Raw genomic sequence first — 71,250 nt, forward strand, 5'->3', positions numbered from 1 at the left:
GAATTCTCCCACGCTGTCAGTGACGTACATGAGGTGAGCCGAGTTCATTGTCGGCTCATCTGGATGCCGTCACAGTCAGACACTGAGGAGCGCAAGCATGCCTGCGCTTCTCAGTGTCTGCGGGATGACAGGCTGGATGGCAGCGTTCTGCTGCGGTCCAGCCTGTCATCTCGATGTAGCAGAGCTGAAGCTGTCGTGGGAACCATGGAAAGGTAAGGATGAGGTTGCTTTATTATTTTTTTTTTATTACAGGAGATCGTTGGCTTCAGCTGGAATGGGTGTGATGGTAAGTATGGTTTAATTTAGAACAATAAAGGATTGTGTCTTTATTTCAATTAAAGGACTTTATTCTGGGTGTTTGTGTTTTCTTTTAACTTTGACTATGGGGTTAGTAATGGGGGTGTCTTATAGACGCCTCTCCATTACTAACCTGGGCTTGATGTCAGCTGGCATTATAAGCTGACATCAACCCCAGCCCTATTACCCCACTGCCACCGCACCAGGGCAGCGTGGAAGAGCGAGGCTAAGTGCCAGAATTGGCGCATCCTATGAATGCGCCATTTCTGGGGTGGCTGACGGCTGGTGTTTCTAGCCTGGGAGGGGGCCAATATTCATGGCTCCCTTCCTGGGCTATTAATATCAGCCCCCAGCTGTCTGCCTAGCCTTTGCTAGCTATTAAATTAGGGGGGACCCCACGTCATTTTTTTGGCAGGGTCCCCCATTTTAATAGCTAGTAAAGGCTATGTATTCAGCTGGGGGCTGATATTAGTAGCCTGGGAAGCTCCGTGGGTATTACCCCCTTCCCAGGCTTCAAACATCTGCCCCAGCTGTCTGCTTAACCTCCGCTAGAGACTAAAATTAAGGGGAACCCCACGCCAATTTTTTTAATAATAAATCCTTTATTTTAATACTAAATGACAAGTACAGTAACCAACACTATCACTGTACTTCATATATATGTGACTGACATGTTTCTATCTATCTAATCTATGTGTGAAGCTCTATTCTGTCTGTTATAAATTGTCGGGTACAGATGCTGAATTGCCGGCCGGCTTTTTTAAAGAGACAGTGCATGAAAACACTATTATTTTTTTTAATAAATCCTTTACACTAAATGACAAGTACAGTAAGCAACACTGTCACTGTACTTCATATATATGTGACTGACATGTTTCTATCTATCTAATCTATGTGTGAAGCTCTATTCTGTCTGTTATAAATTGTCGGGTACAGATGCTGAATTGCCGGCCGGCTTTTTTAAAGAGACAGTGCATGAAAACACTATTATATTTTTTAATAAATCCTTTACACTAAATGACAAGTACAGTAAGCAACACTGTCACTGTACTTCATATATATGTGACTGACATGTTTCTATCTATCTAATCTATGTGTGAGGCTCTATTCCTTCTTGTCTAAATTGTCGGGTACCTGTGTATGCCGCTGCTGAGTTGCCGGCCGGCTTTTTTAAAGAAAGCGTCTTCTGAGCAGTTTGTCAGCTTTTGGACACCTTTGAATGTGTTTTCTATGTGTTTCTATGTGTTTTTGTTTGCCTGCCATTGGTTTTAACGGTGTTCGACGGTGTTCTAAGGTGTTCGACGAACAGTTCGACGAACAGTTCCTCGAACATCCCGGTGTTCGACGAACCGAACCGAACCCGAACACTACGGGGGTGGCTCAACACTAGTCATATATTACTTATGCCACTGCTTTGGCTTTGAGATCCCAGAAAAAAGCTTATCCTCAATCGACCCCCAGGGCCCCTTGCTCCCGATTTCAGATAATCCAGATTTCCCACCAGGACTATCTGCAAATAGATTTCTCGGTTCCAATAAATCCCATCCGATATTATTTTCTCATGTCATCTCCAATACTTCGCTGCTCCCCCTCAATGACTTGTTACAGGGAAGAGCCACTTCCCCGAAGGCTAATTTTGAATATAGCCAGTTGCAACACTTCTATTCAACTGTGAAGAAGCGCACACATCTTCATAGAGATCTCACAAACTTTGAAAAATTGAGCCTATCATTGTCACCCCCTACACACTCCATCTCCCTACTGTATAATCTCCTCATTGCCCAGGTAACTGACAATAGGCCAGGACTGCGGTGCATGGGAAAGGGAACTGGGGAAGTCCTTCTCTGACTCACAATGGGATAAATGTTTATTCCTAAAACATAAAACCTCAAAAGGGTCTAAAGCTCAGGAAACCTCCTTCAAAATTATCTCTAGATGGTACCGGGTACCAGCAGTCCTTCATAGATGGTATCCATTGGTCTCAGATAGATGTTGGAGATGTGGGGAGGGGGAAGGGACAATGTCACACATATGGTGGGCATGCCATATAATAAATGCATTTTGGGCAAAGGTGGTTCCCATGATTGAGAAAATAACTGGTTTGACTATCCCTAATACGCCAGAAGTCCTCCTTTTCTCAATGTTACCAATAAGTAAATGTAGCTATAAAAGGTCATCAATAGGCTACCTAATACAGGCGGCTAAGAATGTCATTCCACGACACTGGAAAAGCAGAGACCCACCCACTGTGGGCTGATGTTGATAGATACTGTGTGATTTGGAGGGATTGGATTGATTTGCAAAACTCTGACGCCTACCATCTAGCCCCCAACTAAAGTTATCCATGATGTCGGCACAACAATGATCATAATCACACTCTATTGATTGGTGGTCTGTCGTGGTCCGCTCCCTCTCTCTCTATCTTTCATATGGAAAAATACATGATTGATCTGGATATTGATGGAAAACCCTCCCTGTACCCCCCAATGTACTGTCGTTATGCATAGATTTATAGTTATACTACCCATTTTACTATGTATATTGTATTTTCTTGTACTTTTTCAACACAAAAATAAAAAAAAAATTTTATTTGAAAAAAAAATTGTAATTAGATCTACAGGCGGTGGCTACTCCGCTGACTAGCAGACACTGAAGCTTTGGAGCAGACCTCTGATTCCTAGGCTATAGTATGAGTAAACAGCTCTTCAGACTCAACCATCTGTGCTACCCCAAGCCATAGTGTATGTAGTTTCTTGCGGTTAAAAGGGGGGGGGAGACCCGACCCACCTGGAATTGACGATGGCAACGTCATGTAAAACACAGCAAGGGGACTCCAAAAAGAGTTTCCATTTTTTCCCAAAATTGTGGCACAGACACCACTTAAGTGGCATCAATTGTCCCAGAGTTGCTTAAAATGGTTGGTGAGGTCATTTTCCAAAATCCTCAAGCTTTTAGTCTCCCCAGAATGACACAGGTGGGGCAGATGGTGGTTGTCCCAGCCCGCTAGGCCGCATTGTAGCACAGTGAGCTTCGAACTGCAACTTATGCTTCATATCCATGTGACGGTTCATGCATGAAGTACTCAAACTATGGATTTTTTGGCCTCTATTTAGCTTTTGGTGACAAATGTTACAGATAAGACGAGTTGGGTCATCCTTATCGATCTGAAAAAATGCACAGGCTATGCAAGGTTTAGAGCCCATGCGACTCTGCTACTAGCAATACTATCAAATGATTGGCTGGGTTAGATGCAGAGCGTCTGGGTTGGTTGGAGGTCCTCACAGTCTGCCTAGGCTAGATGCAGCTAAAAATTATTATTAAATACACATGCGGTGCAGCTTGCTTCGCAGCTGGGCTAATACGCCCAAAGTATTGGTAGACTCTATACTAAATAAGGAAGGATTCACTGACTGTGGTGGCCCCTCCATGGGCCGTGGCGATTGGTGGAGATTTGGTGGATGATTAGAGGAGAAAGCTCCTTAATAGAGAAAGTTGGTGGATTTATACTTTAAATACATGTGTACCAGCGGGTTTAAACATCAGACATGATTTGAAGTATCATTATGAATGATCATTTATAGATTATTATTATTATTATATATGTTCCTTTTTTCTTCTTTTCTTTTTCTTTTGGATTATTTACATTTATATGCATTGTTTCTATGCTATACGATTTTAACATGGTATGTGTGTTTACATTTCTGATTAACTCAGCCTTGAACAGGTGCATAGCAGGACATGACATATAAATACCACTTCCTTGCTGTTTTTTTGCAATGCAATGATTAAGAACCTTTAGTTCGAAACGCGTTTGCTGTTCTTCTCCAAGGTGGACTTTTAAAATATTTTTTGTATGACCCAATAAAAAGTGGATTTTAGAAGATTTGTTCAGCTGGATCTTCCTAGTTCCTCATGTTCGTCTTGTAGCACTCCTGGCTCCGTGCTGTTGATCTTCTAGGTGGGTGAGCTGATTTTTTTCCTTTCTTTTCTACCATGTGGCGATTGGTCATCCACTTTCGCTGCCCCTTACTCAACGAATTCACAAACATCTCCTGTCGGTTTGGAGTCCCATTATGCCCAACCAAAAACATAGGCCCCACAACTAAAAAAAATTGTTCTTAGGCATCGAAATCGACACCACAGCAAGGTTGTTCCGCCTCCCATGGGAAAAAATACCAAAACATTACACCTGATCTAGGTTTTTTGCGCAGTATGGAAAGTAACACTACAGCAGATGCAAGTATTACTAGGTCTCCTCGTGTTTGCGAACCGGGTGATGCCAGTCGGAAGGGTTTTTTCTCTTCATTTATCGCCCTCAACAAAAGGGACATCTAAACCGAGTCATACAATCAGAATCAGCAGGCAACTACGGGCGGACTTAGAGGTGTGGAAAACCTTCTTATAATCATTCAACAGTCTAACATTCAACTAAGATTATTCACCGGGGCGGCAGAATCAGGCGGATATGCAGCGATACTAAGTAACCAATGGTGCACAAGCTTATGGCCTCCGTATTGGGCAGAACAAGTGCTGACAAAAAATCAGACAGTCTTGCAACTGTTTCCTATAGTGGTAGCAATAGAAATATTGGGTGCGCGTCTGGCTAACAAAAATATACTCTTCATAACAAAAAACACCAGCCTAGCGCACTGCATTAATAATATGGCATCATCGTCTCTCCCAGTGCTAGGCCTACTATGCCCGCTAGCATTCCTGTGCCTAAAACACAATGTATGGGTCTGCGCTAGCCACGATGCTGAGGGGTCTAACGCTGCTGCTAACGCTTTATCAAAATTCAATTGGCAGATTTTCACAGAGCTCCTCCCCAACACCAACCCATCGGGCAACAGTTGCCCAGCCTCCCTATGGGATCTAGTGGAGAATAGTTGATGCCATTAATCAGAGCGTCAGTTGCCCCATCAATGTGACAAGCATACAGTAAGGCATGGGAACAGTGGACACGATTAGTAGCAGGCAGACGGGTTGACCAATTTGAACAAGCCAGATTACAAGTCACCATAGAATTTCTCCACCAGCTAATGATGAGGGGCATATCAGGGGCGTCAGCGCAGCGGTGGCTGACCAGAGTAGCATTTCACTTCCAACTACTGAATTGAGGATATGTGACAAAGAGATTCATCATCAGACAATCCATAAAAGGGTGGAAAAAGGGTCAGCCAAGTCAGGAGTGTAGACGTCCCATCCCGTGTCACTAAAACTGATTTCTCACATCATATCCCTAACACCATTAACATGATACTCACAATTCGAAGCAACACTACTGTCTACTGTATTTGCAATCGCCTTCTTTGGGGCGCTAAGCATAAGCGAATTAGTCCCTCAATCCAAAATTAACACCAGTGGAGGCTTATTACACCAGGATGTTGTCATAGCCAATAATGCAATACGTCTACGCATACGCCAATTGAAAACGGTTCCAGCAGGCAGGGGCACTTGGGTACTTCTACAACCCACAAATGGTACGCTGAATCTGGTAACAATAGTAAAAACATATATAACCATCAGATCACAAAGAAATTTCTTCCTATCACACATTGATGGAACGCCATTATCAAGATAACAGTTCCAAGCTATATTTAATAAATGCATAACATCGGCAGGGAACCACCCCAAAGATTATGGGACACACTCATTCCGCATAGGCGCGGCCATGGAAGCAGCAAGAGCAGGACTGTCAGAAACGGAAGTTCAGAGGATAGGGAGATGGCGATCCACGTGTTTGGCGAGATACATAACACCGGACTTGTTATCCTAACGTTGTTTGTTTCATTTACAAGTGACGCTAAGCCAACAGTGTGGGTGATAGGCCACTCGTATATATATTGTGCAGAAAAAAGGGCGAAAATCTGCCCAGGAGGGAGGAAATTTGAGTTTAATAACACATATTTGAACAGGAGAGGTATTAGAGGCCTGCAATGGCCACATGTACTAATGGAGGTAATAAAGGTAGGGAGAGAGGCAAGAGGTCCGGTCATCTTAGTTATACAGGCCGGGGGAAACTACCTAGGTCATCACAAGAGCGCATAACTAATGGCAATAATGAAACTAGACACTAAGCGCTTCAGAAAATTTTTCACAAAAATAGTCAGAGATTGTGCCGAGCGCGGTATGGCAAGGTGCCCGAGACATCACGGCCATCGAACGGACAAGGCGGCTAATAAATATTTGGATGCCAAAATTTATAAGAGACAGAGGCGGACAACTGGAAGGAGATAAAGCAGGCCTCATACTGCCCGACTGTGTTCACTTAATGGATATTGGACTGGACATATTCCTGTCAGGACTCCAGGACGGAGTGGAACAAGCGTTAAGAGTGATGGATGGGGGTCAGAGTCCTGCATACGAGTATGCAGGATCCTCCGTGGCCTGGAAATAGAAAGGACATGTTGGAGAGTTACACTTGTTGGCCAACTTGCTGTTGTGGAGGCTGGAGACACAGGGCATGCTGCAACAAGCTGAATAATTTTAGAAATAAAATGTCTTTCTAAGGTAATGAGTATAAACAGTTAATAAAGCTGTGACCGATCCTCACCTATCCAGTTGTAAGAGTTACATGATTGTATTGTCAATGAAAGGGGGGCGGTAGGGGGCTGAGCGTCTGGGTTTGGTTGGGGGTCAAAACAGTCTGCCTAGGCTAGATGCAGTTAAAAATCATTATTAGATACACAGGCGGTGCAGCTTGCTTCGCAGCTGGGTTACTATGCTGACTAGCAGACACTGAAGCTTTGGAGCAGACCTCTGAGTAAACAGCTCTTCAGACTCAACCATCTGTGTTACCCCAAGCCATAGTGTATCTAGTTTCTTACGGTTAAAAAGGGGGGGGGACCAACCCACCTGTAATTGTCGATGCCAACATCACGTAAAACTCAGCAAGGGGACTCCAAAAAGAGTCTCCATTTTTTCCCAAAATTGTGGCACAGACACCACTTAAGTGGCATCAATTGTCCCAGAGTTGCTTAAAATGGTTGGTGAGGTGATTTTACCAAATCCTCAAGCTTTTAGTCTCCCCAGGATGACACAAGGGTAGAAAAGTCCTTGCGGATCCTTGATTTGTTCATCTTTATCAACGTGAGTCTGTCTACATTGTCAGTGGACAGCCGCGTCCACTTATCTGTCAGCACACCTCCAGCAGCGCTGAACACACATTCAGAGAGAACGCTGGCTGCGGGTCATGACAAGATCTCAAAGGCGTGAGTGGCGAGCTCCGGCCATTTATCCAGATTGGAAGCCCAAAAAGAGCAAGGGTCCAGTGACACAGTCAAGGCTTCGATGTTCACTTGGAGATACTCCTGTACCATTGTCTCTAGGCGTTGACTATGTGTCTGACTTCTTGTCTCCTGTGGCCTTGCAAAGGATGGGCTAAAAAAGTGGTGAAAGGATTCAGCAAAATTGCTGTTACCAGCAGATACTGTGTTTCTGTTACGGTTTGAGTGCTGAAGACTCGACAGTCTCACGGTTGGCAAGTTAGAACTGTGAGATTCACTACGTGCACCACTGGTATTTTGTGGAAAAGCACATGTAAGATTCTGCAACAGTCTCTGCTGATACTCCTGCATGCGTGAATCCCTTTCTATGGCAGGAATTATTTTGGCAAATTTACTTTTGTACCGGGGATCTAAGAGTGTGGCAACCCAGTAGTCAGGATTATTTCGAATTCTGACAATTCGAGGGTCATGTTGCAGGTAGTGCAGCAAGAAGGCACTCATGTGTCTTGCGCATCCAGGAGCACCAAGTCCCTGTTGTGTTGGTGGCGGGGTAAGAATCATGCTTCCTTACTCTGCCCTCTCCCCCCAACCTCGCACAACAGAAATGTGATCAAGGTCTCCCTCATCTGATGAGTCTTCCATGCCCATCGCCAGTTCGTCCTCCACTTCTTCCTGGGTTCCTGCACCTTCCTCACTAGTTTGGCTGCTACCTTGCGCCGTGGTTAATCCCTCTCCCCCACCATACCATACCTGCTGCCTTGGTGCTGCCGACCGTCTGGACCTTGCAGATGTTAGCCCTTCCGCATACAACTCCTTCTCCTCTACTTCCTCCACCTCCTCTTGTCCCACCACCTGACTCCGAATTCTGTTTAACATGTGCAGCTAAAAATTATTAGTAATTTGAAAGCTGGTGGAGCTTAGTATAGATGGCCTAATAGAATGAGTACCACACACTGCTAATATGCCCAAAATTATTTTCCAGGCAAGATGCAGCTAAAAATTATTAGTAATTTGAAAGCTGGTGGAGCTTAGTATAGATGGCCTAATAGAATGAGTACCACACACTGCTACTATGCCCAAAATTATTTTCCAGGTAAGATGCAGCTAAAGATTATTATTAATTTCAAATCTGGTGGAGCTTGGTATAGATGGCCTAATACAATGAGTACCACACACTGCTACTATGCCCAAAATTATTTTCCGGGCTAGATGCAGCTAAAAATTATTAGTAATTTGAAAGCTGGTGGAGCTTGGTATAGATGGCCTAATAGAATGAGTACCACACACTGCTAATATGCCCAAAATTATTTTCCGGGCTAGATGCAGCTAAAAATTATTAGTAATTTGAAAGCTGGTGGAGCTTAGTATAGATGGCCTAATAGAATGACTACCACACACTGCTTTTATGCCCAAAATTATTTTCCAGTCAAGGTGCAGCTAAAAATTATTAGTAATTTGAAAGCTGGTGGAGCTTAGTATAGATGGCCTAATAGAATGACTACCACACACTGCTCATATGCCCAATATTATTTTACAGGCAAGATGCAGCTAAAAATTATTATTAATTTCAAAGCTGGTGGAGCTTGGTATAGATGGCCTAAAACAATGAGTACCACACACTGCTACTATGACCAAAATTATTTTCCGGGCTACATGCTGCTAAAAATTATTATTAATTTCAAAGCTGGTGGAGCTTGGTATAGATGGCCTAATACAATGAGTACCACACACTGCTACTAAGCCCAAAATTATTTTCCGGGCTGAATGCAGCTAAAAATTATTAGTGGTTTGAAAGCTGGTGGAGCTTAGTATAGATGGCCTTATACAATGAGTACCACACACTGCTACTATGCCCAAAATTATTTTACAGGCAAGATGCAGCTAAAAATTATTATTAATTTCAAAGCTGTTGGAGCTTAGTATAGATGGCCTAATAGAATGAGTACCACACACTGCTAATATGCCCAAAAGGTTTTACTTGGCTAAGTGCAGTAAAAAATTTGTATTACATACACAGGTGGTGTAGCTTGCAACACAGATAGGCTACTCCACTGACTAACACACACTGCAAGAGGCCCAGAAGGATTTGCTTAGCTAGATTTAGCCAAATGCTGTGAAAAACACTTGCACAGCACTTAAACAGACCTGCCTGGCAAAAAAGTGATAGGAACTGATGTAACCTAGCCCTCAAAAGGGCTGCAATTACAACTAGTCACTACTCCCAACCTATCTGTCTATTTAAGAGCACAGACCTGCCTGCTAAAAGTCGTAGGAAATGCTGGAACCTAGCCCTCAAAGGACTGCAATTAGAACTAGTTCCTACTCACTAAAACTATCTGTCTATTTAAGAGCAAATTCTCTTGCAATTCACACAGTTACATAATATAGCACCCACAGCAGCAGCGGTGCCGTCTAACACTCAGCTGCAGCAGTGAGAAAATGGTGGAGATGTGGAAAATGGCTGGGTCTTATAGGGCAAGGACATGTGACATACACAGCCAATGACACATGCCCTTGCTTGTGTGAAAAAATGCACTGATAGGCTGACAGACTGCAGCTCCCCACTGTAAATGCGGGAAAGAGAAAAAAAATGAAGATCTTCATTATTTCTGCAGAGATCCATCCCATGCCCCTCCCTCCGCACCGCTGTACGCTCAAACTGTGTATTAACATTTATTATCAGCATTACTGTGAAAAAATCCAGTTACGATTTTGGTGCACTAACAGTTATCGAACATAACCTCGAACAGCCTGATTTTTTTCAAATCGTTCGGGTTCGTCGAACGGCTCGAACACCGCCCAAAACAACTCGAATTTGAGATTGGCAAACAGTTCGATTCGAACACCGCTCATCTCTTCTTGTGAGCTGTGGACAGCTGTGAAAGAGCAGGCAGATCTGTGGCTGAGACCGCTGAACCTACATCCAGGCATGGTCGTGTGTGACAATGGCCGTAACCAGGTGGCGGCTCTGAGGCGAGGCGAGATCACACACGTACCATACATGGCTCATGTGCTTAACCTCCTCGTTCAGCGGTTTCTTAAATCGTACCCTGAGTTGCCAGATCTGCTCGTCAAAGTACGCCGCCTGTCAGCTCATTTTCGCAAATCGGCTACAGCTTCCGCCGCCCTTGCTGTGTTGCAGCAGAGTTTGCAGCTTCCGGCACACCGACTGGTGTGTGATGTCCCCACACATTGGAACTCTACCCTCCACATGTTGCAAAGGATTTGTGAGCAGAAGAGAGCAGTTGTGGAGTACCAGCTGCAACAAGGCCGTCGATATTCAGGTCAGACTCCACACATAAGACCTCATGAGTGGACCTGGATGTCTGACATATGTACCATCCTGACAAACTTTGAGGAGGCCACCAAGATGGTGAGTGGCGATGACGCCATCATTAGTGTCAGCATCCCACTTGTCTGTCTTTTGCAACGCTCTCTGCAGAGAATTAAAGAGGAGGCATTGCAGCCAGAGTATGATGAGATGGATCAAGAAGCCATAGTGGGCGATTACACACAGCCCAGCCTCTTCTCATCCCAATGTGCATTGGGGGACAATGAGGGAGAGGAGGAGAGAGAACAGGAGCAGTTATCATGCGCAGTAGACGGTAGTACCTGTACAAGTATCATACTGTCGGTTCAGCGTGGGTGGCCTGAGGACAGGGGGGAGGAGGAGGAGGAGGAGGAGGAGGAGAGCATGGTCAGTCGTCATCTTGGTGAGGACACGGAAATCTTGCCCGTTACCAGTTTGGCATGCATAGCTGACTTTATGTTACGCTGCCTTAACCGTGACCCTCGCGTCGTCAAAATGTTGGGTGACATTTATTACTGGTTGGTGACACTTGTAGACCCCCGCTACAAGGAGAACTTTCACTCTCTTATTCCTGAGGTGGAGAGGTCTACAAAAATGGGCCAGTACCAGAAGGGCCTTGCTGCAGAACTGTTAAAAAAATTCCCATCTGAACACGCTAGCGGCAGAGGTCACAGTTCGTTGACCAACCAAAGCGTACAAGCGAGAGAGAGGCAACTCCAATCCAGCATAGGCAGTGGAACACTGTCAATGTTCTGGGACAGTTTTCTCAGACCCTCCCTTCGGACAGACCCTGAGGCGCTGGGTACTCTCACATAGAGTGGAAAGTTTCAAAAGATGGTTAGGGAGTACCTTGCCGACCGTACCAGCTTCCTCCGTGATTCCTCTGTGCCTTTTAATTATTGGGAATCCAAGCTGGACACTTGGAATGAACTCGCTCTGTACGCCTTGGAGGTCCTGGCCTGCCCTGCTGCTAGCGTGTTATCGGAGTGTGTTTTTAGTGCCGCTGGGGGAATTATAACTGATAAGTGCACTCACCTGTCAACTGACAATGCTGACAAGCTGACCCTTATCAAAATGAACAAGGGCTGGATTGGGCCAGACTTCTCATCACCACCAAATGACGACAGAGTAACATAAAGTCAAATCCACTCTGTTATTTCGGGAGGTGTATTCATATGCACCACTTCACACCCACACATGGGTATAGGCTTCCTCATTTCGGCTGTTTTATGTTCTTCTCCTTATCCTCAGCCTCCACCACCACTATACCACCAGGGTGACCGTGGTCCATGTTGCCATTATTGGAAGTTCCTCCGTCCTTATTTTTGTCAGCTTTTGCTTGGAAGGCATAAGCAAAGACTGTGGGAGACCCACTCCCCAATAATGGGAATAATATTTTTAAGATGCTGTACTGTGTGGCTCTTGTAAGGGGCATTAAAACCGTCTTGTTATACGCCTCTGACCTCCACGTCTCTTCTGAGGGGCATTAAAACCGTCTTGTTATACCACTCTGACCTCCACGTCTCTTGTAAAGGGCATTAAAAGCATCTTGTTAAACCACTCTAACCTCCACGTCTCTTCTGAGGGGCATTAAAACCGTCTTGTTATACCACTCTGACCTCCACGTCTCTTCTGAGGGGCATTAAAAGCATCTTGTTATACTACTCTGACCTCCACGTCTCTTTTAATGGGCATTAAAAGCATCTTGTTATACCACTCTGACCTCCACGTCTCTTGTAAGGGGCATTAAAAGCATCTTGTTATACCACTCTGAACTCCACGTCTGTTGTAAGGGGCATTAAAAGTATCTTGTTATACCACTCTGACCTCCACATCTCTTGTAAGGGGCATTAAAAGCGTCTTGCTATACCACTCTGACCTCCATGTCTCTTGTAAGGGGCATTAAAAGCATCTTGTTATACCACTCTGACCTCCACATCTCTTGTATGCAGCATTAAAACCGTCTTGTTATACCACTCTGACCTCCACGTCTCTTCTGAGGGGCATTAAAAGCGTCTTGTTATACCACTCTGACCTCCACGTCTCTTCTGAGGGGCATTAAAAGCGTCTTGTTATACCACTCTGACCTCCACGTCTTTTGTAAGAGGCATTAAAACCGTCTTGTTAAGCTACTGGGACCTCCACGAGTCTTCGAACGGGCATTGCATTTCCTCCTAATTTTTTTAAGCTTTTGCTTGGAAGGCATAAGCAAATACTATGGGAGACCCACTCCCCAATAATGGGACTTATGTTTTTAATATGCTGTACTGCATGGCTCTTGTAAGGGGCATTGCAAGTTGCTCCGTCTTAATTTTTTGAAGCTTTTGCTTGGAAGGCATAAGCAAATACTATGGGAGACCCACTCCAGAATAATGGGACTTATGTTTGTAATATGCTGTACTGCATGGCTTTTGTAAGGGGCATTGCAAGTTGCTCCGTCTTAATTTTTGGAATCTTTTGCTTGGAAGGCATAAGCAAATACTATGGGAGACCCACTCCCAAATAATGGGACTTATGTTTGTAATATGCTGTACTGCATGGCTCTTGTAAGGGTTATTGCAAGTTGCTCCATCCTAATTTTTGGAAGCTTTTGCTTGGAAGGCATAAGCAAAAACTATGGGAGACACACTCCCCAATAATGGGAATAATGTTTGTAATATGCTGTACTACATGGCTCTTGTAAGGGGCATTGCAAGTTGCTCCGTCTTAATTTTTGGAAGCTTTTGCTTGGAAGGCATAAGCAAATACTATGGGAGACCCACTCCCCAATAATGGGACTTATGTTTGTAATATGCTATACTGCATGGCTCTTGTAAGGGGCATTTCAAGTTGCTCCGTCCTAATTTTTGGAAGCTTTTGCTTGGAAGGCATGAGCAAATATTATGGGAGACCCACTCCCCAATAATGGGAATAATATTTTTAAGATGCTGTACTGTATGGCTCTTGTAAGGGGCATTATAAGTGTCTTGTTAAGCTACTGTGACCTCCACGTCTATTCCAAGGGGCATTCAAACCATCTTGTTAAGCTACTGGGACCTCCACGTCTTTTCCGAGCGGCATTAAAACCCTCTTGTTAAGCTACTGCGACCTCCACCACTTTTCCGAGGGGCATTAAAACCGTCTTGTTAAGCTTCTGTGACCTCCACGTCTCTTCAAACGGGCATTAAAATCATCTTAGTAAGCAATTCTGAACTCCACAGCTCTTCCAAAGGCCATTGAAATGTTGTTTTTAATTACCTCTAACGTCCACGACTCTTCCAACGGGCATTGCATTTCCTCCTAATTTTAGTCAGTTTTTGCTTTTCAATGCAAAGGCGAAAACTAAGGGAGACCCACTCCCCAATAATGGGTAGAAGGTTTTTAGTAAGCTGTAATCCACGTCTGTTTCATGGGGCATTGCAGTTCCTCATAATTTTTGGAAAGCCTTCCATTCACTGCTTAGGCCAACAGTCTACAGGACATCCAGTTGCTATAAATGGAAAAAACGGTTTAGTTAGGGCCCTCTGACCTCCATGTCATTTCCAAGGGGCATTGGAGTGCCTCAAAATTTTTGGTAGGCATTGCACTCACTGTATGCCCTATAACTGTGTAGCCGAACTGCTCCTTTTGTTACTGAAACATATCCTACAAGACATATGTGGTTGACTGGCCTGATATTGATATGAATGGTCCCTGTTTCTCCTCCTCTTTCTCCTTTGCCACTACCTCATCCATCATTTATCACCTGAAGCTTTGTTTTAAAGGGAGTCATAGAACTGGAATAGTAGCAGGAAAACATCCAGCAATCCTCAGAGGAGGTAGGATATGCACCAAAACGCTGACCACCTCAGGCCTAGCCGCTACTACATACATGCGTTTGCATTCCAAAAAAACAAAGCAGATGCTAACTTGTATCATCATCATCATGGTCCTCACCTTGGCACTCTCAACTCCCCTGATGGAGAAGCCAGGGCCCACCGGAGTAGTCTGGTTCTCTGGTGGGCTTGTCCAATGCTGCCCTAAAGCAGGCCGGGCTAAGAAAAGTGTGTGGGGGGATGTTCCAAGGAGAAATAAGGGCGGCTGGGGACCGTTTATGGACACCCGGCTGCCCCCAGGCGGCTGGGGATCGTGTGTGGACAACCGGCTGCAGGGCGGCTGGGGACCGAGTGTGGACACCCGGGGATAGTTGCATGTCTGCATCTTCTGATGCGGTAAGGATGACTTCTGATGGGCACACTTTTAGGCAGTTACCTGGGTGTAAGAGATGCTTACAGGGGTCTTCCCCATGCTGTTCCCATGTCTTTTCAGCACTGTATGCATGTGTCACACAGCACATGGCCAGATAAGGTTGTAAAATGTTAAAATTACATTTCCCGGTGAATGCATTTGTCACGTTTGAAAGCAATACAAAAGTGCAAAAACGCATAAAAAATTATACTTGTGAACATAGCCCAAGGTGTGGAGGAGTATTTTTTGGGGGGGGGTTATTTATTTTACCTTATACACAAGTTTTTACCCTGGAAACGAAGTTCCTTAACATATTTCACAGGAAAGCAGTTTCAGTTTCGTTTTTGAATGTTTTATTGTGAGCCCTTAAAAGTGGCTTACTACCTCTGACCACGTTGTTGAGAGCAGTGACCTGGGCATCAGAAATGCTTCCTGGGGCGATCCCCATGCTGTCCCCATGTCATTTGAGCACTGTCACTATTGTTTTGGGCACTTGTTAGGCTTTTAAAAGACTGCCGGGGGTGTGATGCCAAAAATGCTCGGGTCTCCCTTAGACTAACATTGGGCTCGTTGCTCGGGATGAGCACCCGAGTATCACGGCGAGCTCGGCCCAAGCTTCGAGCACCCGAACATTTTAGTGCTCGATCAACACTAGCTGTAACTAATAGGTTACGAATCAATATTAAAATAAAAAAAATCATGGTATATTTCCTTTCATCACAAGTAATGCTCATCTTTCTACTGCTTAGCTTAGAAAGAGTTAAATCACAAAATGCCAGAAGAAGTCAGGTTGCTGAGCGGTCTAAAGCGCTGCGTTCAGGTAACAGTCTCAACTGGAGGCGTGGGTTCGAATAACACTTCTGACATTAGTATTTTCTTTCAAGAAATTGTACAGCTTCACTCCTGTTACTGATTAGTTGGGGGTCTGCTTTATTGGCGGCAATCTCAAACCGAAAACTAAAAGTGACGGGGCTTAGCAAAACCAATTCTCAACGTTGGCACTTTGGCAGTATTCCTGGGGGTCCTTGAGGCAAATGTTAAATGTCCTGAATATGTGCTTTCACAAAAGAAAAATACTGTGGATATTGAAATGGGAGGGACTATTTCATCTCTATGTGTTCTCTGTCCCTATTACGGCAGAGAGTGAACCTCCTAAGGTGCTGTCGTGGAAGATTCCTAGAAACTTAATTACCTGTAAGTCTAATTTCAGATTTTTCTACCTCAGGCATAAATAGACTATAAATATACTTAATAAACAAAAGCTAAAAGAGCAGATGAACATAGTTTAACAAGTCTGAAATGCGCATGTGATACTGACATCAAAGTTTCACCACATTTTGGGACAAATGTTTTCACTTTCAACATTAACAATCAGTAGAATATTTTCTCTAAATTTCCATCTCCTTTCTTCACTCCAATTGTTTGCACCTAAGAAAAAATAAATCTTGATGCAACATTATGCTTACAAATTGTGTTTTATGCTCAATCATCACCTCTCCTACAGAGACACAGTCAGAATTACCCTGGCGAATTGAGTACATTTAAATATGTAAAAAAAATGCAGAATTGCTGTTTTTTTCTATTCATTCACAAACAGTTAATGTAAGTTCTTAAATATGTACGCAAAATAGCGTGACTTTCAAATATAGATCATCTTGCAAAAACAAGTCAAAGTAAAAATAAAAACATCCAGTTGTGACATTTACAGTGTGTTGAACATTCGTGAAGCTAAATGTGTCCAGCCGAAATAGCTCAGCTGGGAGAGCGTTAGACTGAAGATCTAAAGGTCCCAGGTTTTGGCAAAAGTTTTCTTCTTCACCCATTAAATTTTAAGCAGAAAATAAACAAAGCATATGGACTGACTGTTTACAGAGAATGTAAAAATCCTAATCATTATAACTATCTACAGGAAATAAAATGATGGAAACTTGAGAACTGAACACTTTTAACTTTTGAGGAAAATAATATTTTTTGTAATTTTTCCTTCATTCTGGACGTCATCACTTTGTTTTATTTTAGTTTGACTTAGCTGTATGAGGATTTAAAGGAAACCTGATAGCTAATACGGGCAGCATGTATCAGACACTAGTTGAATGATTTCAGCCATTTATGTTTGACTATGAATCGCTGTGGCATTACTGAGACAAATATGCTTAAATAATATGCCAGGAGCAAAGCTGTTTGGGGAAAAAGCCAGGAAGGCAAAAAACACAAGCCCCAACTCAGGATTGTCATCTTTCATGCTAAAAATAGGGGTTTCTACGTTAATGGTAAGACAAAGAATCCACAGATTTGTCATTCCTCTAGCGAGGAGAGCCCACTTAAAATGTATGGGGTGCTTGTCTCCATAAGCGCAAGCTGGGCACTAAACTGGCTTATTTGCAATTCTGGATGTTGCAGAGTGAAAACATATGTTGGAAAATAATAGTAATTGCTGGTGTTGATGAATTCATTGTGAGGAGTAATTTATAAAATGGGATCACTTTGGAGGGGTTTCTGCTGTTTTGGTACTTTTGGAACTCCGCAAATGTCACCCTCAAAATATTCTTGCAAAATCTGCATTCCCAAAACCCAAATAGCGCTCTTACTTTCAAAGCCCTGCTGTGTGACCAAACAGTAGTTTCTGAAGACATATGGGGCATCACTGCATTTCAATGAAATTGTGCAACTTTAGATATTTTCACAAGAAAAACTAAATATATATTGACCTAAATTTACCATTAATATAAAGTACAATGTGTTACAAAATAACACTATCAGAATCACGGGGATATGTTAAGCATTCCAGTGTTATTGCCACATAAATTGATACATGTCAGATTTAAAAAACGGTGCTTGGTCATGAAGCTCAAAATTGGCTGTAACTAATAGGTTACAAATCAATATTAAAATAAAAGAAATCATGGCATATTTCCTTTCATCACAAGTAGTGCTCATCTTTCTACTGCTTAGCTTAGAAAGAGTTAAATTACAAAAGCCAGAAGTAGTCAGGATGGCCGAGCGGTCTAAGGCGCTGCGTTCAGGTCGCAGTCTCTTCTGGAGGCGTGGGTTCGAATCCCTCTTCTGACATTAGAATTTTCTTTCAAGAAATTTTACAGCTTCACTCCTGTTACTGATTAGTTGGGGGTCCGCTCTATTGGTGGCAATCTCAAATCGAAAACTAAAAGTGATGGGGCTTAGAAAAACCAATTCTCAACGTTGGCACTTTGGCAGTATTCCATGGGGTCCTTGAGGCAAATCTTAAATGTCCTGAATTTGTGCTTTCGCAAAAGACTTCTGGGAACATCAAATAGTTTCTTTGTGCATATGTTAGTTGTTGCTTTGGCATCGGAAAAATACTGTGGATAGGAAAATGGGAGGGACTATTTCATCTCTATGTGTTCTCTGTCCCTATTAGGGCAGAGTGTGAACCTCCTAAGGTGCTGTCGTGGAAGATTCCTAGAAACCAAATTACCAGTAAGTCTAATTTCAGATTTTTTTACCTCAGGCATCAATAGACTATAAATATACTTAATAAACAAAAGCTAAAAGAGCAGATGAACATAGTTTAACAAGTCTGAAAATGCGCATGTGATACTGACATCAAAGTTTCACCACATTTTGGGACAAATGTTTTCACTTTCAACATTAACAATCAGTATAATATTTTCTCTAAATTTGCATCTCCTTTCTTCACTCCAATTGTTTGCACCTAAGTAAAAAATAAAGCTTGATGCAACATTATGCTTACAAATTGTGTTTTATGCTCAATCATCACCTGTCCTACAGAGACACAGTCAGAATTACCCTGGCGAATTGAGTAAATTTGAAAATGTAAAAAAAATGCAGAATTGCTGTTTTTTCTATTCATTCACAAAGTATTAATGTAAGTTCTTAAATATGTACGCAAAATAGCGGGACTTTCAAATATAGATAATCTTGCAAAAACAAGTCAAAGTAAAAATAAATACATCCAGTTGTGACATCTACAGTGTGTTGAACATTCCTGAAAGTAAAAGTGTCCTGCCGAAGTAGCTCAGTTGGGAGAGCGTTAGACTGAAGATCTAAAGGTCCCTGGTTCAATCCCGGGTTTCGGCAAAAGTTTTTTTCTTCACCCATTAAATTTTAAGCAGAAAATAAACAAAGCATATGGACTGACTGTTTACAGAGAATGTAAAAATCCTAATCATTATAACTATCTACAGGAAATAAAATGATAGAAACTTGAGAACTGAACACTTTTAACTTTTGAGGAAAATAATATTTTTTGTAATTTTTCCTTCATTCTGGACGTCATCACTTTGTTTTATTTTAGTTTGACTTAGCTGTATGAGGATTTAAAGGAAACCTGATAGCTAATACGGGCAGCATGTATCAGACACTAGCTGAATTATTTCAGCCATTTATGTTTGACTATGAATCGCTGTGGCATTACTGAGACAAATATGCTTAAATAATATGCCAGGAACAAAGCTGTTTGGGGAAAAAGCCAGGAAGGCAAAAAACACAAGCCCCAACTCAGGACCGTCATCTTTCATTCTAAAAATAGGGGTTTCTACGTTAATGGTAAGACAAAGAATCCACAGATTTGGCATTTCTCTAGCGAGGAGAGCCCACTTAAAATGTATGGGGTGCTTGTCTCCATAAGCGCAAGCTGGGCACTAAACTGGCTTATTTGCAATTCTGGATGTTGCAGAGTGAAAACATATGTTGGACAATAATAGTAATTGCTGGTGTTGATGAATTCATCGTGAGGAGTAATTTATAAAATGGGATCACTTTGGAGGGGTTTCTGCTGTTTTGGTACTTTTGGAACTCCGCAAATGTCACCCTCAAAATATTCTTGCAAAATCTGCATTCCCAAAACCCAAATAGCGCTCTTACTTTCAAAGCCCTGCTGTGTGACCAAACAGTAGTTTCTGAAGACATATGGGGCATCACTGCATTTCAATGAAATTGTGCAACTTTAGATATTTTCACAAGAAAAACTAAATATATATTGACCTAAATTTACCATTAATATAAAGTACAATGTGTTACAAAATAACACTATCAGAATCACGGGGATATGTTAAGCATTCCAGTGTTATTGCCACATAAATTGATACATGTCAGATTTAAAAAACGGTGCTTGGTCATGAAGCTCAAAATTGGCTGTAACTAATAGGTTACAAATCAATATTAAAATAAAAGAAATCATGGCATATTTCCTTTCATCACAAGTAGTGCTCATCTTTCTACTGCTTAGCTTAGAAAGAGTTAAATTACAAAAGCCAGAAGTAGTCAGGATGGCCGAGCGGTCTAAGGCGCTGCGTTCAGGTCGCAGTCTCTTCTGGAGGCGTGGGTTCGAATCCCTCTTCTGACATTAGAATTTTCTTTCAAGAAATTTTACAGCTTCACTCCTGTTACTGATTAGTTGGGGGTCCGCTCTATTGGTGGCAATCTCAAATCGAAAACTAAAAGTGATGGGGCTTAGAAAAACCAATTCTCAACGTTGGCACTTTGGCAGTATTCCATGGGGTCCTTGAGGCAAATCTTAAATGTCCTGAATTTGTGCTTTCGCAAAAGACTTCTGGGAACATCAAATAGTTTCTTTGTGCATATGTTAGTTGTTGCTTTGGCATCGGAAAAATACTGTGGATAGGAAAATGGGAGGGACTATTTCATCTCTATGTGTTCTCTGTCCCTATTAGGGCAGAGTGTGAACCTCCTAAGGTGCTGTCGTGGAAGATTCCTAGAAACCAAATTACCAGTAAGTCTAATTTCAGATTTTTTTACCTCAGGCATCAATAGACTATAAATATACTTAATAAACAAAAGCTAAAAGAGCAGATGAACATAGTTTAACAAGTCTGAAAATGCGCATGTGATACTGACATCAAAGTTTCACCACATTTTGGGACAAATGTTTTCACTTTCAACATTAACAATCAGTATAATATTTTCTCTAAATTTGCATCTCCTTTCTTCACTCCAATTGTTTGCACCTAAGTAAAAAATAAAGCTTGATGCAACATTATGCTTACAAATTGTGTTTTATGCTCAATCATCACCTGTCCTACAGAGACACAGTCAGAATTACCCTGGCGAATTGAGTAAATTTGAAAATGTAAAAAAAATGCAGAATTGCTGTTTTTTCTATTCATTCACAAAGTATTAATGTAAGTTCTTAAATATGTACGCAAAATAGCGGGACTTTCAAATATAGATAATCTTGCAAAAACAAGTCAAAGTAAAAATAAATACATCCAGTTGTGACATCTACAGTGTGTTGAACATTCCTGAAAGTAAAAGTGTCCTGCCGAAGTAGCTCAGTTGGGAGAGCGTTAGACTGAAGATCTAAAGGTCCCTGGTTCAATCCCGGGTTTCGGCAAAAGTTTTTTTCTTCACCCATTAAATTTTAAGCAGAAAATAAACAAAGCATATGGACTGACTGTTTACAGAGAATGTAAAAATCCTAATCATTATAACTATCTACAGGAAATAAAATGATAGAAACTTGAGAACTGAACACTTTTAACTTTTGAGGAAAATAATATTTTTTGTAATTTTTCCTTCATTCTGGACGTCATCACTTTGTTTTATTTTAGTTTGACTTAGCTGTATGAGGATTTAAAGGAAACCTGATAGCTAATACGGGCAGCATGTATCAGACACTAGCTGAATTATTTCAGCCATTTATGTTTGACTATTAATCGCTGTGGCATTACTGAGACAAATATGCTTAAATAATATGCCAGGAACAAAGCTGTTTGGGGAAAAAGCCAGGAAGGCAAAAAACACAAGCCCCAACTCAGGACCGTCATCTTTCATTCTAAAAATAGGGGTTTCTACGTTAATGGTAAGACAAAGAATCCACAGATTTGGCATTTCTCTAGCGAGGAGAGCCCACTTAAAATGTATGGGGTGCTTGTCTCCATAAGCGCAAGCTGGGCACTAAACTGGCTTATTTGCAATTCTGGATGTTGCAGAGTGAAAACATATGTTGGACAATAATAGTAATTGCTGGTGTTGATGAATTCATCGTGAGGAGTAATTTATAAAATGGGATCACTTTGGAGGGGTTTCTGCTGTTTTGGTACTTTTGGAACTCCGCAAATGTCACCCTCAAAATATTCTTGCAAAATCTGCATTCCCAAAACCCAAATAGCGCTCTTACTTTCAAAGCCCTGCTGTGTGACCAAACAGTAGTTTATGAAGACATATGGGGCATCACTGCATTTCAATGAAATTGTGCAACTTTAGATATTTTCACAAGAAAAACTAAATATATATTGACCTAAATTTACCATTAGTATAAAGTACAATGTGTTACAAAATAACACTATCAGAATCACGGGGATATGTTAAGCATTCCAGTGTTATTGCCACATAAATTGATACATGTCAGATTTATAAAACGGTGCTTGGTCATGAAGCTCAAAATTGGCTGTAACTAATAGGTTACAAATCAATATTAAAATAAAAGAAATCATGGCATATTTCCTTTCATCACAAGTAGTGCTCATCTTTCTACTGCTTAGCTTAGAATGAGTTAAATTACAAAAGCCAGAAGTAGTCTAAGGCGCTGCGTTCAGGTCGCAGTCTCTTCTGGAGGCGTGGGTTTGAATCCCTCTTCTGACATTAGAATTTTCTTTCAAGAAATTTTACAGCTTCACTCCTGTTACTGATTAGTTGGGGGTCCGCTCTATTGGTGGCAATCTCAAATTGATAACTAAAAGTGATGGGGCTTAGCAAAACCAATTCTCAACGTTGGCACTTTGGCAGTATTCTTTGGGTTCCTTGAGGCAAATCTTAAATGTTATGAATTTGTGCTTTCACAAAAGACTTCTGGGAACATCAAATAGTTTCTTTGTGCATATGTTAGTTGTTGCTTTGGCATCAGAAAAATACTGTTGATAGGAAAATGGGAGGGACTATTTCATCTCTATGTGTTCTCTGTCCCTATTAGGGCAGAGAGTGAACCTCCTAAGATGCTGTCGTGGAAGATTCCTAGAAACCGAATTACCAGTAAGTCTAATTTCAGATTTTTTTACCTCAATGCATCAATAGACTATATATATACTTAATAAACAAAAGCTAAAAGAGCAGATGAACATAGTTTAACAAGTCTGAAATGCGCATGTGATACTGACATCAAAGTTTCACCACATTTTGGGACAAATGTTTTCACTTTCAACATTAACAATCAGTAGAATATTTTCTCTAAATTTGCATCTCCTATCTTCACTCCAATTGTTTGCACCTAAGAAAAAAATAAAGCTTGATGCAACATTATGCTTACAAATTGTGTTTTATGCTCAATCATCACCTGTCCTACAGAGACACAGTCAGAATTACCCTGGCGAAATGAGTAAATTTGAAAATGTAAAAAAAATGCACAATTGCTGTTTTTTCTATTCATTCACAAAGAATTAATGTAAGTTGTTAAATATGTACGCAAAATAGCGGGACTTTCAAATATTGATAATCTTGCAAAAACAAGTCAAAGTAAAAATAAATACATTACATTCCTGAATCTAAATGTGTCCTGCTGAAATAGCTCAGTTGGGAGAGCGTTAGACTGAAGATCTAAAGGTCCCTGGTTCAATCCCGGGTTTCGGCAAAAGTTTTTTTCTTCACCCATTAAATTTTAAGCAGAAAATAAACAAAGCATATGGACTGACTGTTTACAGAGAATGTAAAAATCCTAATCATTAAAACTATCTACAGGAAATAAAATGATAGAAACTTGAGAACTGAACACTTTTAACTTTTGAGGAAAATAATATTTTTTGTAATTTTTCCTTCATTCTGGACGTCATCACTTTGTTTTATTTTAGTTTGACTTAGCTGTATGAGGATTTAAAGGAAACCTGATAGCTAATACGGGCAGCATGTATCAGACACTAGCTGAATGATTTCAGCCATTTATGTTTGACTATGAATCGCTGTGGCATTACTGAGACAAATATGCTTAAATAATATGCCAGGAACAAAGCTGTTTGGGGAAAAAGCCAGGAAGGCAAAAAACACAAGCCCCAACTCAGGACCGTCATCTTTCATTCTAAAAATAGGGGTTTCTACGTTAATGGTAAGACAAAGAATCCACAGATTTGGCATTTCTCTAGCGAGGAGAGCCCACTTAAAATGTATGGGGTGCTTGTCTCCATAAGCGCAAGCTGGGCACTAAACTGGCTTATTTGCAATTCTGGATGTTGCAGAGTGAAAACATATGTTAGACAATAATAGTAATTGCTGGTGTTGATGAATTCATTGTGAGGAGTAATTTATAAAATGGGATCACTTTGGAGGGGTTTCTGCTGTTTTGGTACTTTTGGAACTCCGCAAATGTCACCCTCAAAATATTCTTGCAAAATCTGCATTCCCAAAACCCAAATAGCGCTCTTACTTTCAAAGACCTGCTGTGTGACCAAACAGTAATTTCTGAAGACATATGGGGCATCACCGCATTTCAATGAAATTGTGCAACTTTAGATATTTTCACAAGAAAAACTAAATATATATTGACCTAAATTTACCATTAGTATAAAGTACAATGTGTTACAAAATAACACTATCAGAATCACGGGGATATGTTAAGCATTCCAGTGTTATTGCCACATAAATTGATACATGTCAGATTTATAAAACGGTGCTTGGTCATGAAGCTCAAAATTGGCAGTAACTAATAGGTTACAAATCAATATTAAAATAAAAGAAATCATGGCATATTTCCTTTCATCACAAGTAGTGCTCATCTTTCTACTGCTTAGCTTAGAATGAGTTAAATTACAAAAGTCAGAAGTAGTCAGGATGGCCGAGCGGTCTAAGGCGCTGCGTTCAGGTCGCAGTCTCTTCTGGAGGCGTGGGTTTGAATCCCTCTTCTGACATTAGAATTTTCTTTCAAGAAATTTTACAGCTTCACTCCTGTTACTGATTAGTTGGGGGTCCGCTCTATTGGGGCATCACCGCATTTCAATGAAATTGTGCAACTTTAGATATTTTCACAAGAAAAACTAAATATATATTGACCTAAATTTACCATTAATATAAAGTACAATGTGTTACAAAATAACACTATCAGAATCACGGGGATATGTTAAGCATTCCAGTGTTATTGCCACATAAATTGATACATGTCAGATTTAACAAAACGCTGCTTGGTCATGAAGCTCAAAATTGGCTGTAACTAATAAGTTACAAATCAATATTAAAATAAAAGAAATCATGGCATATTTCCTTTCATCACAAGTAGTGCTCATCTTTCTACTGCTTAGCTTAGAAAGAGTTAAATTACAAAAGCCGGGAGTAGTCAGGATGGCCGAGCGGTCTAAGGCGCTGCGTTCAGGTCGCAGTCTCTTCTGGAGGCGTGGGTTCAAATCCCTCTTCTGACATTAGAATTTTCTTTCAAGAAATTTTACAGCTTCACTCCTGTTACTGATTAGTTGGGGGTCCGCTCTATTGGTGGCAATCTCAAATCGATAACTAAAAGTGATGGGGCTTAGCAAAACCAATTCTCAACGTTGGCACTTTGGCAGTATTCCTTGGGGTCCTTGAGGCAAATCTTAAATGTTATGAATTTGTGCTTTCACAAAAGACTTCTGGGAACATCAAATAGTTTCTTTGTGCATATGTTAGTTGTTGCTTTGGCATCAGAAAAATACTGTTGATAGGAAAATGGGAGGGACTATTTCATCTCTATGTGTTCTCTGTCCCTATTAGGGCTGGAAGATTCCTAGAAATCGAATTACCAGTAAGTCTAATTTCAGATTTTTTTACCTCAATGCATCAATAGACTATATATATACTTAATAAACAAAAGCTAAAAGAGCAGATGAACATAGTTTAACAAGTCTGAAATGCGCATGTGATACTGACATCAAAGTTTCACCACATTTTGGGAAAAATGTTTTCACTTTCAACATTAACAATCAGTAGAATATTTTCTCTAAATTTGCATCTCCTATCTTCACTCCAATTGTTTGCACCTAAGAAAAAAATAAAGCTTGATGCAACATTATGCTTACAAATTGTGTTTTATGCTCAATCATCACCTGTCCTACAGAGACACAGTCAGAATTACCCTGGCGAATTGAGTAAATTTGAAAATGTAAAAAAAATGCAGAATTGCTGTTTTTTCTATTCATTCACAAAGAATTAATGTAAGTTGTTAAATATGTACGCAAAATAGCGGGACTTTCAAATATTGATAATCTTGCAAAAACAAGTCAAAGTAAAAATAAATACATTACATTCCTGAATCTAAATGTGTCCTGCTGAAATATCTCAGTTGGGAGAGCGTTAGACTGAAGATCTAAAGGTCCCGGGTTTCGGCAAAAGTTTTTTTCTTCACCCATTAACTTTTAAGCAGAAAATAAACAAAGCATATGGACTGACTGTTTACAGAGAATGTAAAAATCCTAATCATTATAACTATCTACAGGAAAAAAAATGATAGAAACTTGAGAACTGAACACTTTTAACTTTTGAGGAAAATAATATTTTTTGTAATTTTTCCTTCATTCTGGACGTCATCACTTTGTTTTATTTTAGTTTGACTTAGCTGTATGAGGATTTAAAGGAAACCTGATAGCTAATACGGGCAGCATGTATCAGACACTAGCTGAATGATTTCAGCCATTTATGTTTGACTATGAATCGCTGTGGCATTACTGAGACAAATATGCTTAAATAATATGCCAGGAACAAAGCTGTTTGGGGAAAAAGCCAGGAAGGCAAAAAACACAAGCCCCAACTCAGGACCGTCATCTTTCATTCTAAAAATAGGGGTTTCTATGTTAATGGTAAGACAAAGAATCCACAGATTTGGCATTTCTCTAGCGAGGAGAGCCCACTTAAAATGTATGGGGTGCTTGTCTCCATAAGCGCAAGCTGGGCACTAAACTGGCTTATTTGCAATTCTGGATGTTGCAGAGTGAAAACATATGTTGGACAATAATAGTAATTGCTGGTGTTGATGAATTCATTGTGAGGAGTAATTTATAAAATGGGATCACTTTGGAGGGGTTTCTGCTGTTTTGGTACTTTTGGAACTCCGCAAATGTCACCCTCAAAATATTCTTGCAAAATCTGCATTCCCAAAACCCAAATAGCGCTCTTACTTTCAAAGCCCTGTTGTGTGACCAAACAGTAGTTTCTGAAGACATATGGGGCATCACCGCATTTCAATGAAATTGTGCAACTTTAGATATTTTCACAAGAAAAACTAAATATATATTGACCTAAATTTACCATTAATATAAAGTACAATGTGTTACAAAATAACACTATCAGAATCACGGGGATATGTTAAGCATTCCAGTGTTATTGCCACATAAATTGATACATGTCAGATTTAAAAAACGGTGCTTGGTCATGAAGCTCAAAATTGGCTGTAACTAATAGGTTACAAATCAATATTAAAATAAAAGAAATCATGGCATATTTCCTTTCATCACAAGTAGTGCTCATCTTTCTACTGCTTAGCTTAGAAAGAGTTAAATTACAAAAGCCAGAAGTAGTCAGGATGGCCGAGCGGTCTAAGGCGCTGCGTTCAGGTCGCAGTCTCTTCTGGAGGCGTGGGTTCGAATCCCTCTTCTGACATTAGAATTTTCTTTCAAGAAATTTTACAGCTTCACTCCTGTTACTGATTAGTTGGGGGTCCGCTCTATTGGTGGCAATCTCAAATCGAAAACTAAAAGTGATGGGGCTTAGAAAAACCAATTCTCAACGTTGGCACTTTGGCAGTATTCCATGGGGTCCTTGAGGCAAATCTTAAATGTCCTGAATTTGTGCTTTCGCAAAAGACTTCTGGGAACATCAAATAGTTTCTTTGTGCATATGTTAGTTGTTGCTTTGGCATCGGAAAAATACTGTGGATAGGAAAATGGGAGGGACTATTTCATCTCTATGTGTTCTCTGTCCCTATTAGGGCAGAGTGTGAACCTCCTAAGGTGCTGTCGTGGAAGATTCCTAGAAACCAAATTACCAGTAAGTCTAATTTCAGATTTTTTTACCTCAGGCATCAATAGACTATAAATATACTTAATAAACAAAAGCTAAAAGAGCAGATGAACATAGTTTAACAAGTCTGAAAATGCGCATGTGATACTGACATCAAAGTTTCACCACATTTTGGGACAAATGTTTTCACTTTCAACATTAACAATCAGTATAATATTTTCTCTAAATTTGCATCTCCTTTCTTCACTCCAATTGTTTGCACCTAAGTAAAAAATAAAGCTTGATGCAACATTATGCTTACAAATTGTGTTTTATGCTCAATCATCACCTGTCCTACAGAGACACAGTCAGAATTACCCTGGCGAATTGAGTAAATTTGAAAATGTAAAAAAAATGCAGAATTGCTGTTTTTTCTATTCATTCACAAAGTATTAATGTAAGTTCTTAAATATGTACGCAAAATAGCGGGACTTTCAAATATAGATAATCTTGCAAAAACAAGTCAAAGTAAAAATAAATACACCCAGTTGTGACATCTACAGTGTGTTGAACATTCCTGAAAGTAAAAGTGTCCTGCCGAAGTAGCTCAGTTGGGAGAGCGTTAGACTGAAGATCTAAAGGTCCCTGGTTCAATCCCGGGTTTCGGCAAAAGTTTATTTCTTCACCCATTAAATTTTAAGCAGAAAATAAACAAAGCATATGGACTGACTGTTTACAGAGAATGTAAAAATCCTAATCATTATAACTATCTACAGGAAATAAAATGATGGAAACTTGAGAACTGAACACTTTTAACTTTTGAGGAAAATAATATTTTTTGTAATTTTTCCTTCATTCTGGACGTCATCACTTTGTTTTATTTTAGTTTGACTTAGCTGTATGAGGATTTAAAGGAAACCTGATAGCTAATACGGGCAGCATGTATCAGACACTAGTTGAATGATTTCAGCCATTTATGTTTGACTATGAATCGCTGTGGCATTACTGAGACAAATATGCTTAAATAATATGCCAGGAGCAAAGCTGTTTGGGGAAAAAGCCAGGAAGGCAAAAAACACAAGCCCCAACTCAGGATTGTCATCTTTCATGCTAAAAATAGGGGTTTCTACGTTAATGGTAAGACAAAGAATCCACAGATTTGTCATTCCTCTAGCGAGGAGAGCCCACTTAAAATGTATGGGGTGCTTGTCTCCATAAGCGCAAGCTGGGCACTAAACTGGCTTATTTGCAATTCTGGATGTTGCAGAGTGAAAACATATGTTGGACAATAATAGTAATTGCTGGTGTTGATGAATTCATTGTGAGGAGTAATTTATAAAATGGGATCACTTTGGAGGGGTTTCTGCTGTTTTGGTACTTTTGGAACTCCGCAAATGTCACCCTCAAAATATTCTTGCAAAATCTGCATTCCCAAAACCCAAATAGCGCTCTTACTTTCAAAGCCCTGCTGTGTGACCAAACAGTAGTTTCTGAAGACATATGGGGCATCACTGCATTTCAATGAAATTGTGCAACTTTAGATATTTTCACAAGAAAAACTAAATATATATTGACCTAAATTTACCATTAATATAAAGTACAATGTGTTACAAAATAACACTATCAGAATCACGGGGATATGTTAAGCATTCCAGTGTTATTGCCACATAAATTGATACATGTCAGATTTAAAAAACGGTGCTTGGTCATGAAGCTCAAAATTGGCTGTAACTAATAGGTTACAAATCAATATTAAAATAAAAGAAATCATGGCATATTTCCTTTCATCACAAGTAGTGCTCATCTTTCTACTGCTTAGCTTAGAAAGAGTTAAATTACAAAAGCCAGAAGTAGTCAGGATGGCCGAGCGGTCTAAGGCGCTGCGTTCAGGTCGCAGTCTCTTCTGGAGGCGTGGGTTCGAATCCCTCTTCTGACATTAGAATTTTCTTTCAAGAAATTTTACAGCTTCACTCCTGTTACTGATTAGTTGGGGGTCCGCTCTATTGGTGGCAATCTCAAATCGAAAACTAAAAGTGATGGGGCTTAGAAAAACCAATTCTCAACGTTGGCACTTTGGCAGTATTCCATGGGGTCCTTGAGGCAAATCTTAAATGTCCTGAATTTGTGCTTTCGCAAAAGACTTCTGGGAACATCAAATAGTTTCTTTGTGCATATGTTAGTTGTTGCTTTGGCATCGGAAAAATACTGTGGATAGGAAAATGGGAGGGACTATTTCATCTCTATGTGTTCTCTGTCCCTATTAGGGCAGAGTGTGAACCTCCTAAGGTGCTGTCGTGGAAGATTCCTAGAAACCAAATTACCAGTAAGTCTAATTTCAGATTTTTTTACCTCAGGCATCAATAGACTATAAATATACTTAATAAACAAAAGCTAAAAGAGCAGATGAACATAGTTTAACAAGTCTGAAAATGCGCATGTGATACTGACATCAAAGTTTCACCACATTTTGGGACAAATGTTTTCACTTTCAACATTAACAATCAGTATAATATTTTCTCTAAATTTGCATCTCCTTTCTTCACTCCAATTGTTTGCACCTAAGTAAAAAATAAAGCTTGATGCAACATTATGCTTACAAATTGTGTTTTATGCTCAATCATCACCTGTCCTACAGAGACACAGTCAGAATTACCCTGGCGAATTGAGTAAATTTGAAAATGTAAAAAAAATGCAGAATTGCTGTTTTTTCTATTCATTCACAAAGTATTAATGTAAGTTCTTAAATATGTACGCAAAATAGCGGGACTTTCAAATATAGATAATCTTGCAAAAACAAGTCAAAGTAAAAATAAATACATCCAGTTGTGACATCTACAGTGTGTTGAACATTCCTGAAAGTAAAAGTGTCCTGCCGAAGTAGCTCAGTTGGGAGAGCGTTAGACTGAAGATCTAAAGGTCCCTGGTTCAATCCCGGGTTTCGGCAAAAGTTTTTTTCTTCACCCATTAAATTTTAAGCAGAAAATAAACAAAGCATATGGACTGACTGTTTACAGAGAATGTAAAAATCCTAATCATTATAACTATCTACAGGAAATAAAATGATAGAAACTTGAGAACTGAACACTTTTAACTTTTGAGGAAAATAATATTTTTTGTAATTTTTCCTTCATTCTGGACGTCATCACTTTGTTTTATTTTAGTTTGACTTAGCTGTATGAGGATTTAAAGGAAACCTGATAGCTAATACGGGCAGCATGTATCAGACACTAGCTGAATTATTTCAGCCATTTATGTTTGACTATGAATCGCTGTGGCATTACTGAGACAAATATGCTTAAATAATATGCCAGGAACAAAGCTGTTTGGGGAAAAAGCCAGGAAGGCAAAAAACACAAGCCCCAACTCAGGACCGTCATCTTTCATTCTAAAAATAGGGGTTTCTACGTTAATGGTAAGACAAAGAATCCACAGATTTGGCATTTCTCTAGCGAGGAGAGCCCACTTAAAATGTATTGGGTGCTTGTCTCCATAAGCGCAAGCTGGGCACTAAACTGGCTTATTTGCAATTCTGGATGTTGCAGAGTGAAAACATATGTTGGACAATAATAGTAATTGCTGGTGTTGATGAATTCATCGTGAGGAGTAATTTATAAAATGGGATCACTTTGGAGGGGTTTCTGCTGTTTTGGTACTTTTGGAACTCCGCAAATGTCACCCTCAAAATATTCTTGCAAAATCTGCATTCCCAAAACCCAAATAGCGCTCTTACTTTCAAAGCCCTGCTGTGTGACCAAACAGTAGTTTATGAAGACATATGGGGCATCACTGCATTTCAATGAAATTGTGCAACTTTAGATATTTTCACAAGAAAAACTAAATATATATTGACCTAAATTTACCATTAGTATAAAGTACAATGTGTTACAAAATAACACTATCAGAATCACGGGGATATGTTAAGCATTCCAGTGTTATTGCCACATAAATTGATACATGTCAGATTTATAAAACGGTGCTTGGTCATGAAGCTCAAAATTGGCTGTAACTAATAGGTTACAAATCAATATTAAAATAAAAGAAATCATGGCATATTTCCTTTCATCACAAGTAGTGCTCATCTTTCTACTGCTTAGCTTAGAATGAGTTAAATTACAAAAGCCAGAAGTAGTCTAAGGCGCTGCGTTCAGGTCGCAGTCTCTTCTGGAGGCGTGGGTTTGAATCCTTCTTCTGACATTAGAATTTTCTTTCAAGAAATTTTACAGCTTCACTCCTGTTACTGATTAGTTGGGGGTCCGCTCTATTGGTGGCAATCTCAAATTGATAACTAAAAGTGATGGGGCTTAGCAAAACCAATTCTCAACGTTGGCACTTTGGCAGTATTCTTTGGGTTCCTTGAGGCAAATCTTAAATGTTATGAATTTGTGCTTTCACAAAAGACTTCTGGGAACATCAAATAGTTTCTTTGTGCATATGTTAGTTGTTGCTTTGGCATCAGAAGAATACTGTTGATAGGAAAATGGGAGGGACTATTTCATCTCTATGTGTTCTCTGTCCCTATTAGGGCAGAGAGTGAACCTCCTAAGATGCTGTCGTGGAAGATTCCTAGAAACCGAATTACCAGTAAGTCTAATTTCAGATTTTTTTACCTCAATGCATCAATAGACTATATATATACTTAATAAACAAAAGCTAAAAGAGCAGATGAACATAGTTTAACAAGTCTGAAATGCGCATGTGATACTGACATCAAAGTTTCACCACATTTTGGGACAAATGTTTTCACTTTCAACATTAACAATCAGTAGAATATTTTCTCTAAATTTGCATCTCCTATCTTCACTCCAATTGTTTGCACCTAAGAAAAAAATAAAGCTTGATGCAACATTATGCTTACAAATTGTGTTTTATGCTCAATCATCACCTGTCCTACAGAGACACAGTCAGAATTACCCTGGCGAAATGAGTAAATTTGAAAATGTAAAAAAAATGCACAATTGCTGTTTTTTCTATTCATTCACAAAGAATTAATGTAAGTTGTTAAATATGTACGCAAAATAGCGGGACTTTCAAATATTGATAATCTTGCAAAAACAAGTCAAAGTAAAAATAAATACATTACATTCCTGAATCTAAATGTGTCCTGCTGAAATAGCTCAGTTGGGAGAGCGTTAGACTGAAGATCTAAAGGTCCCTGGTTCAATCCCGGGTTTCGGCAAAAGTTTTTTTCTTCACCCATTAAATTTTAAGCAGAAAATAAACAAAGCATATGGACTGACTGTTTACAGAGAATGTAAAAATCCTAATCATTAAAACTATCTACAGGAAATAAAATGATAGAAACTTGAGAACTGAACACTTTTAACTTTTGAGGAAAATAATATTTTTTGTAATTTTTCCTTCATTCTGGACGTCATCACTTTGTTTTATTTTAGTTTGACTTAGCTGTATGAGGATTTAAAGGAAACCTGATAGCTAATACGGGCAGCATGTATCAGACACTAGCTGAATGATTTCAGCCATTTATGTTTGACTATGAATCGCTGTGGCATTACTGAGACAAATATGCTTAAATAATATGCCAGGAACAAAGCTGTTTGGGGAAAAAGCCAGGAAGGCAAAAAACACAAGCCCCAACTCAGGACCGTCATCTTTCATTCTAAAAATAGGGGTTTCTACGTTAATGGTAAGACAAAGAATCCACAGATTTGGCATTTCTCTAGCGAGGAGAGCCCACTTAAAATGTATGGGGTGCTTGTCTCCATAAGCGCAAGCTGGGCACTAAACTGGCTTATTTGCAATTCTGGATGTTGCAGAGTGAAAACATATGTTGGACAATAATAGTAATTGCTGGTGTTGATGAATTCATTGTGAGGAGTAATTTATAAAATGGGATCACTTTGGAGGGGTTTCTGCTGTTTTGGTACTTTTGGAACTCCGCAAATGTCACCCTCAAAATATTCTTGCAAAATCTGCATTCCCAAAACCCAAATAGCGCTCTTACTTTCAAAGCCCTGCTGTGTGACCAAACAGTAGTTTCTGAAGACATATGGGGCATCACCGCATTTCAATGAAATTGTGCAACTTTAGATATTTTCACAAGAAAAACTAAATATATATTGACCTAAATTTACCATTAATATAAAGTACAATGTGTTACAAAATAACACTATCAGAATCACGGGGATATGTTAAGCATTCCAGTGTTATTGCCACATAAATTGATACATGTCAGATTTAAAAAACGGTGCTTGGTCATGAAGCTCAAAATTGGCTGTAACTAATAGGTTACAAATCAATATTAAAATAAAAGAAATCATGGCATATTTCCTTTCATCACAAGTAGTGCTCATCTTTCTACTGCTTAGCTTAGAAAGAGTTAAATTACAAAAGCCAGAAGTAGGCAGGATGGCCGAGCGGTCTAAGGCGCTGCGTTCAGGTCGCAGTCTCTTCTGGAGGCGTGGGTTCGAATCCCTCTTCTGACATTAGAATTTTCTTTCAAGAAATTTTACAGCTTCACTCCTGTTACTGATTAGTTGGGGGTCCGCTCTATTGGTGGCAATCTCAAATCGATAACTAAAAGTGATGGGGCTTAGCAAAACCAATTCTCAACGTTGGCACTTTGGCAGTATTCCTTGGGGTCCTTGAGGCAAATCTTAAATGTTCTGAATTTGTGCTTTCACAAAAGACTTCTGGGAACAATCATTATAACTATCTACAGGAAATAAAATGATAGAAACTTGAGAACTGAACACTTTTAACTTTTGAGGAAAATAATATTTTTTGTAATTTTTCCTTCATTCTGGACGTCATCACTTTGTTTTATTTTAGTTTGACTTAGCTGTATGAGGATTTAAAGGAAACCTGATAGCTAATACGGGCAGCATGTATCAGACACTAGCTGAATGATTTCAGCCATTTATGTTTGACTATGAATCGCTGTGGCATTACTGAGACAAATATGCTTAAATAATATGCCAGGAACAAAGCTGTTTGGGGAAAAAGCCAGGAAGGCAAAAAACACAAGCCCCAACTCAGGACCGTCATCTTTCATTCTAAAAATAGGGGTTTCTACGTTAATGGTAAGACAAAGAATCCACAGATTTGGCATTTCTCTAGCGAGGAGAGCCCACTTAAAATGTATGGGGTGCTTGTCTCCATAAGCGCAAGCTGGGCACTAAACTGGCTTATTTGCAATTCTGGATGTTGCAGAGTGAAAACATATGTTAGACAATAATAGTAATTGCTGGTGTTGATGAATTCATTGTGAGGAGTAATTTATAAAATGGGATCACTTTGGAGGGGTTTCTGCTGTTTTGGTACTTTTGGAACTCCGCAAATGTCACCCTCAAAATATTCTTGCAAAATCTGCATTCCCAAAACCCAAATAGCGCTCTTACTTTCAAAGACCTGCTGTGTGACCAAACAGTAATTTCTGAAGACATATGGGGCATCACCGCATTTCAATGAAATTGTGCAACTTTAGATATTTTCACAAGAAAAACTAAATATATATTGACCTAAATTTACCATTAGTATAAAGTACAATGTGTTACAAAATAACACTATCAGAATCACGGGGATATGTTAAGCATTCCAGTGTTATTGCCACATAAATTGATACATGTCAGATTTATAAAACGGTGCTTGGTCATGAAGCTCAAAATTGGCTGTAACTAATAGGTTACAAATCAATATTAAAATAAAAGAAATCATGGCATATTTCCTTTCATCACAAGTAGTGCTCATCTTTCTACTGCTTAGCTTAGAATGAGTTAAATTACAAAAGTCAGAAGTAGTCAGGATGGCCGAGCGGTCTAAGGCGCTGCGTTCAGGTCGCAGTCTCTTCTGGAGGCGTGGGTTTGAATCCCTCTTCTGACATTAGAATTTTCTTTCAAGAAATTTTACAGCTTCACTCCTGTTACTGATTAGTTGGGGGTCCGCTCTATTGGTGGCAATCTCAAATCGAAAACTAAAAGTGATGGGGCTTAGAAAAACCAATTCTCAACGTTGGCACTTTGGCAGTATTCCATGGGGTCCTTGAGGCAAATCTTAAATGTCCTGAATTTGTGCTTTCGCAAAAGACTTCTGGGAACATCAAATAGTTTCTTTGTGCATATGTTAGTTGTTGCTTTGGCATCGGAAAAATACTGTGGATAGGAAAATGGGAGGGACTATTTCATCTCTATGTGTTCTCTGTCCCTATTAGGGCAGAGTGTGAACCTCCTAAGGTGCTGTCGTGGAAGATTCCTAGAAACCAAATTACCAGTAAGTCTAATTTCAGATTTTTTTACCTCAGGCATCAATAGACTATAAATATACTTAATAAACAAAAGCTAAAAGAGCAGATGAACATAGTTTAACAAGTCTGAAAATGCGCATGTGATACTGACATCAAAGTTTCACCACATTTTGGGACAAATGTTTTCACTTTCAACATTAACAATCAGTATAATATTTTCTCTAAATTTGCATCTCCTTTCTTCACTCCAATTGTTTGCACCTAAGTAAAAAATAAAGCTTGATGCAACATTATGCTTACAAATTGTGTTTTATGCTCAATCATCACCTGTCCTACAGAGACACAGTCAGAATTACCCTGGCGAATTGAGTAAATTTGAAAATGTAAAAAAAATGCAGAATTGCTGTTTTTTCTATTCATTCACAAAGTATTAATGTAAGTTCTTAAATATGTACGCAAAATAGCGGGACTTTCAAATATAGATAATCTTGCAAAAACAAGTCAAAGTAAAAATAAATACATCCAGTTGTGACATCTACAGTGTGTTGAACATTCCTGAAAGTAAAAGTGTCCTGCCGAAGTAGCTCAGTTGGGAGAGCGTTAGACTGAAGATCTAAAGGTCCCTGGTTCAATCCCGGGTTTCGGCAAAAGTTTTTTTCTTCACCCATTAAATTTTAAGCAGAAAATAAACAAAGCATATGGACTGACTGTTTACAGAGAATGTAAAAATCCTAATCATTATAACTATCTACAGGAAATAAAATGATAGAAACTTGAGAACTGAACACTTTTAACTTTTGAGGAAAATAATATTTTTTGTAATTTTTCCTTCATTCTGGACGTCATCACTTTGTTTTATTTTAGTTTGACTTAGCTGTATGAGGATTTAAAGGAAACCTGATAGCTAATACGGGCAGCATGTATCAGACACTAGCTGAATTATTTCAGCCATTTATGTTTGACTATGAATCGCTGTGGCATTACTGAGACAAATATGCTTAAATAATATGCCAGGAACAAAGCTGTTTGGGGAAAAAGCCAGGAAGGCAAAAAACACAAGCCCCAACTCAGGACCGTCATCTTTCATTCTAAAAATAGGGGTTTCTACGTTAATGGTAAGACAAAGAATCCACAGATTTGGCATTTCTCTAGCGAGGAGAGCCCACTTAAAATGTATGGGGTGCTTGTCTCCATAAGCGCAAGCTGGGCACTAAACTGGCTTATTTGCAATTCTGGATGTTGCAGAGTGAAAACATATGTTGGACAATAATAGTAATTGCTGGTGTTGATGAATTCATCGTGAGGAGTAATTTATAAAATGGGATCACTTTGGAGGGGTTTCTGCTGTTTTGGTACTTTTGGAACTCCGCAAATGTCACCCTCAAAATATTCTTGCAAAATCTGCATTCCCAAAACCCAAATAGCGCTCTTACTTTCAAAGCCCTGCTGTGTGACCAAACAGTAGTTTATGAAGACATATGGGGCATCACTGCATTTCAATGAAATTGTGCAACTTTAGATATTTTCACAAGAAAAACTAAATATATATTGACCTAAATTTACCATTAGTATAAAGTACAATGTGTTACAAAATAACACTATCAGAATCACGGGGATATGTTAAGCATTCCAGTGTTATTGCCACATAAATTGATACATGTCAGATTTATAAAACGGTGCTTGGTCATGAAGCTCAAAATTGGCTGTAACTAATAGGTTACAAATCAATATTAAAATAAAAGAAATCATGGCATATTTCCTTTCATCACAAGTAGTGCTCATCTTTCTACTGCTTAGCTTAGAATGAGTTAAATTACAAAAGCCAGAAGTAGTCTAAGGCGCTGCGTTCAGGTCGCAGTCTCTTCTGGAGGCGTGGGTTTGAATCCCTCTTCTGACATTAGAATTTTCTTTCAAGAAATTTTACAGCTTCACTCCTGTTACTGATTAGTTGGGGGTCCGCTCTATTGGTGGCAATCTCAAATTGATAACTAAAAGTGATGGGGCTTAGCAAAACCAATTCTCAACGTTGGCACTTTGGCAGTATTCTTTGGGTTCCTTGAGGCAAATCTTAAATGTTATGAATTTGTGCTTTCACAAAAGACTTCTGGGAACATCAAATAGTTTCTTTGTGCATATGTTAGTTGTTGCTTTGGCATCAGAAAAATACTGTTGATAGGAAAATGGGAGGGACTATTTCATCTCTATGTGTTCTCTGTCCCTATTAGGGCAGAGAGTGAACCTCCTAAGATGCTGTCGTGGAAGATTCCTAGAAACCGAATTACCAGTAAGTCTAATTTCAGATTTTTTTACCTCAATGCATCAATAGACTATATATATACTTAATAAACAAAAGCTAAAAGAGCAGATGAACATAGTTTAACAAGTCTGAAATGCGCATGTGATACTGACATCAAAGTTTCACCACATTTTGGGACAAATGTTTTCACTTTCAACATTAACAATCAGTAGAATATTTTCTCTAAATTTGCATCTCCTATCTTGACTCCAATTGTTTGCACCTAAGAAAAAAATAAAGCTTGATGCAACATTATGCTTACAAATTGTGTTTTATGCTCAATCATCACCTGTCCTACAGAGACACAGTCAGAATTACCCTGGCGAAATGAGTAAATTTGAAAATGTAAAAAAAATGCACAATTGCTGTTTTTTCTATTCATTCACAAAGAATTAATGTAAGTTGTTAAATATGTACGCAAAATAGCGGGACTTTCAAATATTGATAATCTTGCAAAAACAAGTCAAAGTAAAAATAAATACATTACATTCCTGAATCTAAATGTGTCCTGCTGAAATAGCTCAGTTGGGAGAGCGTTAGACTGAAGATCTAAAGGTCCCTGGTTCAATCCCGGGTTTCGGCAAAAGTTTTTTTCTTCACCCATTAAATTTTAAGCAGAAAATAAACAAAGCATATGGACTGACTGTTTACAGAGAATGTAAAAATCCTAATCATTAAAACTATCTACAGGAAATAAAATGATAGAAACTTGAGAACTGAACACTTTTAACTTTTGAGGAAAATAATATTTTTTGTAATTTTTCCTTCATTCTGGACGTCATCACTTTGTTTTATTTTAGTTTGACTTAGCTGTATGAGGATTTAAAGGAAACCTGATAGCTAATACGGGCAGCATGTATCAGACACTAGCTGAATGATTTCAGCCATTTATGTTTGACTATGAATCGCTGTGGCATTACTGAGACAAATATGCTTAAATAATATGCCAGGAACAAAGCTGTTTGGGGAAAAAGCCAGGAAGGCAAAAAACACAAGCCCCAACTCAGGACCGTCATCTTTCATTCTAAAAATAGGGGTTTCTACGTTAATGGTAAGACAAAGAATCCACAGATTTGGCATTTCTCTAGCGAGGAGAGCCCACTTAAAATGTATGGGGTGCTTGTCTCCATAAGCGCAAGCTGGGCACTAAACTGGCTTATTTGCAATTCTGGATGTTGCAGAGTGAAAACATATGTTGGACAATAATAGTAATTGCTGGTGTTGATGAATTCATTGTGAGGAGTAATTTATAAAATGGGATCACTTTGGAGGGGTTTCTGCTGTTTTGGTACTTTTGGAACTCCGCAAATGTCACCCTCAAAATATTCTTGCAAAATCTGCATTCCCAAAACCCAAATAGCGCTCTTACTTTCAAAGCCCTGCTGTGTGACCAAACAGTAGTTTCTGAAGACATATGGGGCATCACCGCATTTCAATGAAATTGTGCAACTTTAGATATTTTCACAAGAAAAACTAAATATATATTGACCTAAATTTACCATTAATATAAAGTACAATGTGTTACAAAATAACACTATCAGAATCACGGGGATATGTTAAGCATTCCAGTGTTATTGCCACATAAATTGATACATGTCAGATTTAAAAAACGGTGCTTGGTCATGAAGCTCAAAATTGGCTGTAACTAATAGGTTACAAATCAATATTAAAATAAAAGAAATCATGGCATATTTCCTTTCATCACAAGTAGTGCTCATCTTTCTACTGCTTAGCTTAGAAAGAGTTAAATTACAAAAGCCAGAAGTAGGCAGGATGGCCGAGCGGTCTAAGGCGCTGCGTTCAGGTCGCAGTCTCTTCTGGAGGCGTGGGTTCGAATCCCTCTTCTGACATTAGAATTTTCTTTCAAGAAATTTTACAGCTTCACTCCTGTTACTGATTAGTTGGGGGTCCGCTCTATTGGTGGCAATCTCAAATCGATAACTAAAAGTGATGGGGCTTAGCAAAACCAATTCTCAACGTTGGCACTTTGGCAGTATTCCTTGGGGTCCTTGAGGCAAATCTTAAATGTTCTGAATTTGTGCTTTCACAAAAGACTTCTGGGAACAATCATTATAACTATCTACAGGAAATAAAATGATAGAAACTTGAGAACTGAACACTTTTAACTTTTGAGGAAAATAATATTTTTTGTAATTTTTCCTTCATTCTGGACGTCATCACTTTGTTTTATTTTAGTTTGACTTAGCTGTATGAGGATTTAAAGGAAACCTGATAGCTAATACGGGCAGCATGTATCAGACACTAGCTGAATTATTTCAGCCATTTATGTTTGACTATGAATCGCTGTGGCATTACTGAGACAAATATGCTTAAATAATATGCCAGGAACAAAGCTGTTTGGGGAAAAAGCCAGGAAGGCAAAAAACACAAGCCCCAACTCAGGACCGTCATCTTTCATTCTAAAAATAGGGGTTTCTACGTTAATGGTAAGACAAAGAATCCACAGATTTGGCATTTCTCTAGCGAGGAGAGCCCACTTAAAATGTATGGGGTGCTTGTCTCCATAAGCGCAAGCTGGGCACTAAACTGGCTTATTTGCAATTCTGGATGTTGCAGAGTGAAAACATATGTTAGACAATAATAGTAATTGCTGGTGTTGATGAATTCATTGTGAGGAGTAATTTATAAAATGGGATCACTTTGGAGGGGTTTCTGCTGTTTTGGTACTTTTGGAACTCCGCAAATGTCACCCTCAAAATATTCTTGCAAAATCTGCATTCCCAAAACCCAAATAGCGCTCTTACTTTCAAAGACCTGCTGTGTGACCAAACAGTAATTTCTGAAGACATATGGGGCATCACCGCATTTCAATGAAATTGTGCAACTTTAGATATTTTCACAAGAAAAACTAAATATATATTGACCTAAATTTACCATTAGTATAAAGTACAATGTGTTACAAAATAACACTATCAGAATCACGGGGATATGTTAAGCATTCCAGTGTTATTGCCACATAAATTGATACATGTCAGATTTATAAAACGGTGCTTGGTCATGAAGCTCAAAATTGGCTGTAACTAATAGGTTACAAATCAATATTAAAATAAAAGAAATCATGGCATATTTCCTTTCATCACAAGTAGTGCTCATCTTTCTACTGCTTAGCTTAGAAAGAGTTAAATTACAAAAGCCAGAAGTAGTCAGGATGGCCGAGCGGTCTAAGGCGCTGCGTTCAGGTCGCAGTCTCTTCTGGAGGCGTGGGTTCGAATCCCTCTTCTGACATTAGAATTTTCTTTCAAGAAATTTTACAGCTTCACTCCTGTTACTGATTAGTTGGGGGTCCGCTCTATTGGTGGCAATCTCAAATCGAAAACTAAAAGTGATGGGGCTTAGAAAAACCAATTCTCAACGTTGGCACTTTGGCAGTATTCCATGGGGTCCTTGAGGCAAATCTTAAATGTCCTGAATTTGTGCTTTCGCAAAAGACTTCTGGGAACATCAAATAGTTTCTTTGTGCATATGTTAGTTGTTGCTTTGGCATCGGAAAAATACTGTGGATAGGAAAATGGGAGGGACTATTTCATCTCTATGTGTTCTCTGTCCCTATTAGGGCAGAGTGTGAACCTCCTAAGGTGCTGTCGTGGAAGATTCCTAGAAACCAAATTACCAGTAAGTCTAATTTCAGATTTTTTTACCTCAGGCATCAATAGACTATAAATATACTTAATAAACAAAAGCTAAAAGAGCAGATGAACATAGTTTAACAAGTCTGAAAATGCGCATGTGATACTGACATCAAAGTTTCACCACATTTTGGGACAAATGTTTTCACTTTCAACATTAACAATCAGTATAATATTTTCTCTAAATTTGCATCTCCTTTCTTCACTCCAATTGTTTGCACCTAAGTAAAAAATAAAGCTTGATGCAACATTATGCTTACAAATTGTGTTTTATGCTCAATCATCACCTGTCCTACAGAGACACAGTCAGAATTACCCTGGCGAATTGAGTAAATTTGAAAATGTAAAAAAAATGCAGAATTGCTGTTTTTTCTATTCATTCACAAAGTATTAATGTAAGTTCTTAAATATGTACGCAAAATAGCGGGACTTTCAAATATAGATAATCTTGCAAAAACAAGTCAAAGTAAAAATAAATACATCCAGTTGTGACATCTACAGTGTGTTGAACATTCCTGAAAGTAAAAGTGTCCTGCCGAAGTAGCTCAGTTGGGAGAGCGTTAGACTGAAGATCTAAAGGTCCCTGGTTCAATCCCGGGTTTCGGCAAAAGTTTTTTTCTTCACCCATTAAATTTTAAGCAGAAAATAAACAAAGCATATGGACTGACTGTTTACAGAGAATGTAAAAATCCTAATCATTATAACTATCTACAGGAAATAAAATGATAGAAACTTGAGAACTGAACACTTTTAACTTTTGAGGAAAATAATATTTTTTGTAATTTTTCCTTCATTCTGGACGTCATCACTTTGTTTTATTTTAGTTTGACTTAGCTGTATGAGGATTTAAAGGAAACCTGATAGCTAATACGGGCAGCATGTATCAGACACTAGCTGAATTATTTCAGCCATTTATGTTTGACTATGAATCGCTGTGGCATTACTGAGACAAATATGCTTAAATAATATGCCAGGAACAAAGCTGTTTGGGGAAAAAGCCAGGAAGGCAAAAAACACAAGCCCCAACTCAGGACCGTCATCTTTCATTCTAAAAATAGGGGTTTCTACGTTAATGGTAAGACAAAGAATCCACAGATTTGGCATTTCTCTAGCGAGGAGAGCCCACTTAAAATGTATGGGGTGCTTGTCTCCATAAGCGCAAGCTGGGCACTAAACTGGCTTATTTGCAATTCTGGATGTTGCAGAGTGAAAACATATGTTGGACAATAATAGTAATTGCTGGTGTTGATGAATTCATCGTGAGGAGTAATTTATAAAATGGGATCACTTTGGAGGGGTTTCTGCTGTTTTGGTACTTTTGGAACTCCGCAAATGTCACCCTCAAAATATTCTTGCAAAATCTGCATTCCCAAAACCCAAATAGCGCTCTTACTTTCAAAGCCCTGCTGTGTGACCAAACAGTAGTTTATGAAGACATATGGGGCATCACTGCATTTCAATGAAATTGTGCAACTTTAGATATTTTCACAAGAAAAACTAAATATATATTGACCTAAATTTACCATTAGTATAAAGTACAATGTGTTACAAAATAACACTATCAGAATCACGGGGATATGTTAAGCATTCCAGTGTTATTGCCACATAAATTGATACATGTCAGATTTATAAAACGGTGCTTGGTCATGAAGCTCAAAATTGGCTGTAACTAATAGGTTACAAATCAATATTAAAATAAAAGAAATCATGGCATATTTCCTTTCATCACAAGTAGTGCTCATCTTTCTACTGCTTAGCTTAGAATGAGTTAAATTACAAAAGCCAGAAGTAGTCTAAGGCGCTGCGTTCAGGTCGCAGTCTCTTCTGGAGGCGTGGGTTTGAATCCCTCTTCTGACATTAGAATTTTCTTTCAAGAAATTTTACAGCTTCACTCCTGTTACTGATTAGTTGGGGGTCCGCTCTATTGGTGGCAATCTCAAATTGATAACTAAAAGTGATGGGGCTTAGCAAAACCAATTCTCAACGTTGGCACTTTGGCAGTATTCTTTGGGTTCCTTGAGGCAAATCTTAAATGTTATGAATTTGTGCTTTCACAAAAGACTTCTGGGAACATCAAATAGTTTCTTTGTGCATATGTTAGTTGTTGCTTTGGCATCAGAAAAATACTGTTGATAGGAAAATGGGAGGGACTATTTCATCTCTATGTGTTCTCTGTCCCTATTAGGGCAGAGAGTGAACCTCCTAAGATGCTGTCGTGGAAGATTCCTAGAAACCGAATTACCAGTAAGTCTAATTTCAGATTTTTTTACCTCAATGCATCAATAGACTATATATATACTTAATAAACAAAAGCTAAAAGAGCAGATGAACATAGTTTAACAAGTCTGAAATGCGCATGTGATACTGACATCAAAGTTTCACCACATTTTGGGACAAATGTTTTCACTTTCAACATTAACAATCAGTAGAATATTTTCTCTAAATTTGCATCTCCTATCTTCACTCCAATTGTTTGCACCTAAGAAAAAAATAAAGCTTGATGCAACATTATGCTTACAAATTGTGTTTTATGCTCAATCATCACCTGTCCTACAGAGACACAGTCAGAATTACCCTGGCGAAATGAGTAAATTTGAAAATGTAAAAAAAATGCACAATTGCTGTTTTTTCTATTCATTCACAAAGAATTAATGTAAGTTGTTAAATATGTACGCAAAATAGCGGGACTTTCAAATATTGATAATCTTGCAAAAACAAGTCAAAGTAAAAATAAATACATTACATTCCTGAATCTAAATGTGTCCTGCTGAAATAGCTCAGTTGGGAGAGCGTTAGACTGAAGATCTAAAGGTCCCTGGTTCAATCCCGGGTTTCGGCAAAAGTTTTTTTCTTCACCCATTAAATTTTAAGCAGAAAATAAACAAAGCATATGGACTGACTGTTTACAGAGAATGTAAAAATCCTAATCATTAAAACTATCTACAGGAAATAAAATGATAGAAACTTGAGAACTGAACACTTTTAACTTTTGAGGAAAATAATATTTTTTGTAATTTTTCCTTCATTCTGGACGTCATCACTTTGTTTTATTTTAGTTTGACTTAGCTGTATGAGGATTTAAAGGAAACCTGATAGCTAATACGGGCAGCATGTATCAGACACTAGCTGAATGATTTCAGCCATTTATGTTTGACTATGAATCGCTGTGGCATTACTGAGACAAATATGCTTAAATAATATGCCAGGAACAAAGCTGTTTGGGGAAAAAGCCAGGAAGGCAAAAAACACAAGCCCCAACTCAGGACCGTCATCTTTCATTCTAAAAATAGGGGTTTCTACGTTAATGGTAAGACAAAGAATCCACAGATTTGGCATTTCTCTAGCGAGGAGAGCCCACTTAAAATGTATGGGGTGCTTGTCTCCATAAGCGCAAGCTGGGCACTAAACTGGCTTATTTGCAATTCTGGATGTTGCAGAGTGAAAACATATGTTGGACAATAATAGTAATTGCTGGTGTTGATGAATTCATTGTGAGGAGTAATTTATAAAATGGGATCACTTTGGAGGGGTTTCTGCTGTTTTGGTACTTTTGGAACTCCGCAAATGTCACCCTCAAAATATTCTTGCAAAATCTGCATTCCCAAAACCCAAATAGCGCTCTTACTTTCAAAGCCCTGCTGTGTGACCAAACAGTAGTTTCTGAAGACATATGGGGCATCACCGCATTTCAATGAAATTGTGCAACTTTAGATATTTTCACAAGAAAAACTAAATATATATTGACCTAAATTTACCATTAATATAAAGTACAATGTGTTACAAAATAACACTATCAGAATCACGGGGATATGTTAAGCATTCCAGTGTTATTGCCACATAAATTGATACATGTCAGATTTAAAAAACGGTGCTTGGTCATGAAGCTCAAAATTGGCTGTAACTAATAGGTTACAAATCAATATTAAAATAAAAGAAATCATGGCATATTTCCTTTCATCACAAGTAGTGCTCATCTTTCTACTGCTTAGCTTAGAAAGAGTTAAATTACAAAAGCCAGAAGTAGTCAGGATGGCCGAGCGGTCTAAGGCGCTGCGTTCAGGTCGCAGTCTCTTCTGGAGGCGTGGGTTCGAATCCCTCTTCTGACATTAGAATTTTCTTTCAAGAAATTTTACAGCTTCACTCCTGTTACTGATTAGTTGGGGGTCCGCTCTATTGGTGGCAATCTCAAATCGATAACTAAAAGTGATGGGGCTTAGCAAAACCAATTCTCAACGTTGGCACTTTGGCAGTATTCCTTGGGGTCCTTGAGGCAAATCTTAAATGTTTTGAATGTGTGCTTTCACAAAAGACTTCTGGGAACAATCATTATAACTATCTACAGGAAATAAAATGATAGAAACTTGAGAACTGAACACTTTTAACTTTTGAGGAAAATAATATTTTTTGTAATTTTTCCTTCATTCTGGACGTCATCACTTTGTTTTATTTTAGTTTGACTTAGCTGTATGAGGATTTAAAGGAAACCTGATAGCTAATACGGGCAGCATGTATCAGACACTAGCTGAATGATTTCAGCCATTTATGTTTGACTATGAATCGCTGTGGCATTACTGAGACAAATATGCTTAAATAATATGCCAGGAACAAAGCTGTTTGGGGAAAAAGCCAGGAAGGCAAAAAACACAAGCCCCAACTCAGGACCGTCATCTTTCATTCTAAAAATAGGGGTTTCTACGTTAATGGTAAGACAAAGAATCCACAGATTTGGCATTTCTCTAGCGAGGAGAGCCCACTTAAAATGTATAGGGTGCTTGTCTCCATAAGCGCAAGCTGGGCACTAAACTGGCTTATTTGCAATTCTGGATGTTGCAGAGTGAAAACATATGTTGGACAATAATAGTAATTGCTGGTGTTGATGAATTCATCGTGAGGAGTAATTTATAAAATGGGATCACTTTGGAGGGGTTTCTGCTGTTTTGGTACTTTTGGAACTCCGCAAATGTCACCCTCAAAATATTCTTGCAAAATCTGCATTCCCAAAACCCAAATAGCGCTCTTACTTTCAAAGCCCTGCTGTGTGACCAAACAGTAGTTTATGAAGACATATGGGGCATCACCGCATTTCAATGAAATTGTGCAACTTTAGATATTTTCACAAGAAAAACTAAATATATATTGACCTAAATTTACCATTAATATAAAGTACAATGTGTTACAAAATAACACTATCAGAATCACGGGGATATGTTAAGCATTCCAGTGTTATTGCCACATAAATTGATACATGTCAGATTTAAAAAACGGTGCTTGGTCATGAAGCTCAAAATTGGCTGTAACTAATAGGTTACAAATCAATATTAAAATAAAAGAAATCATGGCATATTTCCTTTCATCACAAGTAGTGCTCATCTTTCTACTGCTTAGCTTAGAAAGAGTTAAATTACAAAAGCCAGAAGTAGTCAGGATGGCCGAGCGGTCTAAGGCGCTGCGTTCAGGTCGCAATCTCTTCTGGAGGCATGGGTTCGAATCCCTCTTCTGACATTAGAATTTTCTTTCAAGAAATTTTACAGTTTCACTCCTATTTCTGATTAGTTGGGGGTCCGCTCTATTGGTGGCAATCTCAAATCGATAACTAAAAGTGATGGGGCTTAGCAAAACCAATTCTCAACGTTGGCACTTTGGCAGTATTCCTTGGGGTCCTTGAGGCAAATCTTAAATGTTCTGAATTTGTGCTTTCACAAAAGACTTCCGGGAACATCAAATAGTTTCATTGTGCATATGTTAATTGTTGCTTTGGCATCGGAAAAATACTGTGGATAGGAAAATGGGAGGGACTATTTCATCTCTCTAAGTTCTCTGTCCCTATTAGGGCAGAGAGTGAACCTCCTAAGGTGCTGTCGTGGAAGATTCCTAGAAACCGAATTACCAGTATGTCTAATTTCAGATTTTTCTACCTCAGGCATCAATAGACTATAAATATACTTAATAAACAAAAGCTAAAAGAGCAGATGAACATAGTATAACAAGTCTGAAATGCGCATGTGATACTGACATCAAAGTTTCACCACATTTTGGGACAAATGTTTTCATTCAGTAGCGGACAACCCCTTTAACTTTAACTGCAGGGTAGTGATGAGTGAGCGTGCTCGTTTAACCCTTTCGCCGAGCTCGCTCGGGTGCTTACCTAGTATCTTCTGCAAGCTCGTATATTAAGTTCAAGTCCCGGGCGTCTGCATGATTTATGGCTGTTAGTCAGCTTCACCACATGCAGAGATTGCCTGTTTGTTAGGGAATCCTCACTTGTTGAGGCTGATTATCAGTCACAAATCATGCAGGCAACTTAATAAACGAGCATGCCAAAGATACACGAAAGCACCCAAGAGTGCTCGGTGAAAGCGTTAAATGAGCATGCTCGCTCCTCACTACTGCAGAGTCATCACAAGGAACATTTAAAGATTTTCACCTATTGACATCAATGGACTGCATTTGTATTAAACAGATTGTATTGCGTCTTCTAGAGATGTTTTGTAGGTGCTGTTTTCTTTGGCAAATAGATGACAATCAAGCAAGGGACTCCCCTCAAATAACAGGAAATGTCCTAACAGCATATTGAAAATTAGAAAAACCCTTTAATATTTCTCTATCAGTCAATGGATGTCTACTTTCTACATGGGCAAACACAAAAGTGACCAATAGAAAAAAATGTTCTACCAAAACTCATTGAAAAATATAATCAAAATCATCAAGATCAACTATAGCTAAGAGCGTATAAACATCAAGGCCAACTACCACCAAGGGTGTATCACCATCAAGGCCAACTGCAACCAAGGGTATAAAATATCTAAGGCCAACTACCACCAAGGGCATAAAAACATCAAGGCCAACTACCGCCAAGGGTATAAAAATATCTAAGGCAAACTACCACCAAGGGCATAAAAACATCAAGGTCAACTGCTACCACCAAGGGTGTATGAATATCAAGGCCAATTACCTCCAATGGTGTATAAACATCAAGGTGAACTATGACCAAGAGCACAAAAACATCAAGGCCAACTACCACCAAGGGCGTATCTACAGACATGCCAACCATTAACTTTTCAGGGCATATATATGTTTATGGTCACAATAACCCATCTTTTACACACATTAAACACAAGTATTATGAATGACACATGTTAGGTTGGGGGAGCTGTGACAAAATTTGCATCTGATTGACCCAATATATGATATTTACTTTACACAATTTTCCACCTGAATGTAGAGATTACCTCCAGATTACTGTTGTAATAACTGTCCCTGTGTTACTCTGTTATAGTTGGATTGGTGCAGCAGTGGCTAATGCCTTCTATTCCCCTAATTGCAATCAGATTGGTGAGTTACTCAGAAAAAGGGTTCAAATTGGTGATGAACTATAGTTTTGGTTGGGTTACCATAGTGTCAGGTATGCCAAACCCAATGTTACTCACCCAATTCATCTCTTGTCTATATCATTAGATCAATTACAGCTAATAACTATTTTATTCTGTGCTTTACAGTATTTCCTGCTGGGATCCTTCAGCCTCCATTTTTCAGCAAACAACAGCCGCAAGGATTGAACTTTGGTGGAATCGGTATGGTCATTGGTCACGAAATCACTCACGGCTTTGATGATAATGGTAATGATGAGAAGTAACTGATGCTTTACTACTACGTCATTGAGGTTCCAGTGGTACATTTATGGAATAAGTAAATAGCAGTTCTGTATGTTTTTTTTTTTCTTTTATAGAAACTTTATTGCAAAAATAAGAAAAACAAAAACAAGTCTTCCACATCCTTGAGGCCAGCTCTAAGGGGTAGATACAAAGGAGTTTCTGTTAGTCACGTTGGACAAACAGGTCTAGATTCAGAAATTAGCCGTTATTCATAACTGTCATAGCTGTCTCTGTATGAGCCTCCGGACCTATCCCCGTAACTGCCTTGGCTTCTGCCACTTCCATAGTAGTCACAAGATCCACCACCATATCCTCCACTCCTGTTGTCAAACCTGCTGTTTCCATATTAATCCAAAAAGTGAAAAGCCTATTTGGGACAATACTTCTATTCAACAAACACCCGATCAGGTCAAAAAAGTATAGATGCACAAATTCGATAAAAAGATTTTGAAACTTTTATTGAATTATTTTAAAAGAAACACTACTGTCCCTGAAGAAGCTGATTGCGAAATGCGCATTGGGGCAGTCCTTAACTGCAGTTGAAAGGTTGTATTGTCTCTATTTACATTCTGTTTATCTCTATGCCTGATGATAACATCTGTTTATTTCCATGCTTGGTGATACCATCTATATTTTGTGGGCCATGATTGACTTTGCCCTATATTGTCACTTCTCTACCATTTGTGGGCTTTATGGCTTCTTTCTATATGACCTATTGACATATTTATAGATATATACCTTTACGGCATTTTGACTACATTTTTTATGCTGGATACTTTAAGGTGGGTACTTGTAATCCACTAATGCTTACTAGATGAATGAATTTTGGATACTGATCCTTTATTTATTTATTTATTTATTTATTTAATTCTTCATATATTTATCACTGGGTTCATTGATATGATCTCCTTTTGTTAGTCTTGTTAAACAGAATAAATGATTGATTACCCTTGTTATTAGCACTGCAGGTACCTTCATTGGTTCACTTCTCCTTTATGTGTGTTTTTTAAATTTCTTTTAAAATAATTCAATAAAAGTTTCAAAATCTTTTTATCGAATTTGTGCATCTATACTTTTTTGACCTGATCGGGTGTCTGCTGTTTCCATAACCTCGGTCTCCACCACCATGTCCTCTACCACCATGGAAGAATCCTCTGCCACCTGAAGAGCCTCCTCTGTAAACCCCACGTCTTTCACCAGACGACTTGCCAGCCTGGTCTACACGAATCTGACGCCCATCCACAGCCTATATACAACTTTCAAAAGCTGATGAAACTCTGATGGCAAAAACTGACACTTTAACCAAATACTGATCAAACACAGATCAAAATCATTGATGAAACTTGCACCGTTTTTTTGCATACGATAAAAAACTCTGACCTCTGAATGAGCTCTAACAGTTATAATCAGTGAAGCTCAGCATCATGTATATGGATTATGCTCAATGATGGTTGTTATGTAACAGGAAGGAATTTTGACAATGACGGAAATATGTTTGATTGGTGGAGTAACTTCTCTGCAATGCATTTCAAAGAGCAGTCCCGATGCATGGTCTACCAATATGGCAATTACACCTGGGAATTAGCTGGGGGGCAAAATGTGAGTATGTTTTTCTCTTTTTGTAAATATGCCATCAGAGATATATCTCCCAGTTGACTGAAAACACCAGTGAAATGGATGAGATGACCAGACTGACTGAATAAGATGTCTGCATGGGCAAACACTTGACAGACGAGGTTTAATGTTGATAAGTGTAGAGTAATGTACCTCGGCCGGAGTAATCCTATTGCTGCATATATGTTAAAGGTAAATATACTCAGGACTATAGAACAGGGCAAGGACTTGGGTATTCTGATTACAAGTAAGCTGAGCAGCAGTACTCAATGTCAGGCTGCAGCTGCAAAAGCAAACACGATTTTAAGATGTATAAACAGAGAGAGAAAATCCAGCGATCCAAGTGTATTGTTACCCCTTTATAAATCACTGGTGAGGCCACATCTAGAATATGGGATCCAGTTTTGGTCCTCACATTTTAAAAAGGATATTCAGAAGTTAAAGTCAGTTCAAAGACGGGCAACTGGATTATTACAAGGGACGGAAGGCCTCTCATATGATGAGAGGTTGGAAAAGTTGGGCTTGTTTTGCTTAGAAAAAAGACGTCTCAGGGGAGATTTCATTTATATGTATAAATACATTTGTGGTCAATAGAGAGGACTGGCACATGACTTATTCCTTCCAAAAACCTTACAAAGGACCAGGGGGCACTCATTAAGGGTGGAAGAAAGGCAATTCCGGCAGCTAAATAGGAAAGGGTTCTTTACAGTTAGAGCAGTCAGAATGTGGAATGCCGACCACAAGAGGTAGTAATGGCAGACACTATAACAGCTTTTAAAAAAGGGCTAGATGATTCCCTCAGTACAAATAATATTGTGGGTGTAGGGCTACTGCCAGATTCCCTGCATGGTGTCCCTTCCCCTTCCATGCAGGGACGCTGACTCAATCACTGCCAGGTCCTCAGCATGGACTCTAGCATGCTCCTGCTTCTGTGTGTGCCGCACTGTGTCTCAGAGGCACACCTAGTATGCGCTCCCCTGCTCTTAAAGAGGCAGCGTGCGCACATCGTAAATGTCCCCAGCTGTCAGCTGGGAGGCATTTAGTTTATGTGATTACCTGCAACGTGTCTCCCAGCCATTAGCTAAGAGGCATCTTGTATAAAAGCCATCATCCCCAATTGGGAGGTGCCTGAGCAACCCCTATAGTTATGGTAGGTGGTTTGGTGTGTGTAACTGTATGTTGCCAGGTCCTTCGTCCTTATTCTGTTAAAACTATTTCTGTATCCTGTGTCCCTTTAGTCCAGTATAGTTTGTCCGTGTTCCTGTCACCGCTTCGGCGGTGTCCATATCCTGAAAATGACTATGCAGTACCTGTCTGCTACTCTGGGGCCTGAAGGCTCAATACCCAGGCCTGAACCCTTAACCTGTCCCAGTGGCCATCTTGTCTGCACAGTCTGAATATGTCCCAGTGGCCGTCCTGTCTGCACAGTCTGAACCTATCCCAGTGGCCATCGTGTCTGCAGTCTGAATCTGTCCCAGTGGCTGTCCTGTCTGCACAGCAGAACCTGTCCCAGTGGCCATCCTGTCTGCACAGCAGAACCTGTCCCAGCAGCTGTCCTGTCTGCACAGTTTGAACCTGTCCCAAGTGGCTGTCCTGTCTGCACAGTTTGAACCTGTCCCAGTGGCAGTCCTCTCTGAACAGTTTGTACCTGTCCCAGTAGCTGTCCTGTCTGCACAGTTTGAACCTGTCCCAAGTGGCTGTCCTGTCTGCACAGTTAGAACCTGTCCCAGTGGCTGTACTGTCTGCACAGTTTGAACCTGTCCCAGTGGCAGTCCTCTCTGAACAGTTTGAACCTGTCCCAAGTGGCTGTCCTGTCTGCACAGTTTGAACCTGTCCCAGTGGCTGTCCTCTCTGAACAGTTTGAACCTGTCCCAAGTGGCCGTCCTGCCCTGTTGAGAATCTGAATTAATGTTATTTACCCTTGTGGTCAGCTGCTACTGCAGAAAGCCGCCCTGAAGTGTCACCTTACAGCTATCTGCCGCGCAAGCCTGACCTCACCACTACAGGCTCCTGCGAACATCAAGGTAGCTGCATAGTTACGCCCCTCCAGGGCAAATCTGCTTTGTGGCATAGTGGGTCCACGAATTACGTGCTACACCTATATAAATAATCTAGTGATACAGAATGTATAACTGGTGGAGAAAGGTGGAACTTGATGGACCTTAGTATTTTTTCAATCTATGTAACTATGTAATATAAAACTAAATCAATAGTGCAAGGTAGTTGGGCACTTCTGTATTGTCTTTATTGACAGGTTTATCCCACTGGAGCATGTGCTATAAGTAGAGAATATGAAGAGGGTGGTCTCAGATGCTTTTATATTTATGGTAATCTACATGGAATTAAAAAGATTAACAGATAATGTTTACTAATTGAGACAAATGGATTCTGGAGGCGCTCCCATGGAAGGTTTAGTAACCAAAAAAAATTGTTGAATCTTCCAATTGTGGTGCAATCACATGGAGGATATTCCACCATATTTTTTTATCCAGGGATTAATATTTGTAGGTTTGTTAAAAAAATCATAAAACCATGAATACACATAAGGGACATGGATGTGCAAAAGGGAAAGGGAGAAGGAAGTCTTTTAAAAGGATCACACAACGCGTTTCTGCTCATAGAGCCTTCATAAAGGAAGCCTATAACATACTGTCTGACACCAAATATTACAAACCAATTACATCTGACCCCACTGATGTCTTTGAAAAAGAATATAATAAGCTGATACATGAAGCCTTTCAAGCTAAGATATTGAATAAAAGAGAAAAGCGTTATCTAACAAATAATAGCCCAAATCAAGCTTTCTTTTACCACCTACCAAAAATACTCAAAGACACAAAGAATCCCCCCGGAAGACCCATCATATCAGGGATAGGCTCTCTCACTAGCTCTCTATCCCATTTTATTGATCTTTTTCTTCAGACTTATGTCCTTAACTTACCATCCTTTTTAAGAGACTCATCCCAACTCATTCTGGAGACAAAGGATCTACAATGGGGAGAAAACTATATGTTTCTCACCCTAGATGTATGTGCTCTATATTCCAACATAGAACACAGTTTAGGTCTTGATGCAGTAGACCACTTTCTATCAGGGGACAAAAATATACCACCGGAACAAAAAACATTCCTGTTGAAAGGTCTAAGATTCATTTTGGAGCATAACCTTTTCTCCTTTCAAGATAAGATGTACCTCCAGCAGTTCGGTACCGCGATGGGGACTCGGGTCGCACCCAGTTTTGCAAATCTTTTTATCGGGCGATTCGAGTCCCTATCGCCTATTACATCTCCAAAATATACCGAACATATATGTTATTATCATCGATACATCGACGATTTATTCCTCATATGGAATGGTACAGAAGAGGAAGCGTCTTCCTTCATCAACGAACTAAATCAGAACAACTGGGGAATCTCATTCACAAGCAATATGTCCAGAGAAAGAATTATTTTTCTGGACTTGGAATTATTTACTAAAGATCAAACCGTTCAGAGCAAAACCCATTTTAAACCAGTTGACACCAATGGTTATTTAGATTTCTCCAGCGCTCATTACCCCAGATGGAAACATAACATTCCATCCAGTCAATTTCACCGGATCAGGCGCAACTGCACTTCCACAATAGATTATATTGAACAATCTAAAATCAAAATATCCAGATTCGAAGATAAAGGTTATCCAAAAGAATTGATCCAGTCCTCCTACCGAAAAAACCTGACACTTCCACAAAATATTTGCTTAGAAAATTCACAAAAAGATTCGGTAAAGGATATATCAAAGTGGAGGTACAGTTTTATCACTGCATTTAACAGTGGTAATTCAAACATCCGTAGAATACTAAAGAAGTACTGGTATCTTATCAAAAAAGATCCAATTCTGAAAGGGATGGTACCCTCTAGACCCAGCATAGTTTTCAGAAGAGGTAAGACTCTAAAAAATAACATAACACCCAGTCTTTTAAGAGATAAGGAGGTAAACGACAGGAATGCTAAACATCAGAAAAAAAGAGAAAATGGGAATATCTAAATGTGGAAATACAAGATGTCACTGTTGTAAGATTATCAATTGGGATATGAGGAAGAGTATCCACACTAAGAATCCCAAGATGACCTTAAAACCCACCCAAGAGCTCACATGCAGCTCGGAATTTGTCATCTATGTGGTAACATGTAGTTGTGGGTTACATTATGTAGGACGGACCACCCAAACACTACGAAGCTGTATGAATGGCCACAGGCATAACGTTAAAAATGGGTTTCTCAAACAGAGCCTTTCCAAACATGTCACTCTTGTGCACAACAAGAACTTTGACTCCATAACAGTTACACCCATAGAGCAAATTCCACCACTCACCAAGAACAGAAAATCGGTCCTCAATGCGTAAGAATCCTACTGGATCTACAGACTTGGTAGTCTGTATCCAGATGGATTAAATGACACAGTTGAGACATTATAAGAGATATGTAGTTAGCTGAATAACACCACTTTTTCCATGGCAATTAACATCATGACACTTACAGTAAAGTCCTGTATCAAAACTAAGGACCTGTGGCATCTATCTGGCAATCCCTGATATCTCTCCAATACATCATATGTCTTTGACCAGTTGGTCTCATTTGACCTCCTTCTCATATAACCTGTTTATATGTGCAAATCATTCCATCTGAGGATTAACATTAACGTTGTAGTGGCAAGTAACATCAATATACACGTCATTGGTTTTTATTTTTCTTTCAAATTTTTTTTTGTTTTTGTTTTTTTTATTTTTATTATTTTTTTTAATTATTATTATTTATGTTTTTATTTATTTATTTATTTTTATTATTTTAATTTTTATTACTTTTTATTAATTTATTTTTTTAATTATTATTATTATTATTTTTTATCTTATTTTTTTTTTGTTTTTGTTTTTTTTTTTGTTTTGTTTTGTTATTTTTATTTTATTTTATTTTTATTTATTTATTTTTTTTGCTACCCATCATATCAGTCCAATTCCTCCCTAAATCAATTTTTAGATTTCTTGTAGGAACTCCACACGGTAGATAATTATAGATTTTGACAAAATAGTTATTTGGTTAACATAGGCTTCCAGCTCACATTTGGGTGATGATTTTTAAAATTTGAGCAATGACACTATTGGTAAGAAATATATGTATACAAGAGTCCACCTATATTCATCAATTAGACTCCAGACTCCACAACAGAGAGGAAGAGTAGATTTGAGTTGGATGTTACCTCTGAGGGTGACCCCACCCACAAGTAAAGATGCTGGGTATAAGAGTTCAGTCAAACCTAAGGTCTCATACACACCTGAAGGCTCTATGAACAGAAACGCGTTGTGAGATCCTTTTTAAAGACTTCCTTCTCCCTTCCCCATTTGTACATCCATGTCTCTTATGTGTATTCATGGTTTTATGATTTTTTCATAAACCTACAAATATTAATCCCTGGTGGAATATCCTCCATGTGATTGCACCACAATTGTAAGATTCAACAATTTTTTTTGGTTACTCTTTCTTCCACGGGAGCGCCTCCAGAATCCATTTGTCTCAATTTGTTCACGTGGTGGCTGTCTGTCAGGTAGAACAAATATACCTCCACCGTCTATGGAAGAGCTGCAAACCGTGGTCTGAGAACCCTTATAACGGACAAATTCCTCAAATAGAGTTGTGCCTATCAGAACAACTTGCTCAGGTGAGCATAAAAGATTTTATATTTTTTTTTAGTTTCAAGTCTCTACTTCCTACGCTCAGGTAGCGCTCTCTTTCCCTTTTTCCTCCACTTCTTTCTACCCAGGAACCATCAGATAATGTTTACTGGAAGTTTCAATGATATCATTCACATATAGTGTACAACACTAGACCATAATACATCTAATAAAAGAGAAAAAGGAAGGAAGGAGGAAAGGGAAAAGAGACAAAGTTTAAATGGGTTAAAATGTAAATAAAATACAAATTTTAATCACATTTCTTTAAAAAAATACTATATTAGTGTGATTTATTCCTTAGTCATTTATGAAATTAATCCAGACCAAAAGTTTCACAAAACCAATAGTTGGGTAGTGAAAGGGAGTGGTAAACCTAGACTACTATTACTGGAATAAAAATAATATTTGTCAATTAAAATGTTATTTGAGGAGATAATCACACAGAGCTAGTAAGAACTCCAGTAAAACCATGGTGTATTAAACCTACTGTATGATTAGTCCAATTTTTTTAAGACGTCTTATTTCAGACAATTTCTGCCACGGCTGTAGTTTGTTAAAACATGACAAACTGAGCTGTAATCGCCTTCCCCGGGTCCAACGGCGAGTCTCAACCGCTGCTTCTGGTGCCTTGGATTGGCTGCAGCGCTGACGCCACATCCACAGTGTGGTAGTCAATCAGTGAGCTTAGCGGCTCTGAATAGGGTGCTTCACCTACACAACCAGAGCAGCCGAGCTCATGATTGGCTGTTGCGCTATTGACATAACTTCAGCACCGCATGCTGGACATGGGTGCAGCGGCAGAGACTCATCATTGGACCTAGTGAAGGTGAGTTCAGTGTAGTTTATGGTTTAAAAAGCTGTAGCAGAAATTGCCTGAAAGGAGATAACCCCTTTAACCTATGGTGTGACTAAGTAGATCCAGTTGGTCCACTTCAAGTTCCTTCTCTTTGCTTTGTCTGTTTACTGATCCGTTGACCAGAAACGTCTCATTAAAGCATTCATATAAGGTGTGATTTTAGAAAGAAGACAAGTCCCTTTAGAAGACCACATAAATTATATAAATTCATGATTTCTCATTTTTTAGGTAAGTGGTATCATTACCCTAGGAGAAAATATTGCAGATAATGGCGGAGTCCGACAGGCTTACAAGGTAAACTATTATGAGGTGTTTTTTTCTTCAAACTTGTTATTGTCAGTGGAAATGAATGGAGGATTACAACATTCTGACATTGAAATGTCAAAATAATTAATGTCCTTCATGGTTTTTAGGAAGCGACTCAGTATTTAATGTGGTCAAATCTGCAATCTTTCATGACGAGTTAGTTACAGCGTCAGCCTAAACATGCAGCCGTCGAGCTCGGGTCTCTGTATACTGGTGTTTTTCATTTTTTTAAATTTAATTTTAACAACAGTTAATCTCCTGAGAGAGTCTTCTGTCTCCTTTGTATATTAAGGACTTAAGTATTTAGGGTAGAGGTATTACTTGAAGCTCCTGGACCCCAATACAAAACACAACTTTGGTCTATTGCACTCCCGAGAGTTATTGCTCTAAATATTAATCAAAATACAAGACAACTACTCACCAAAAGCATAAATGTCTACTGATGGTTTGGCCATAATTGGCCCCGGTTCTAGAGTCTTGAGATTTGATGGTTATGGTGAAGATTTTTTTTGGTTGACTTATAGGCATATCTGAAATGGGTGGAGAGACACGGAAAAGAGCCCAGGCTCCCCGGATTGGACCTGACGCACAAGCAGCTCTTTTTCCTGAACTTTGCACAGGTGAACTTTATAGGCTTTTTGCAATACTGTTAGTCTAATATACAGTAGGTTATAGATATTATCATTTAGCAAAATAGTGCTGGTTAGAGGTACTTATTTCATATTACAAGAGAGTACTATTAGTATAATACAAGGTATTGATGCCTATTCCATATTACCAGGCAGTACAGTTACTATAATATGGATACTAGCTTGTTATTCCATATTGCCAGGCTGTAGTGTTACTACAATATGGGTTATACTTATTCCATATTCCTAGGCTGTAGTGTTACTATAATATGGGTTATACTTATTCCATATTACTAGGCTGTAGTGTTGGGATAATATGCGTTTTAGATACTTTTTTCCATATTGTAAATGAATGAGAGCTATTGGTAGAATTTCAGATATTGTTACTTATTTTATCTTATGCTCAGTATTGTTGGAGCAATGTAGGTAATTGAGATATATATATACAGTACAGACCAAAAGTTTGGACACACCTTCTCATTTAAAGATTTTTCTGTATTTTCATGACTATGAAAATTGTACATTCACACTGAAGGCATCAAAACGATGAATTAACACATGTGGAATTATATACTTAACACAAAAGTGTGAAACAACTGAAAATATGTCTTATATTCTAAGTTCTTCAAATTAGCCACCTTTTGCTTTGATGACTGCTTTGCACACTCTTGGCATTCTCTTGATGAGCTTCAAGAGGTAGTCACCAGAAATGGTCTTCCACCAATCTTGAAGGAGTTCCCAGAGATGCTTAGCACTTGTTGGCCCTTTTGCCTTCACTCTGCGGTCCAGCTCACCCCAAACCATCTCGATTGGGTTCAGGTCTGGTGACTGTGGAGACCAGGTCATCTGGCATAGCTCCCCATCTCTCTCCTACTTGGTCAAATAGCCCTTACATAGCCTGGAGGTGTGTTTGGGGTCATTGTCCTGTTGAAAAATAAATGATGGTCCAAATAAATGCAAACCGGATGGAATAGCATGCCGTTGCAAGATGCTGTGATAGCCATGCTGGTTCAGTATGCCTTCAATTTTGAATAAATCCCCAACAGTGTCACCAGCAAAGCACCCCCACACCATCACACCTCCTCCTCCATGCTTCACTGTGGGAATCAGGCATGTAGAGTCCATCTGTTCACCATTTCTGCGTCGCACAAAGACACGGTGTTGGAACCAAAGATCTCAAATTTTGACTCATCAGACCAAAGCACAGATTTCCACTGGTCTAATGTCCATTCCTTGTGTTCTTTAGCCCAAACAAGTCTCTTCTGCTTGTTGCCTGTCCTTATCAGTGGTTTCCTAGCAGCTATTTTACCATGAAGGCCTGCAGCACAAAGTCTCCTCTTAACAGTTGTTGTAGAGATGTGTCTGCTGCTAGAACTCTGTGTGGCATTGACCTGGTCTCTAATCTGAGCTACTGTTAACCTGCGATTTCTGAGGCTGGTGACTTGGATAAACTTATCCTCAGAAGTAGAGGTGACTCTTGGTCTTCCTTTCCTGGGACGGTCCTCATGTGAGCCAGTTTCTTTGTAACGCTTGATGGTTTTTGCAACTGCCCTTGGGGACACTTTCAAAATTTTCCCAATTTTTCGGACTGACTGACCCTCATTCCTTAAAGTAATGATGGGCAATCATTTTTCTTTACTTAGCTGCTTTTTTCTTGCCATAATACAAATTCTAACACTCTATTCAGCTGTGTATCCACCTGACTTCTGCACAACACAACTGATGGTCCCAACCCCATTTATAAGGCAAGAAATCCTACTTATTAAACCTGACAGGGCACACCTGTGAAGTGAAAACCATTTCCGGTGACTACCTCTTGAAGCTCATCAAGAGAATGCCAAGAGTGTGCAAAGCAGTCATCAAACAAAAAGGTGGCTACTTTGAAGAACCTAGAATATAAGACATATTTTCAGTTGTTTCACACTTTTTTGTAAAGTATATAATTCCACATGTGTTAATTCATAGTTTTGATGCCTTCAGTGTGAATGTACAATTTTCAAAGTCATGAAAATACAGAAAAATCTTTAAATGAGAAGGTGTGTTCAAACTTTTGGTCTGTACTGTGTATATGTGGTGCCCCTGAGGGTTTAGTCACCACAGGGGTACTGCACCTCTGAACGAGGTATGGTATCTCCTCTCCAAGGTAAGGATGGAGTACCACACAGGACCCCAACCACACACTCAACACTACACCACTCCAGTTCTGAAGGGGGCCTAAAAGCACCATAGTGCTGCCCCGGGCCGGAATGGAGGAGTTGGGGGGAACCAAAGTTAGGGGGAACCACGTAGTGAGTGAGGGTGGAGGAAGCACTTTACTTTAGCACTTAATAGAATCATATATAACTGGAGGCCATTTTAATAACCGGGTCTTTGTTCGTGGGTCTTTGGGACGGCAAGTTAGCACAAAGCTGCAGCCGGCTTAGGGGTCCACGGTTCTCGGTCTCAGGCCTCAAGACGGGGGATTGGGGCAGAGTATAATCAGCTCTGTCCCCGGTCTTAGTCCAACCAAGAAGGCCCAGGAGGGGAGCAGAGGAGTTAGGCTCCACAGGCGAAAGGATCTCCGGGGGTGCGGAGGGAGCGCAGTCTCCACCTGTATTCCCTAATCTGAGTTCATCCAGAGGGACCCGGCCTTACGCCACGTTCTCACCACTAGTAACCAAGAAAGGCACCCAGTCGGTCCGGGAGCTACACGCTACCCATCAAGGACATCGCAGTACGCGTATGGGACGCAGTGGGGGACACAAGGCGGGAGAAGTTCAACTAGATAGGAACACACTAGAGCGGAGGTCCTGTCAAGTGCCCCTGAACTACCTGGAGCATGCTGAACCCCACCCTGGCGGCCGCAGCTCGCCGTGTGACAGCAGAGAGGAGCTCTCAGCTGAGAAAACACTACCGTGAGTAAAAGACTTGGATGACTTCAACTACTGCCTCTGTTTGTTCTTTCCTCCGTGGCTCTGCACCCACCACTGCTCTACTCTGCATCCCCCTCTCTAACTACACTGCCTTGAGGCCCTGCTCCATCTGTGGGGAGCAGCACCAACTAAGCACCAACACCTGCCTCAGAGGACTGTCGCAGCGCTGGTGGTCCTCACCAGATACCACGGGTGGCATCACGAACATTCCCCTCTCCCATACACCTTTTCCCCCATTCCTTGCTTTTAAGAGTGACCCCAGGGTACGGGCCCGGGAGCCGGCCACCGCGACATCCCCCCCCCCAAAACTAACAGCAAGGCCCGGGCGCCGAGTCGTCCCCATCCCCTGGGCGCATCATATATATATAAAGTATAAATAGTAGACAGCTGGCAGAATCCTGGAAAGCGCTGAGGGGGTTAATAGGAAAAATATATGGGCCCAGGTTTGTTAGGAACGATTAGTTGAGATGGGCAGAACTAGCCATTCCCACCCTCCAATCCAAGAGGTGCAGCTGGTTTAAAAGGGCAGCTGAGCTGTTCATTCCTTGTCTGGGAGTAGAGATGCGAACACCTCTCGTATTTGGATCTGGGTATGCACGGTGGAGGACCTGTGTAAGTTGTTTAGACTCTGCAAGAGCCCAAGTATTGGGCTTTGAATATTGAGCAGCTGAACTGCTCTGTTTCTCATACTGCTGTATGGACTCTTTGTTTTGTTATTACTTTTTGTGGAAGTTTTTGGAGTTCTGTGTGGACAAGAATCTGTGTGCCTGTGTGAACACTACCAACGAGCTGAATCCCTACTATATATACAGTATATATGTTCTATACTACTAGGCAGCACTATTATTCTAATATTAGTCATCATTTTTTTTCAAAATTACTGCACAGTACTGTGGTATAATATGGGTTAATGGGTTGTAAACACCTAATAATGCAACGCAGTACCACTGGTATAGTATAAAGTATTGTATTACTTATTCCATATTACTGGGTAGTACTGTAGGTATAACATAGGGTATTTTTACTTCTTCCATATTAGTAAGCAGTACTGCTGGTATAATATAGTATTTTGTTACTCATACAGTCAAGGTCGAAAGTGTTGGCACCCTTGAAATTGTTCCAAATAATGAGGTATTTCTTCCAGAAAATTATTGCAAATCACATGTTTTGTTATACACATGTTTATTTCCATTGTGTGTGTTGAAACAACACAAAAAAAAACAGAAAAAAGGCAAATTGGACATAATTTCCCAAAGTGGACAGGACAAAACTGTTTGCACTCTCAACTTAATATTTGGTTGCACACCCTTTGGAATAAATAACTGCAATCAATTGCTTCCTATAACTATCAACAAGCTTCTTACACCTCTCAACTGGAATTTTGGACCACTCCTCATTTGCAAACTGCTTCGGGACTCATATTTGAAGGGTACCTTCTCCCAACAACAATATTAATACCTCTCCACAGGTGTTCAATGGGGTTTAAATCCGGACTCATTGCTGGCCGCTTCAGAACTCTCCAGCACTTTGTTTCCATCCATTTCTGGGTGCTTCTTGAAGTATTTTTGGGGAGTATTTCCTGTTGTAAATCCCCTGACCTAGGATGCAAACCCAGCTTTCTGACATTGGGCACTACATTGCAGCCCAATATCCTTTGGTAATCTTCAGATTTCATGATGCCTTGCACACAGTCGAGGCACCAAGTGCCAGAGGCAGCAAAACAACCCTAAAACATCTTTGAACCTCCACCACATTTGACTGTAGGTACTGTGTTCTTTTCTTTTTAGGCCTCATTCCATTTTCAGCAAAAAGTAGAATGATGTGCTTTAACAAAAATCTTTATCTTAGTCTCAGAAGACGCTTTCAAGAAAGATTTTGGCTTACTCACATACATTTTGGCAAACTGCAGTCAAGCCTTTTTATGTCTCTGTGTCAGCAGTTCAGTCCTCCTGGGTCTCCTGCCATAGCATTTCATTTCATTCAAATGTCGACAGATCGTTTGCACTGACACTTATGCACCCTGAGCCTGCAGAACAGCTTGAATTTCTTTGGAACTTGAATGGGGCTACTTATCCACCATCCGGACTATCCTGCGATGCAAACTTTCATCAATTTTTCTCTGTCGTCCACATCCAGGGAGATTAGCTATAGTGCCATGGGATGTGAACTTCTTGATTATGTTGCGCACCGTGGACAAAGGAACATCTCTGGAGATGGAGTTGTTACCTTGAGATTGTTGATATTTTTCAACAATTTTGGTTCTCAAATCCTCAGGCAGTTCTATTCTCCACTTTCTGTTCTCCATGCTTAGTGTGGCATACACAGACACACAATGCAAAGTTTTAGTCAACTTCTCCCCTTTTTCTCTGGTTTCAGGTGTGATTTTCATATTGCCCACACCTGTTACTTACCACAGGTGAGTTTGAAAAAGCATCACATGCTTGAAACAAAGTAGTTTATCTAAAATTTTGTAAAGGTGTCAACAATTTTGTCCGGCCCACTTTTGGGATTTTGTGTGAAATTATGTCCAATTTGCCTTTTTTTCAGTTTTTTTTTGTGTTGCTTCAATAAACAGACAGGAAATAAACATGTGTATAACAAAATATGTGTAATTGCAATAATTTTCTGGGAGAAACACTCAATTTTCTGGAACAATTTCAAGGATGTCAAAACTTTTGGCCATGGCTATATTACTTGGAAATATCGTTGACATAATATTAGTTATTGTTACTGTTAGAACCTTGCTGTTAGGTTTTTTTTCCTTTGCTGGTCACATGACCTTGTTGGCCTATTTAATCCTGCTCCGCCCTTCTGGCTTTGCTGGACTTCATTGTATATCTACTTTCTAGCTAGCCTGTGCTCTGTATCTAACTCTGTTAGTTTGCTTGGTCTACGGACCTTTATGTTCTATCTATTTTGTTTGTTCGTCTGTCTGCTACTATTTCTGTTAGGAGGTGTCCCATATTCCTCCCAGTCCTTAGTACTTGTAGGGATTCCCTCCCCACATCTATAGGTCTCCGTACAGACTAGATTAGGACATTAGCAGGTCTGATCGCAGGATCAGGTTCCCTGTTACATCGTAGGGATTCAGCTTAGTCCTATAGTAGGGACAGATCTCCTCTCTTTCCTTAGCTTTGGTAGCAGAACATAACAGTAAGTCCAGCCTGCAAATTCTCTAAGGAAAGATTTTTTTTGTTCCATCATGGTGTCGGTTCAGGATTTGGCTAAACACCTGCAGGGACTCTCTCTGGAAGTGGCCGAGCTCCGTCAGCACGTGAGTAACTGTCCTGGAGCATATTTCTTGGAGCCTAAGGTATGTTTGCCGGATTTATTTTTTGGTGAACATCGAGAATTTTTTTCATTTAAAAATGCTTGCTTATTGTATTTTCGTTTGAGACCCAAGTCCTCTGGGGATGAATCCCAGCGCGTAGGGTTCATAATGTCACTTTTGCGCAAAGAGCCTCAGGAGTGGGCCTTTTCTTTGCAACCTAGTGATACATGCTTCAGATCAGTGGATAGTTTTTTTTCTGCTTTAGGACTATTATATGATGATCCTGACCGTGTGGCATCAGCTGAGACTGAGTTGAGACGTTTAAAACAAGGATCGGGTAATGTTGAAAAATATTGTACACATTTTCGTCGTTGGTCCACTCAAACAGGGTGGAACGATTCTGCTCTGAAAAGTCTATTTCTTGCTGGGCTCAGTGAAAGGGTTAAAGACCTGCTAATTGCTTATCCTACACCTGAGGATTTGCAACAGGCTATGCAATTAGCTATACGGGTGGATAGAAGACTGCGTGCTAGGGTTAATGAGAGCAAATCCTCTGCTATGTCAGTTTCTGGTTATGATAATGTGTGTACTAACAGTGGTGAACCGATGGAGATTGGATCGGTGGCACCTCGCTCTCAAGAAAAAGACCGTCGTTTTTCGGAAGGCTTGTGTTACTATTGCGGAAAATCTGGTCATTTGATTAACGGCTGTGAGCTTCGTATGAAGAAAGAAAAAAAAATGATCAGTCACGCCCGTATTGCCTGTTTAAATTCCAAGGGTATATTTTTAGCTGCTTCCACGATTGCTCAGGAAAAATTGATGGAATTTCGGGTGTTTGTTGATTGCGGGTCTACACTGAATGTAATTGATGGAGGATTCGTGGAAAAACTCAATTTAAAACCTGAACCTTTATCATCCCCCATTGCTGTGGTTTCTGTGGATGGCTCCCCTTTGAAGAATATTACTCTCAAGGTCAGTGAATTTCCTCTCACTATTAATGGTGTTCACCATGAGAAATTGGATTTGGTAGTGTTGAATAACTTGCCTTCTCCAGTAATATTGGGTTTGCCCTGGTTAAAATTTCACAATCCTGTACTGGATTGGTCTACCAGTGAAATTAAATCCTGGAGCCATAAATGTTATGACAAGTGTTGTAACGGGCGTATTGCAGCTTTGGATAGGGGAGAATTGCCTGTTCCTATTCAGGATTTTTGGAGAGTTTTTTCTGAGAAGGAATCGCAGGTTTTGCCTCCCCATAGAGACTATGATTGTTCAATTGAATTTGTCCCTGGAGCGACTCTTCCTAAAAGTCGTTTATTTAACCTTACTATTCCTGAGAGGAAGGCTTTGGAGGAATACATACAGACAAGTTTGGCCGCCGGTCACATTAGGCCCTCTAAGTCTCCTGTGGCGGTTGGATTTTTTTTTGTCAAAAAAAAGGATGGCGGTTTACGTCCTTGTCTGGATTTTCGTGAGATTAACAAAATTACGGTACGCAATCCTTACCCACTGCCATTGATTCCTGATCTGTTTAACCAGTTATTGGGGGCCAAGTGGTTCTCTAAAATTGACCTTAAGGGGGCATACAATCTGTTGCGCATGAAGGAGGGTGATGAATGGAAGACTGCTTTTAACACTCCTGTGGGTCATTTTGAGAATCTGGTTATGCCTTTTGGTCTTACTAATGCTCCTGCATTTTTTCAGAATCTGATTAATGACATCCTTAGACCTTTGATCGGTAAAAATGTGGTTGTGTATTTGGATGACATTTTGATTTATTCGCCAGATCTGGAGTCTCATTGGCGGAGCGTGCGTGAGGTAATACAGTTATTAATGGACAATTTGCTTTTTGCTAAGCTGGAGAAATGTGAGTTCGCTGTACAGAGAATTAGTTTTTTGGGCTACATTATCTCCAGCAAAGGTTTTGAGATGGATCCGGTTAAGGTTCAGGCTGTGCAGGAATGGCCTAGGCCTATTGGTTTGAAATCGATACAGAGGTTTTTGGGTTTCGCCAATTACTATAGAAAATTCATAAAAAAAATTTCTAGTATTGTCAAACCTCTGACTGATCTCACCAGGAAAGGTGCTGATGCGGTTCAGTGGTCTTCTGAGGCCATTGAAGCTTTTGTGTATCTCAAGGAGAGGTTCACCTCTGCTCCCATCCTTATGCAGCCTGATGTTACTAGGCCGTTTTTGGTTGAGGTTGATGCTTCCTCTGTGGGGGTTGGCGCAGTATTGTCTCAGGATAACGGGGATGGATTACATCCCTGTGCCTTTTTTTCAAAAACATTTTCGGAGACTGAATTGAATTACGATATTGGTAATCGGGAATTATTGGCTATTAAACTCGCATTTGAACACTGGCGCCACTTCTTGGAAGGTGCGGAATTTCCCGTTCAGGTTCTTACGGATCATAAAAATCTGATATATCTTGACGCTGCCAAGCGCCTGAATGCCCGTCAGGCTAGGTGGGCACTGTTTTTCTCGCGGTTTAATTTCTCCGTTACTTACATCCCTGGTACTAAGAATGTTAAGGCGGATGCCTTGTCTCGCAGTTTTTCTCCCATAGTCGGTGCTGAGAAAGAGGAAAACATTTTACAAGAAGGTGTTGTGATAGCTGCTTTGGACTCCGTTTTGGAAGATGAGATTCTTAAAGCTCAGGAGAATGCCCCATCTAACACTCCTCATGGGAGGTTGTTTGTGCCTGGGACCTTTAGGAGAGATTTGTTTGTTGAGTGTCACGAATCTCGGTTGGCAGGTCATCCCGGAATCTCTGAGACCAAGAGACTGGTGGGTCGCAGTTTTTGGTGGCCTGGATGGCAGAAGGAAGTCATTAAGTGGGTGCGCCAATGTACTATATGTGCTAGATCTAAGTCCTCACATACTCCTGCTGCGGGGTTGCTTTGTCCTTTGGAGGTCCCCAGTGCTCCTTGGACACATTTGGCTATGGACTTTATAACTGACCTTCCCCCCTCTGAGGGTTTTACTGTCATCTGGGTGGTCGTGGACCGTTTTAGCAAGATGTATCACTTGGTTCCCTTCGTCAAACTGCCCTGCGCTAAAACTCTCGCTAAGGCCTTTGTCAAGGAAATTGTCAGACTTCATGGCGTTCCTATTGACATTGTTTCTGATAGGGGTCCTCAGTTCGTGGCTCGTTTTTGGCGTGCCTTTTGTGACAGGTTGGGAATTCATTTGTCGTTTTCGTCCGGATATCATCCTGAATCTAATGGCCAGACAGAAAGGAAAAACCAGGATGTTGAGCAGTTCTTGCGTTGTTTTGTGGCAGACAATCAAGAGGGGTGGTCTGAGTTTCTGCCACTTGCCGAATTTGCTCTGAACAATCATACATCTTCTTCTGCTGGTTGTTCGCCTTTTTTTTGTTGTTCTGGGAGACATCCGTCGTTTGGGTCGTTCTCCAAGTTGGGATCTGCCGTGCCTGAGGAGGAGAATTTTTCCGGTGATTTGGAAAGAGTTTGGACGGATGTGCGTGGTAATCTTCAGGAGGCCAACAGAAAATCTAAAGACTACTTTGATAGGAAACAACAGGAGGTTTTGTTCGCTGTTGGTGACATGGTTTGGTTGTCCTCTAGGAATCTGCGGTTGAGGATTCCTTCTAAGAAATTGGGTCCCAAGTTTGTAGGGCCCTTTAAGGTGCTTCAGGTTGTCAACCAATCTGCTGTTAGGTTGGAGGTTCCTACCTCCTGGAGAATTAATCCGGTCTTTCATGTCTCTCTGTTAAAAAAAGCTGTTGTGTCGGATGGTGACGCCTCTGCCTCTGTTCCTCCGGTGGTGGAGGACGGGGAATATGAAATTTCTCGCATCCTTGACTCTAGACGGTATAGAGGTAGTTTGCAGTATCTTGTGGCCTGGAAAGGTTTCGGACCCGAGGATAACTCTTGGGTGAGGTCAGATGATGTTTCCGCGTTCAGACTTATCAGAGCGTTTCACAGGAGATTTCCTGATAAGCCTGGTCCTAGGGGATCCGGAGGATCCTCTTAGAAGGGGGGGTACTGTTAGAACCTTGCTGTTAGGTTTTTTTTCCTTTGCTGGTCACATGACCTTGTTGGCCTATTTAATCCTGCTCCGCCCTTCTGGCTTTGCTGGACTTCATTGTATATCTACTTTCTAGCTAGCCTGTGCTCTGTATCTAACTCTGTTAGTTTGCTTGGTCTACGGACCTTTATGTTCTATCTATTTTGTTTGTTCGTCTGTCTGCTACTATTTCTGTTAGGAGGTGTCCCATATTCCTCCCAGTCCTTAGTACTTGTAGGGATTCCCTCCCCACATCTATAGGTCTCCGTACAGACTAGATTAGGACTTTAGCAGGTCTGATCGCAGGATCAGGTTCCCTGTTACATCGTAGGGATTCAGCTGAGTCCTATAGTAGGGACAGATCTCCTCTCTTTCCTTAGCTTTGGTAGCAGAACATAACAGTTACTTATTTCGTATTAGTAGGCAGTACTGATGGCATAACATGCGTTATTGTTACTTATTTCCTATTACTAGGCAGTATTGTTTGTATAATATGGGGCATAGCTACTTATTTTAAATTAATTGCGGTATTGTTGGCATAATGTGGTTTTAATATTTATTCCATATTGCTAGGCAGTGTAGTAGTACTTTAGTAAATGTACTGTAGTAAAGGGATAGATCTTAGCCCCTGTAAAATGTCTTGTACACACAGGTATGGTGTTGATCTTATCGACCAGAGTATGCCAGGCACTCGATAAAGACAGATGTACACAGTCCATTTAATTACAGGTGAGTTATTTTCTTACTATCTCACTGATTTTAAGCTTTTTTTGGTAAATGACCATGTGTATCACAGTCATCTATTTATTTTCTCCATCCTTTGATCTGTCCTCTGTTTCTTTTTCCTCTTTGTTTCCTTCTATTTCACATTTTTATATCGTTATTTATTTCCGTCTTCTGGTGGTTCTTCTTTCAGTTCTCTCTTACCTTCTACCTTTTTGTCCTTCTATCTTCTATTTTTCTTCCTTTCCTCCTGTTTCTTTGCCTCCTCCTCTTTCTGCTGCTTCTTCTTTTGCTTCTTTTTCTTCTCCTTCTTTTACTTTTTCTTCTTTCTTTTGCATGTAGTCTTCTTTTTTGTCTTCTCCATACAGTCTACTCTTTACCTTTTATCACCTCGTTTGCTTTTGTCTTGTGTATATCTTTTTATATCTTCATTATTCTACACCTTATTCTTCTTTTCCTTCTCTTCCTTTGGATTCCTCTTCTTTTCTTTCTTTTCTCTTCTACCCCCTGATTGTTGTTCTTTCTTAAATCTTTTTCCACTAATTAGTTGTTTTCCTCTTGCTCCTATTCCTTATCCTTCACTTTTCCTTCATTTTTTTTTCTTACGCATTTTCTTCTATCATTTGTTTGCTTCTTTCCCCCTCCTTAATATTCCTTTCTTACTTCCCTATTTTCTTCTATTGTCCCATTCAATGCCCTTCTTTGGCATTGTAGCACCCTGAGGATTCGGCTGCTACAGGAGTATTGCACCTCAGCGAGAGGTGTGATATTCCACTCCCGGGTAAGGAAGGAGTGTGGAACTGAGCTCGGTAGGCTGCATGCACTACACACATCCCATTTCCGGAGGGCAGACCAACGGTACTCCCACTTAGAAATGTGCAGGTACGACCGAGTCTGTCCTTGGCTGGAGTGGGAGGGGGGTGGAACATCCCAAGTAGTGTAGGGGCAGATAGGGGGAGCAGCCTGGGTAAAGTTAGGAGCTCATTGGGTGCTGGTCACCTGAGCTCACACATAGAGGGATATATAAGGTGGGCACCAACTAAGAACAGGGTCAGTTGCAGAGAGTAAGTCAGTTGCAGAGAGTAAGTCAGTTGCAGAGAGTAAGTCAGTTGCAGAGAGTAAGTCAGTTGCAGAGAGCAAGTCAGCGAGCAGAGGAGAAGAGAGACCCAGAGTGAGAGAGGAGAAAGAGAAGGAGAGACCCAGAGGGGGAAACAGAAAAGAGGACTCCAAGAACCCAAATTAAATCTCCGGGTGAAGAGTCGGCACAGGGTACCGGATCCCAAACTGGTGGGGGCAGAAGCACACCCTAGCCAGAGACCGGAGGCCGTGGGCAGCATCTGCCACGGCCACCCACCACATCCACCCCGAAGGCATACCACGTGGAGGGTCAGGGAACCCAAGGCCAAGGGTCTCCCAACAGAAGGCCCGAGGGAGCTGGACCTAGGTGGATCACTGGTGGGGAC

General features: G+C 39.8%; 22 non-coding genes across 22 annotated transcripts; all 22 read left to right on the forward strand.

Moving 5' to 3' along the window:
• The first annotated feature begins 18,025 nt into the window (after window positions 1-18,025).
• Window positions 18,026-18,108, forward strand: TRNAL-CAG (transfer RNA leucine (anticodon CAG)). The gene has a single exon. It is a non-coding gene; the product is annotated as a tRNA-Leu (tRNA).
• Window positions 18,109-19,043: 935 nt separating this feature from the next.
• TRNAF-GAA (transfer RNA phenylalanine (anticodon GAA)) lies at window positions 19,044-19,116 on the forward strand. The gene has a single exon. It is a non-coding gene; the product is annotated as a tRNA-Phe (tRNA).
• Window positions 19,117-20,300: 1,184 nt separating this feature from the next.
• TRNAL-CAG (transfer RNA leucine (anticodon CAG)) lies at window positions 20,301-20,383 on the forward strand. The gene has a single exon. It is a non-coding gene; the product is annotated as a tRNA-Leu (tRNA).
• A 935-nt stretch (window positions 20,384-21,318) lies between these two features.
• TRNAF-GAA (transfer RNA phenylalanine (anticodon GAA)) lies at window positions 21,319-21,391 on the forward strand. Its single transcript has one exon. It is a non-coding gene; the product is annotated as a tRNA-Phe (tRNA).
• Window positions 21,392-23,550: 2,159 nt separating this feature from the next.
• TRNAF-GAA (transfer RNA phenylalanine (anticodon GAA)) lies at window positions 23,551-23,623 on the forward strand. The gene has a single exon. It is a non-coding gene; the product is annotated as a tRNA-Phe (tRNA).
• A 1,184-nt stretch (window positions 23,624-24,807) lies between these two features.
• On the forward strand, window positions 24,808-24,890 carry TRNAL-CAG (transfer RNA leucine (anticodon CAG)). Its single transcript has one exon. It is a non-coding gene; the product is annotated as a tRNA-Leu (tRNA).
• Window positions 24,891-25,311: 421 nt separating this feature from the next.
• On the forward strand, window positions 25,312-25,394 carry TRNAL-CAG (transfer RNA leucine (anticodon CAG)). Its single transcript has one exon. It is a non-coding gene; the product is annotated as a tRNA-Leu (tRNA).
• A 2,126-nt stretch (window positions 25,395-27,520) lies between these two features.
• TRNAL-CAG (transfer RNA leucine (anticodon CAG)) lies at window positions 27,521-27,603 on the forward strand. The gene has a single exon. It is a non-coding gene; the product is annotated as a tRNA-Leu (tRNA).
• A 935-nt stretch (window positions 27,604-28,538) lies between these two features.
• On the forward strand, window positions 28,539-28,611 carry TRNAF-GAA (transfer RNA phenylalanine (anticodon GAA)). Its single transcript has one exon. It is a non-coding gene; the product is annotated as a tRNA-Phe (tRNA).
• A 1,184-nt stretch (window positions 28,612-29,795) lies between these two features.
• Window positions 29,796-29,878, forward strand: TRNAL-CAG (transfer RNA leucine (anticodon CAG)). Its single transcript has one exon. It is a non-coding gene; the product is annotated as a tRNA-Leu (tRNA).
• A 935-nt stretch (window positions 29,879-30,813) lies between these two features.
• TRNAF-GAA (transfer RNA phenylalanine (anticodon GAA)) lies at window positions 30,814-30,886 on the forward strand. The gene has a single exon. It is a non-coding gene; the product is annotated as a tRNA-Phe (tRNA).
• Window positions 30,887-33,045: 2,159 nt separating this feature from the next.
• On the forward strand, window positions 33,046-33,118 carry TRNAF-GAA (transfer RNA phenylalanine (anticodon GAA)). Its single transcript has one exon. It is a non-coding gene; the product is annotated as a tRNA-Phe (tRNA).
• A 1,184-nt stretch (window positions 33,119-34,302) lies between these two features.
• TRNAL-CAG (transfer RNA leucine (anticodon CAG)) lies at window positions 34,303-34,385 on the forward strand. The gene has a single exon. It is a non-coding gene; the product is annotated as a tRNA-Leu (tRNA).
• A 1,313-nt stretch (window positions 34,386-35,698) lies between these two features.
• TRNAL-CAG (transfer RNA leucine (anticodon CAG)) lies at window positions 35,699-35,781 on the forward strand. The gene has a single exon. It is a non-coding gene; the product is annotated as a tRNA-Leu (tRNA).
• A 935-nt stretch (window positions 35,782-36,716) lies between these two features.
• Window positions 36,717-36,789, forward strand: TRNAF-GAA (transfer RNA phenylalanine (anticodon GAA)). The gene has a single exon. It is a non-coding gene; the product is annotated as a tRNA-Phe (tRNA).
• A 2,159-nt stretch (window positions 36,790-38,948) lies between these two features.
• On the forward strand, window positions 38,949-39,021 carry TRNAF-GAA (transfer RNA phenylalanine (anticodon GAA)). The gene has a single exon. It is a non-coding gene; the product is annotated as a tRNA-Phe (tRNA).
• A 1,184-nt stretch (window positions 39,022-40,205) lies between these two features.
• TRNAL-CAG (transfer RNA leucine (anticodon CAG)) lies at window positions 40,206-40,288 on the forward strand. The gene has a single exon. It is a non-coding gene; the product is annotated as a tRNA-Leu (tRNA).
• Window positions 40,289-41,601: 1,313 nt separating this feature from the next.
• TRNAL-CAG (transfer RNA leucine (anticodon CAG)) lies at window positions 41,602-41,684 on the forward strand. The gene has a single exon. It is a non-coding gene; the product is annotated as a tRNA-Leu (tRNA).
• A 935-nt stretch (window positions 41,685-42,619) lies between these two features.
• TRNAF-GAA (transfer RNA phenylalanine (anticodon GAA)) lies at window positions 42,620-42,692 on the forward strand. Its single transcript has one exon. It is a non-coding gene; the product is annotated as a tRNA-Phe (tRNA).
• A 2,159-nt stretch (window positions 42,693-44,851) lies between these two features.
• TRNAF-GAA (transfer RNA phenylalanine (anticodon GAA)) lies at window positions 44,852-44,924 on the forward strand. Its single transcript has one exon. It is a non-coding gene; the product is annotated as a tRNA-Phe (tRNA).
• A 1,184-nt stretch (window positions 44,925-46,108) lies between these two features.
• Window positions 46,109-46,191, forward strand: TRNAL-CAG (transfer RNA leucine (anticodon CAG)). The gene has a single exon. It is a non-coding gene; the product is annotated as a tRNA-Leu (tRNA).
• A 1,313-nt stretch (window positions 46,192-47,504) lies between these two features.
• Window positions 47,505-47,587, forward strand: TRNAL-CAG (transfer RNA leucine (anticodon CAG)). The gene has a single exon. It is a non-coding gene; the product is annotated as a tRNA-Leu (tRNA).
• Window positions 47,588-71,250: the final 23,663 nt, after the last annotated feature.

The sequence above is a fragment of the Phyllobates terribilis genome, unplaced genomic scaffold (assembly GCF_046119375.1).
Source record: "Phyllobates terribilis strain yellow unplaced genomic scaffold, ASM4611937v1 Scaffold_65__1_contigs__length_7625178, whole genome shotgun sequence".
NCBI classification, from domain to species: Eukaryota; Metazoa; Chordata; class Amphibia; order Anura; family Dendrobatidae; genus Phyllobates; species Phyllobates terribilis.